The sequence below is a fragment of the Apodemus sylvaticus genome, chromosome 9, assembly GCF_947179515.1.
Source record: "Apodemus sylvaticus chromosome 9, mApoSyl1.1, whole genome shotgun sequence".
NCBI classification, from domain to species: Eukaryota; Metazoa; Chordata; class Mammalia; order Rodentia; family Muridae; genus Apodemus; species Apodemus sylvaticus.
In genome coordinates this window covers 66,099,465-66,160,405 of record NC_067480.1, presented here as the reverse complement: position 1 = coordinate 66,160,405, position 60,941 = coordinate 66,099,465, and the positions used below count along the sequence as shown (strand labels likewise).

The following is a 60,941-nucleotide window of genomic DNA, read 5'->3' as shown; positions in this document are numbered from 1 at the left end:
GATATGTGAAGCTTTGCAATTAGCTTTTGTTTTTACTCCACATAGTATTTTTCAAGATTCATTCACATTATAGAATATATTAGCACTTTACTTCTTTTCTACTGAATAATACTTTTATTTTAGTGGGAATGTGCGGGAGGGGGGAAGACAAGAAAGGTGAGGTGTTTTGAATTGGTTTGGCCCACATAGACTCTTGTGTTTGAATGCTTGGCTCAAAGGGAGTGGGACTATTAGGAGGTGTGGTCTTATTGGAGTGGGTGTCGTCTTACTGGAGTAGGTGTGTCCTTATTCAAGGAAGTGAATCACTGTGTAAGGTGGGCTCCACCAGTGTTGAATTCAATCTCCTAGCTACCTCTAGAAAACAACAGTCAGCTTCTGCTGCCTTCAGATGAAGATGTAGAACTCTTGATTCCTCAAGCACCATGTCGACCTGCATGCTGCATGCTTCCTGACGTGATGATAATGGATGGACTGAACCTCTGAAACTGTAAGCCAGCCCCAATTAAATGTTTGCTTTTACAAGAGTTGCCTTGCTCATAGTGTCTTGTCACAGCAATAAAACCCTAACTAAGAAGCGGAAACAGGAGGCTTGTTTAGAAATTGCTAGGTGACTTAGGATAACCTTGAACTGTTCTTTATATTTTACTAAGTACTGGAGATTATAGTTGTGCACCACTATGCCTGGGTGAAGTGACATTGGGGATTCAACCAAGGGCCTCATGAATGTCAGGCAGGAACTCTATCAATTGACCTCATCCCAAGTGCCAGATATAAAGCTGCTTTGTTTTGTATTGTTTTTAATTCTTCATCAATTGATGGAGATTTTGCTGTCTCCACTTTGGGCTACTATGAATATTGATGTTGTGAACTTTTATATGGTGTGTGTTCATTTATCTTGGGCATACATGTGAAGTTGAAATTGTTGGGCCATAGTGTAATTAGTTAATCACTTAAGAAAGGCTAGAGGCTGAAATGAAAAAATGATCTAGTTGTTCCATATCCTTATGAAAATCTGTGTTGTTACTCGGGTTGGTCATGTTGGGGTGTGCAGTATTATCTCATTGTGGCTTAAATTTTTATTTTTATGGTCTTTAATGTATTGAACACTTTATCCTTCATTATCTTCTTATCATTTTGTTGTTGTTGTTTCAAGACAGGGTTTCTCTGTGTAGCCCTGGCTGTCCTGGAACTCACTCTGTAGACCAGGCTGGCCTTGAACTCAGAAATCCCCCTGCCTCTGCCTCTCAAGTGCTGGGATTAAAGGTGTGTGCCACCACTGCCTGGCTTATTACCATTTTTGTAAAGTATCTACTTAATTTTCTTGTCCATTTTTACATTGGATCATCTTTTATTATATATATATAATCTTTTGTTGTTCCAAATCACCCCATATTAAGCAGCTTAAAGCAGTAACTTTATCTTTCTCAGAGTCTGCAGCTCAGGAATCAGAGAGATTAACCAGGTGATCCTGGCTTAAGATTTTATGAGACAACAGAGTACTGGCTAGGATTGAAATCTCCCAAATGCCCACCTTGGACAGGAAGTATCACTTCTAAACTCTTGGGTTGTTGGCAAGCTTCAACTCTTCACTTTGTGCATCTTTCCAGAGGGCTGCTCTCATGGAGAAGCTGCCTTCTGCCAGAGTGAAGGATCCTACATAACAAACACCAACACCAAAGCAAGGTCTTCTTATAACATAATCTTGGAAGTGATTTACCCCTGTGTATTCTATTGGGCACACAAGGCAACCCGAGACCACATAGAAGGGCTTGACTATTAGGAGGCAGAGAGCCTTAAGGGTTGTTTGGGAGCTGGCTATTTTTACACTTGCTTCTTTTTCTCTTCTCTGCTTGCCAATCAATTGTTAATAGTGATTTCAATGAAATTATTGATTTCATTGAACAATTTCTCATATTTTCCTGCTCAGCACCCATATGCTACTATGCTAATCACCCCTATAATCCATTCCAAATTCAACATCTGCTCCATGCACCACTAAGTATGCATTTCACACACAGAAGTGAATCTTAAGAAATCACTTTTTAAAAATTCTTAGCTACTAAATAATCTCACAATTATGTGTAGCTATGTTGCTAAGACAAGACCAATGGAGAAATCGAGACACTGAGATACAGCTAATCTAACTGAGGAAACAAAATTCTTAAATTTTGAATTCAAACTGAAAACGGCATAAAAATTATATTTAGTACATGTTAAACTAACAATATTTTAGATATGTTAAGATAAGGAAAATGCCATGAGAATTGTCTTCACATGCCTCTTTTCATTTTTTCAGAGACATTTTTAATTTGACAGGTAACTTAATTCTATCTGTATTAACAAACAGTGGGGTCTATCACATTCAATTCCTACTGACTGATTTGGGGCCATAAGAATCCAAGCTCCACCTCATAGTTATCTACCCTTGTTTTCCATTTACCCTTCTTATTCTTGTCACATGTATCCCTCTTGGAGATCCCTGTTCACACAATGTTGATTTCCTTAGCTCTCATGGTACATTATATCACAAAAGCCGTTCTATTTTTATCCTTCCGGAAGGATATCCTGGTGTTCAGACATGATCCTCTGAAATTCTCTTTACCCTAGCTTGCACTGAGCTTCCATTTTCTGAATTTTAATTATACTTCTAATAAGCAGAGCTCACTGCTGCTTCTTGACTGTTTGTTAGACACTAATTTCTCTTGTGCACATAAATGTATTGAGAGACCCTAAAGGGTTTCCTGTCCCACACCCTTCATACAGCTTCCCCTTCCCACCTGGGGTCAAAGCTAGGTTAAGTTTCATCCTCCACCCACACAACATTCTTGAGTAAAAAACTCTCATAATGTACTGACTGATAGTCCCTGACCCTCTGGAAAGTCCCAGGTAGAGTTCAAATGCATGTCATGCTTGCTAGCTGATAGATTTAAAGGTCAATATGCTTAGCCAATAAGTTTGTACTGTAACCTTGGTGATATGACCTGTGTCCCTGAAAAGTACAGAACTGCTTGTAATAGTCATTCAGGGGTCACCTTCTCGTCACTCGCCTCGAGGGACTGATTGAGGGTTGACCCCAACATGCCGGAAGATAAAACTCTTGCTTTTGCGTCAGTCTGCATCTCGGTGTCTCACTTGGGGGCATCTTGAAGTAAGTACCACTGACCAAGAGTTGGGCTCTTACACTGTCTGTTCATGCATGTCCAAGTGTGTGTGCATTGAGGAATACAAGTATACATGGAGGCCACAGGTGAACTACGCGTCATTCCTCAGCAGATGTCCATCTTGTTTTTAAGATGAGTTGTAAACATAAATGTTGATTTTATTTCCTCTGAGGAAGGGATAAATGAGAGCCATCTCCAAGCTCTCACAGCCTGAGCAGAGCTTAGACTGCTTCTTTCTCTGTTCTAACCTATCCCTAGGCCCAGGCCTGGAAGCTTCTGGCCTCTGTACTATCTTCTAGCCTCTGTCTGCTAACCTAGGCCTAGAATGTTTCAGCCTCTGAGACTTACTGCTGAGTAAACTCTCCCTTTCTAGCTATTTCTAAAGTCTGCTGGCTGGTTTAATTCAGCTATTCTGGCTCAAACTCCTCTCCAAGTGACTGATTCAATCTGGCTTCTTTCAGTTTCTCACTGGATTGATCTGCTTGGGATCAAAATAACTCTGGCAATTTTTTTCTGATTGTCTGGTTCCTTCTTATTCTCTGTCTTTGACTGCCTCTGCTGACCTGTACTGAACTACATGAACTCACAGATGAACTCAACTCCACTGCACTCATTGCACTGACTCCCAACTGACTCTCTCCCTATGCTGCTCTTAAATAGTTTCTCTTCCTGTACTGTTCTCATGAGAGTTGGCTGTATCCTATCTCAGCTCACTCAGTCAAACATTTCTCTGATTCGTCACTTTATCTGCCCCTCAATTAGATGTCACTTTCAAACAAGCCTTTCCTTTGTTTCATAAGTCCAAGTACCTCTGCAATAGCAAATCTCCCACCTCACACTCTTTCCCAGAATTCCTATCTCTCTGCCCAGAAGTCCCACCTATTGTGTCTCCTGCCTTGCTATAGGCCATTCAGCTCTTTATTAAACCAATCAGAAGGTTTGGACAAAGTGTTTACAAAGCACTAAAACAAGTGATGTTTAACAATGCTGAAGTTCAGACTGCATTCATATCTCTGCCACAGAAAGCATCATTTGAATAATACAAAACAATATTAACACAGTGCACAAAAGATACCCAATAGGGTAGACATGATTGTGTGGAAAAAAATAAAAGTATAAAACTTGTTAAGATGCAAGTGATCCTTAAATTAAGTCCCTAGAGCATGTCGAACAATACAGAAACCAACATCATGGTTGACTTGTTTATGGTGTTGATATCCAAGAGGTTTCACTGAGATGCTGTAAGACAAATAAATAAATAAATGAATAAATAAATAAATAAATAACAAAAACAAAAACAAGTAAAAAATCAAGGTGACTTCTAGCCAAGAACAGGCTTGAAGTCTAACATGGTCTAACTAAAAAGAAAAATGGAGTCAACTGTTTCATAACACACATCCTACAATGATGTAATTTATCCAGTGAAGGTGGCAGTCTCAGTATACCCTTGCATGTAGGCCAACTGTAGAAGTTCACAAGCATCCCCACCCCTTTACAAATAGAGAAACAAAAGGGTTTTTTTTTGTTTTTTTGTTTTGTTTTGTTTTGTTTTTTAACACAGACACTTTTCTGCAGAAGAAATGTGCATACCTGATTTTTTCAATCCACAAGGCTAGGAATTGTTGTGCTAATAACCTGGTAATCTTTGCTATTTTGTACAGCCAAGTGTCACCCTAATTCTCTTATCCTGAGCATGCTTTCACTCAGTAGAACCTATTCGGGTGGAAGAGGTCATAGGTATTTAGCAAAAGATGCATACTTTGCAAAATGTGTTTCAATTTAGCTATACCATTTTGTTGTGAAAATTGTTGCCTTTTTTTTGGTTTTTGGTTTTTGGTTTTTTTTTTTTTTCAAGACAGGGCTTCTCTGTGTAGCTATGGCTGTCCTGGAACTCACTCTGTAGACTAGGCTGGCCTCGAACTCAGAAATCCGCCTGCCTCTGCCTCCCAAGTGCTGGGATCACAGGCGTGCGCCACCACCGCCTGGCTTGTTGTGATAATTGTTAAGAGTAAACTTTATTCCAAAGTTAAATATGTGCTTAAACATTTCAAAAAAAAGAACATATTTTAAGTCAGATTACAGAAGTTTGCCCAGCCCAGCTAACCAAGTCCTGGTGAACCGACTTTCCTTCTTTCCTGTTACAGTTCTCTTCTCTGCTTGCTGTAGGGATCTGGTACACAGGGTGCACAGATGGTAGGCCACCTATACAAGGTTCAGTGTGCACTCACGTGAGGGAATGAGATAACGCAATTGAAGGCCTCTAGCTCTCCTAACTTTCTATCATAGGTATGTTTAGAAAACAGGCCTTGACTCAATGGCTACCAGTGACAAACTGAGCTGTGTATATGTCTGCAAAGGTTACTGTATACCCTCCTCTCATGTCACAGGATTCCACAGCACGTCTCTTAACAGCACTGCCATTTTCTTATTCTACATGTGCAGCGAAGCAACTTGATGCAGCCCTAGGTTTTACAGGTGCATTAGGCTAAGTCATGAAATCTGGCTCTGTCTCCTAGTTTTGTACCTACAGTAAAATGAGTCCTTCTACAACCAAAAATGTTAATATGTAGAAATACTTTTCCTTTTTTTTAATTGAAAACATTATTTCTTGCAATATATTATGATCATGATTTCTTCTCCCCTACTTCCCCCAGATCCTTTCCACCTCCCACCCACCTAACTCCATGCCTTTTTGTCTCTATCTTTAGAAAATACGCAGACAAATCAGAATAAAGAAAGAAAAGGCAAAACACATACACACAAAACCAAAACCCATAGAAACACAAATCAAAACCCCTAATACATAAAAGACCAGTAAGACAAAAATTTCCCAAACACAGCAATATGACACCAAAGGGTCTACAAAAGCAGCATTGAGTTTGTGTTGGCTATCTACGGTTGGGAAGGCCTACCCTTAAGTGTGGTTTATATATTTAGTGAGACTCCACTGAAGAAAACTAAGTTTCCATTTGCAAGCAGATATAGATTGAAGATAACTTCTTGGTTAGGGATAGGAGCTCATGTTCATTTTCCCCTTCTCAGCACTGGGACCCCATCTTCTTTGAACCTGTGCAGGCCCTGTACTTGCTGCCACAGTCTGTGAGTTCATGTGTGTGTCCTCACATGTGTCCTGTTTCCCTCTTGCCCTTACCATCTTTCTACCTCCTCTTCTGCATAGCTCTCTGAGCAGTGAGAGAATGGTGTTAGCAATCAGGCATTCCCACTAGCCAGCCCTCAGGGACCTAGTGTCAGCTTGCATAATCATTTACTGCTATCAGATGTGACAGGTATGCTAGGTGCAAAGCATAAATGGGCCCCCAGCCACCCCATGTTTGTCTTCTGTCTGCCTTCCCTCACCTCTCTCTCTCTCTTCTCCTCTCCTCTCCTCTTCTGTCTCTTTCTCTCTCTCTCTGTCTCTCTGTCTTTCTGTCTCTCTGTCTGTCTCTGTCTCTGTCTCTCACTCTCTCTCTGCCTCTATGTCTCCCGTTTTTCCCTCTCTGTCTCCTTGTGTCCCTGCCTGTCTGCCTGTCTGCCTCTATCTCTCCCACATGTTCCCACTCTAAGATGGCCTTTTGCTCTCCTCTCCCCAAGAAAACCTTGTATACTAGATCTGTTGCAGGCATAGTTTTGAAGAGGCCCACCAAAGGTACCACACTCTCTATATTTATCCTATCTGTGGTTTAATGGAGACTTCCTATTTAGGATTGAGTAATCCAAAGTCTTGCATTTTCTGCACATTGTCCAGATGTGGGACTCCTGTTAGTTCCTATCTACTTCAAGAGGAAACTTCTCTGATAATGACTGAGTCAGGCACTGGTACCTATGGATATAGCAAAATGCCATTAGAACTCATTTTATTGCTGTGTTACTTTAGCAGAACAATAGTATTTGGTTTTCCCCTAAGCCAGCGGTCTATCCAATCTCAGATTCTTGGCCATCTAGTATCAGACATGTGTTGTATTGTAAAAATAACTTTTATTTTCCAGAGGTAATTGTTGTCTCAAGGCTTACTGCCTTAGTCTGCCAATGTGGGCCTAGTTCTAGAAGTTTCTAGCCTCCATACAATCTAATCTAGGCCTAGAATGTTTTCAGCCTGAGACTCACTGGTGAGTAAACTCATCTCTTCTAGTTTTCTGATCTCTGGCTGGGTAGTTCAGCTCAACTGTTCTGGCTCAAAATTCCTCTCCATGTTGACTGATTCAATCTGGCTTCTATGGGAGTCTATGAATTGCTCTGCTTGGCCTCAAACTATCTCTGTCAATCTGCTCTAATCTTCTGGCTCCTTCTCCTTCTCTAGCTTGTTCTGTCTTTACCGGGTCTAGCTTGTTCTCTCTCTACAACCTGTCTGTTGCTATCCCAGTAAAACTGCCTCCCTTTTCTTTTTTCTCTCTGTGCTGCTCTCTCTTTAGTAGCCTCTCTTTTCTTGAGAGTTGGGCATATCCTATTCTGTCAAATATTTCTTTGTTTTGTCACTTTGTCTTCCACTCAATTAGATGTTACTCTCAAACATGGATGCTTCGTTCTACAAACTAATTTTACCTTCATTGTTTGTGATTAAAAGGTATGCTCTAAGAGCATGTCTGTGTTCCAGCCAGAGGGATTAAAGGTGTGTGTGCTAATGCTGAGTCACTTCACAACTAGAAAAAGACTTTTTCCAGTATAGAACATGGATTCTATACTGGAAATTCTATATTGGTTCACAGTGTGCTCAAATATCCTGCAGCATTGTGTCTCTTGGAGTGTGCTTTAAATCCAGCCAGAGAGTGGTTACTATTTCCAAAACATTTGTGCCACTATTGCACTGGCATATCTGCAGGCATGTGATCATTGTAGATCACAGGATTTGTAACTGGGTTGGCAGTGTCCTTTCTTCTAGGTAATATGCAGAGTACCTTCCAGTACTATGAAAACTGGTCAGTAGGGGCAAAGGCTATAGTTAGGCACCAACTTGACTTTTCTGTGCTCAAATGATATAGGAAAGTGGTTTGTCTAGGTTCTTTTTTTTTTCTCTTCACAGAAATAGGGCTTTACTATCAATTTGATAAGAGCAGGCAGTAACTTTGAGAATATCCTAAGTTACTTGAGGGTTTGGACCCTCAAGTTTGGACCAGGGAGTCCCTTTGTCCAATGACTCAGTAAGATTTAACCCATTTCTGGTATTGATGTTTCACTTGTTGGCAAGAGATGTCTAGTCGGAACATTATTTCCCCCATTGTTTGGCAACTAAATTTCTTCGACAGTAGTAGGTTTCCTTATGGCCCTTACAATGGCCCTAGTGTTGCTTGTCCCTCCCTATACAACCTCCCTATCCCTCTTCCCTACTCATCCCCCATTTAATCCACTCTCCTCCCATCTCTCCATAACTATATATTCTATCTTCCTTGGGAGATTACCAACGGCCTGAGAAACTACCTTAGAGGTACTTATGTGGAAATATGACATGATTACACTTGAATCCAAAATTCAATTTGAAGCATATCCAGTATGCCAGAGGAAATGCATCTGGCTTCCCAAACTCTACCATGTATCTTTTTGGTACCTTCATTACAACTTGACTTGTAAGAGAGTTTTTATTTCATTGATTGATCTGCTGTCAACTATATTTCATGGCATCATCCTACAAAAGCATTTTAACATAGTTTTCTTTTTTTAAAAAAATATTTAATTAGTTGTATGAGTGCTCTCTTTGCATCCAGAAGAGGGCATCAGAACTCATTACAGATGTTTGTGAGCCATCATGTGGTTGCTGGGAGTTGAACTCAGGACCTCTGGAAGAGCCACCAATGTTCTTAACCACTGAGCCGTCTCCCCAGCCCAACATAGTTATTCTTGATTTGTTGTAGTTGTTGTTGTACTCTCTAGCTACATTTCAATGGTTTACTGGGTCATCTGGAAGGAAAGCTGGGGTTGGGAACACAGTGGCAAGAGAAACATGGGGTCAAGACAAGTTTTCCTGCTCAAGACTCAAAGTTTAATGGAGGTCTCCAAATATATATAGTCGGGGCAAGACCCTTCCCCCAAATTCCAGGGTGTGTTCTGGGGAACTGGTCTGGCTGTTGGGCAGGTCACCTGCTTAATTCAGGAATTCATAGACCTGGAGGAACAATGAACTTCACCTTGTCAAAAGTTGTGCCAGGTGGCATAGCACTCCAGTACGACTCTCTACAGTACTCACTAGCTAGTCAATTTGTTTCTCACTTTCTAAACTCACTAGGGAATTCTGAGAAATTCTGAGCCATTAAGAGAAATGCAGACCCAGAATGTCAACAGTGGACAGCTGTGGAAATGAGTGACACAATTCTTATGCATACTTACAAGCTTTATTGTCGTACTTAATGTGTAGATGCAACAAAATAAACAAGTACCTAAACTTTATTTATTTACTTAGTTAGTTACTTATTTACTTACTTTTGTGTATATGGGTTTTTTGTCCTCACATATGTTTGTATATCATATATGTCCAGTTCCTGCAGAAGGCATCAAAAAACTGGATTTATAGACCATTGTAAGCTGTCGTGTGGGTCTAGGCAATCAAACCCTAGTCCTCTTGGAAAGCAGCCAGTGATTTTAATATCTGAATACTTTCTGCAGCTCTCAAACATAGATTTTAAAAAAATAAGGAATATAATATGCTAACAACCATATTTTTTCTTTTGGTTAGATAATTCCACGAATCCCTTGTGAACAAGATTTTTTTTCCTCTTAGTTACTTGCCAGGTGGTGAATATAACCCATCCAAGAACATTGAAAGATGAGGGTTTTTTTGGAAGGGTAGTCCCTCTGAAACAGATTCATTATGGAAAAAAAGCTTTAATATGTTGCTTAGTTTGGTGTATGACATGTTATATTCTCCAGTAATTAAAACAAAATGCAACACACATGTACAACATAAAATATGACATTGGCAATTTAAAGACTACACTGTTTTTAATACTAGCCTTGGTCCATAGTAATAATATAATGCCTACAAGTCACAGAAGGTCAAGTTCATACATTTTTGAAAGTATTTATGTTATGTAGACATATTTTCCTAAGTTTATGAAGCCTGTGACATTAGCAAGTTCCTCACAGAACTGTGTAAGCAAAGGCATCTGCAAATTATCATAGTAAATTCTTCAGGCTTTTTTCTTCAGGCTCCAAGCCTATTTGTAGCAATATTATCTGTAAACATAAGCATAGCAATATTATATGTAAAGCATATAATATCTATCCGTAGGTATATAATATAAATTTTAGAGTGCATGAATGTTTTTTTTCTTGTGACACTGGGTTTCTAAATATGTATATTTAGTTTGTGGAGAAGTAAAATTAAATGTGTTGAGATGATATGCTTTCCCATGTATGAGAAAAAGGTTGATGGTTTTTCTAAATCTTTTCATTGTTAAAGTTCTTGATATATAGAAGCTTTCTGCTAATCATTCACTACTCATTCTCTTCCCTTATGGAAGAAATAGAGGTAAAAAAGATAGAGAAAATGGTAAATATTGATATGAATAGTATTGTTACTATGATCAGAAATCATCCCATTGAAACCCTTCCCTCTAAAAGTTAACAAAAGAAAAAAGTGATGCATCCCATAATACTGGTGAGGAAGCTTATTTAAACATGTATAATCTCTACTGGTATTTAGGGGCAAAAAGACAGTGGAAGGCAAGGTGGTGATTGGATTGTTAAGGTTCCAAGTAGATGAGGGAGGTATCCTCTGCAGTGGGTGAAAGACGTGGGTAATGATATCCTCAAGGATCTGTTTCCCAAGTGACATTGATATCACCAATAATGACAGATTGGAGACAGATGCCGTGGTGCAGCGACCTTCTAGACTGGATCTTTTCTAATCTCCTTGGTCCAATCTCCACACTACTTAAGGGAATGTCTAAAAGAATGGAGAACAGAAGATCAGAGATACAGGATGCAATCAGGGGCTGAGTACCCTCACTTCCTTCTCTTCGTGATGTCAATCAGTGGCCCACCAGCCTCCTTTAGCTTGTTAGGCTTGTAGAAGCATCCAATAACTGATATATTGTATAGGTCAATTAGATGATTAACTATCCTTCACCATCTTTGGAAGAATAGGGAAAGGCAAAAAAAAAATAGTAAAACATAAAGAATATGATGATTAAAAAAGAAACTATGTGAGGTAAGTTTTAAAAAGAACATGACCAGAGTCTATTGAATTCTCTTTCTGATTGTCCAATATTTTTCCCCACTCACAGGAGTCAGAGGAAACACTAGGTTAATCACACTAAGCAAACATTCTACAATGCATTTCTCAAATGTTTGTGAAAAGCATACAAGATCAAATATTTTCTATATATAGTTATTTGTAACTGCCCACAGTTACATTGAACGGGTCACCTGGAAGGGAAGCTGGGGAGGAAATAGAACAGGCCTCTGAGAGAGAATAAGGAGCCAAGGTAAGGTTTCTGACCAAGGCTCCAAGCTTAATGGGGGCCTCCAAATATAAAGGCCGAGGGAAAACCCTTCCCCTAAATTGCAGGGTGTGTTCAGGAGAACTGATCTGACTGTTCTTTGGGCATTGGCTCCACTGCTCAGGCCACTGGGCAGGTCACCTGCTTAATTCAGGAATTTGTAGATCTGGAAGAAAGAGGAACTTCACCTTGGTCTGAGCACTCCACCCTAGGTGGAGGGGATTATGGCTAACACCGGAATTCCAGCTCAAAGGCTGGGAGAGGAACCTCGCCTTGGTCAATGTCAAGTTCCTGCTAGGTGGCATGGCACCCTAATAAGGCTCTCTACAGCTATTCTGAAAAGTAATATTATTTTAAGCTCTGGGATATCAGGGGTAAAGGTGAATGCCCAAATATACTTACCATGGACTCCACAGTACTACCTAAATAATGAGGTACCTTAAAGCCTAACTTTGTGTAATATTGTGGGTCATAACCCCTATGAAATGACATAACTTAATATGGGGATCAGAAAATAAGTTGGAACAATACAAATTTTCTAAATGCACAAAGACCAAAAATTGATTCAAGATGCAATCCATGATGATGCTCACCTGAATGAAAGCTCATGATGTCCCAGTGCCTCAGCTCAGACTTGAGAATATTGGGATATAAATTATAAGTGTCTTGCTGTGCGAACAAATGTTTCTGTTCTTACAGAAACATAATAGTTTAATTATGGAAAAATATTTTGACTATTTTTCTACCATTATTTCTCAGCATATAAATAACAACTTAGTACATCTGTGTATTGCTTGGAATGCTTGTTTTTTATAAATTACTGTTTGAGTTGCCACCTTGAGTTTCATAAAACAGTCTTTAAGCAAATTTTTAAATTGTTTCAATGACCTACAATAAGAACAGGATTTTCAGCAATCCTGAAACATGCTTCTGTCATTTTATTTTCTATTTATGTAAAACAGCATTCTCAGTTCTGCTGATTAGAGAATATTAGTCAATTCTGAAAATTTATCAAATATGTTATGTCTTACCCTATCAAAAATTTAGCTGGGATTTAATATTTCTATAGAAATAATCAACCACATTCATCTTATTAGTATACAAGTTTGCATTCATCTGTCAAAATTGTAACATCTTATTTATGCTAAAGGATTTTTTGTTACTTATGTTTTGTTTTGTTAAAGTATTATTTTAAAAGATTTCTTGACTTATTGTCAGTAAATGTGTGATTTATAGGCCTAGCTTATATATAATTTCATATTTCCAAAGTCACATTTTTTTTCTCAGGAAAAGCATAAGAAATGGCTTTAGATCATGAAAGAAAGGGTTTTGGTCATTTTAAAAGTCAGAAAAATCATTGCAGAAGGGGCCACTCATCAGAAAATGCACATCCACTCTCATTCTTGGCTTAAGTTTTTACTAGAGTGATCTATTGACAGGAGGTCTGGAGGAGACACCATGGATGTCATTTAGGAAAAGAATTTGAGTCACCGTGTAGGCATTTTAAGGAAGCCTTTAAATGTTTTATTTTTAATGCTTAAGAAATATGCATTACTTTCTATGAAATTAATTTTATGTTGCTACCACAAAATATCAAAGCAAACAGGTTGTATACATTTCTGAAACAAAGCTAAAGATAACTCATTTCAAATCAGAATACATAAAAGAGAATTACCAATTAGCTCACAAATATACCAGATAACAAGCTGCACATTAAAATATTAGAAGCTAGGGTGCAGAACCCCAGAATAAGCTCCTTCTAGAGTCCTCTGTGGAGAGGGACGGCAACAGGAAAATAGACACAAAAGTGTAAGAATGGGAGGATGGGACTGGAAAGTTGTGTGACTGAGGGAGCCAGTCCAGAGCAAGAGTGAGATGGAGACTTGTCCACACCCCAGAAATCTCATCCTGAGACTAGGAATTGTCTTCCTCTTTTTTCTGGGCATGCATGTTCCAGCACATATAGACTTTAAGACCCCAATAGCCTGGTGGCCAAATTACATGTTTAACTTCCTCTCTCCCTGTAAGGACACGACCAGCAAGCACCTGGAATTCCTCTCCATGCAAATGCAGCATTCCTGGCACCTTTGTAAAGTACACTGACTCTGAAAACCCCTACCCACTTCCCAAGGTTTATACAGTTTTTGTTGTCCCCAACAAAGGAGAGCTGTTTCACTGAAAACCAATTTGGAGAAGGTTATTTCATCTGCCACTCATGCAGCAGAGATCCCGTGGAAGCTATCAGCCAAAATAAGCTTTTCTCCTTCCATTCTGGCCCAGTGCACAACAGTGCCTGGATACCCCAAGACCAAAAGCTGAACTGACTCATTGACAATATTCCTGTGGTAGAGGAGAACCTCTGTGCTGGACAGCAGGGAAGATGGCACCATATCAGAGGCTGACCCAGGAATGTTTAAGGGGGCATTCAGATGGCACACAGGGAAAGGCACTCCAACATCCCTTCCTGTTGTCAATTCAACCTCAGTCCATGCTCTCAATAAAATGCAATTGTTCATTACCAAGCCACCTATTGTAGGGTTACTTTTATATCTGCCTAACAGAAGACATACAGGTGGCAAATGCTGCACCATTCACCTGGTGGACCATAGCCAAAGTCACTTCAGGCTTGCAAGTGCTGAGCTTGAGTTACTAGATACAGACAGTGGCAGGCACACAGTGTTGGTCTTTGGGGCAATTGGTTAGTTTGCTGCTAGTTTGAAGTGACATAGTTTTTTTTCATATTAAGCATATGTATTGGGGTGGGGGTAATTAGTGCCAGTGCTTTAGAGGTTAGGGGCTTCAGATAGATCACTTGGAACTGGAGTTCCAGCAGTTGTAAGTCACCAGGTGAGTCTGGTGAACCAAACTCAAGGGCTTTGCTAGGGCAGCACTAGCTCTCAAGTGCAGTGCCAAGCATGAGCCCATCAGATACAATTCTATATAAAGACTCTGACTGAGTCGAGAATGGCCCAGCGCTGTACTGGAACTGCAGCTATTGACCTGAAGACACATTGGCTAATATGCCATTGAAAACTCTTTCAGAGGAGCATTTGGTGACTTGGAGAAAAATGCTCTTCTATGGTAACTAAAGGGCCCTTTACAAAACAATATATAGTGTTCCTTTTATCCATATATGCACACAGAAAACTAAAACACCCAAAGACTAAACTACCCAAAGCACCAACAGTTATAGTTTATATGGTAGGTTGTTTTCTTTTCAGTATTTCTCCCACATTTTTCAAAGTCTCCATAAACCTTTCTTCACAATGCAGTGATTATAATAATCAGAAAAAAACATGGAAAATGTCAAACATATTTCATCTGAATGTATCAAATAAATATTTCCAAAAAAAGGTGAATTTTTAGCACTGAGTTATCCTTGGAGTGTTGCCATCTATGGCACAGTATTCCTGAACAGGACAATGGAAACAGATAAAGGAACTTAAGTGTGGCCCAGACAGTCTGGGCCACCCCATCTCAAAGAACTGTTACATAAAATTGGAAGGCAAAGCATGAAAATGTATGCAACATGTGAGGATGGGTTGCTATGTTTGCTATATTGATAGTAGAATTTCACAAATGAGTGTACCTTCTTGCTGCTGTACATCCCATAAATACAGAAGCATCACAGGCTCCTTGACTATTTACATATATGAAAATAAAGCCAGAACATTATATGAGGAATTCATATGTTGAATGAACAGAGAAATGGTCATGTGAAAAGGCAACTAAAAGAGGAAGAGGGAAGCATGGAATACCCATGATACAACTTACTGACCATATGAAGCTCAAGAAGAAGGAAGATCAAAGTGTGGACACTTCAGTCTTACTTAGAAGGGGGAGCAAAATAATCATGGGAGGTAGAGGGTGGAAGGCACTTGAGAGGAAGAGGGGAGGGAGAGAAGAAATAAGGGGGTAGGATCAGGTATGGAAGGAGATGGACAGGAGTGGGGAGGTGTGGGAAGAGATGTACAAAGGGTCAGGAAATTGAACAGAGGTATGTAACAATGGGGCATGGGGAACTGGGGGTAGCCATTTCCAATTAAATGGTTTTCTTTATGAGTTACCTTGGTCATGGTGTCTATTCACAGTAATAAAGACCCTAAGACAGAAGTTCCTAACAGGAGTGAGGTATTGCTGAAACAGGCCTGCCTATACTTTTGTTTAGAGGAAGTTGGATTTTGATATTTTGGAAAGCAGTGGAATGCTTTAAGTGAGGCTTAATGGGCCCTCCTAGTAGGAATTTGGGAGACATTTGTGCTGGTTTGTTTGAACTCCAGGGTCCTGTCTCAAGAGGTTTCAGAATTTTAGTTTGTTGCCTGGAAATCTTTTTTATGCTGTTTTGGTGAAGAACATGGCTGCTTTTTGTCTTTTGGGGGGGAGTCTGCCTGAGGCTAAGGTAAAGAGCTTCACATTGGTTGTATTAAAGAAGGAGGTCTCAAAAAAAAAAAAAGCCTAGCATAGACTCTGCCCTGTGGTTTACTCTTATAAAGAACATTTTGATCAAGCAAGCTGAAAAAGGAAAAACACAAAATGTGTGATTAAAGTATTAAAGGTACACTGGGAAGTAGAATAGAGATAAATCCTATGTTCAAGGAGATAAACAGATTAAGGGAGTGGTGACTTTGGGGCAAGATCCCACCCTGCTAAGATTTTTTATTTGTTTGCAGTTGAACAAGGGATAGTTATCTCGTGTTAGGGGTTATTTTAACATGGTTATTAATTTCATTTGGGAGTTTAGTCTGGAATGAAGTATAATCCAGAAATGGAGTGCACACATGTGACTCAGATCTTGAGGCTTGAAGACATGTGCTTTTGATTCAGATCTTGAGACACAGTGGCCATGAAACAATTAGGTGCAGGCACAGTGGTACAGACCTTTAATCTCAGTGCTCTGGAGACAGAGGCATAGAGATCTCTGATTTCAAGGTCAGTTTACAGAGCAAGTTCTAGGACATTCAAGCCTAGGCAGTAAAGCGTGTAAGAACAAGGGGGGGGGGGGGGCTCCAGCCCCAGAAAGCAGCAGAGGTCAGCAGCTTCAGCCACATAGCTCTAGGATTAGAGGTAAGAATAGAAGAGGTTGCTGGACCAATTGATGTTGGAGTTAAATTAGTGGTGATTAAGAAGATACCAGCATCACTGAGGTGAAATCTTCTAAGTGTTTTCTGAGAGCACAAAGAAGCTGTTTTCCAGATATAGCCAAGATTATACCTCGTGGAATAGCTGGAGTTGGTAATGTGCAAGAATCACCCAGGTGGTACTACTTTTGAAGGCATAAAGAGGTCATATCGAGCAACTCAGGCTTGGCACTGTGAAAGACTAGTCAAGGACATTGGTGAAGTTTAGCCTCAGTGGCAGGTAATTGCCCAGGACTGAAGGGGTCATGCAAAGTAGCTGATGCTAAGAACCATGAAGAGAGCCTATGATAGGCTATTGGTAAAGTCTAGTTGCAGCAATCGACCCCAGCATATTGGAGATACCAGTACCACGGGATGACCACCAAGAACAGTAGCAATGGACTCAACCATAACCTAGAGTGATACAGAGGGCAAAGCTGGAGGAGTGACAAAATTCTTTGGAGGTGCTCAGAAGATCATGTGTGAATCCAAGACTTTGGAACAAGAAGCTTTGAAGTTGAAGTTGCTTTGGATACTTCAAGATGTTAGAGACACCAGAGCCATGGGATACTTGCCAAGGAAAGCTGCTAACATGGAGTGGAAACAGCCCAAGAGAAAGAATTGTATTACAGTTAACTGGAGTTGGACATGGAGATATAAGACAGCACCAACTAAATGTTTTCCCTTATAAGAGTTGCCTTGGTCATGGTATCTCTTCACAGCAATGGAAACGCTAAATAAGACAATCCCCAACCTTAAAATTATTTTTGTTGATATTTTATAATTTCAATTTGTTGATTATGAATAGTAATGTAAATATCTGTGTTTTCTGATGCTCTTATGTGACCCCTGAGAAAGGGTCTTTCAGTCCCTTTGGGGGTTGTGACAGTGGTTGAGAACCACTGTCTAAGACTTTAAAAATTCAACCTTTTATTTTTCTCAAGAGTGATGAATTACTTCTATTAGATAATTTGCTCATCCTTGTGACCAAATGCCCAATAGAAACTACTCTAGGCAGAAGAATCTCTTTTGGCTCACTTTCATTCAATGAAGGTGTGGAAGAGTCCTGGTAGCAGTTTGTGATAGGAACCTGAGGGGGTCCTTCACATCCCCACAGGCCAAGAAAGGGAAGGGGGGAAAGGAAGAAAGAGGGAGGGACAGGGAGAGAGTTCTCATCAGAAGCAGAGCTGTGTTATCCCATAAAGTCCCACTGCCAGGACTCTTCTTCCATAAGCTAGGCCTCATGTCCAGAAAGTTCCAGAACCTCCTAAAGCAGTGCTTCCTTCTGGGGACTGAATGCTCAAACACAGGAGGGACAGTTTATCTTTGAACCCCCTATAGGCTTATCACCAGTTCACAGTGAAAAACAAATTCCATCTAACTGCAAAGTTATACATTGTCTTATAGCTTCAACACTTTTCAAAGCCAAAGTCCACAGTCTACGTAAGACTGCCAGCAAATTCCTAACTATGAGTGAAAAATCACCTTCTCTCTCTCTCTCTCTCTCTCTCTCTCTCTCTCTCTCTCTCTCTCTGTTTTTTGAGACAGGGTTTCTCTGTGTAGCCCTGGCTGTCCTGGAACTCACTCTGTAGACAAGGCTAGCCTTGAACTCAGAAATTCACTTGACTCTACCTCCCAAGTAGTGTGCCACCACTGCCTGAAGTCACCTACTCTTAGCATACAATGACACAGGGCAAAAAATCCTGTCCTGAAAAGGGTAACTGAGACCATAGCAAGGAAGGACTGATCCAAAGCAAAACCAAACCCTGGATGCCAAACCCTGTAGTCTTATATCAGGTATCTGGTGTCTGTATGGCACCACCTGGGATCCTGTGGAATTTTGTAACTTCCCTACAGCACATGTGATCTTTCTTGGGCCAAGACCAGCCTCTGGCTGCAGCTTCCAATGGCAGGTATTTCATGTTCCTAGTATCTCTAGCATCCTTAAATCTACTGTTACTTAAGCTTTACCTCCTAAGCTTCCTGAACTACCCACCAAGATGTTGTTCCATGCATGGAGTGCAATCCTGATCCCTATTATCTGCCCCCCCCCCCAGCTGTCCAGAATCCTGGTGTGAGCCTCCACAATATTCTATCTCCAGAATCTTGCATGCTTGCAAAATCAGTACTGAATTCTACTGTAGGCTCAATACATAGCCTGGCTCTCAACTCAACTGTGGCAGCCTCTGATTATCAATATGGCGGAACACAGTAAGATAGCTCCTAAGCTGGTTGAGATGAGTCAGTTGTCTGGGAACTTTCGGTGGTCATTGTCTTGTACTGGAGGATCTCCCTCTTGCAGCAGAGAGCTGGAAAGTTCTCTCTTGGCTGTGCCACTCCCTGTTAATAGTCAGCAGCATTTCCAGTGGTGGCTTTGTGCAGGACTGCAAATTTACTCTTCCTCCTTTCCTGGCCCAACTGTATATCTTCACATTCTTCTGCCTCACTTTCTGCTAAGAGCTCTCGCTGCAAATCTGGATCAATGCAACAAGAACAATCCCAAGTGTGAGTGGCAAAGTTGACAGAGAGGAGGGGGAAGTGGGCCATGATCACCAGAAGCTTGTTCCAAGTGTTAATAGAGATCACGAGCTAATCTAGGCTTCTAAACAAGCAAGAGACCCAGTGAGCTGTGTACTGTAGGGTGGTGTCTGTACCTGCAGCAAAATGGGCTAAATTCATAACTCCTACTCTAGCCCCTCCCGAGTTCTGCTCCTAGATACAAATCTACTCCCATCTCCTTATGGTGAATGTCATATTTATATTATTCCTTGATTTTGCTGTCATAGATATGATTGATTTTATAATTAATAACAGCAGTAACACCAAGAATGGACTTAAGAGAAAGGATCTGGCCGGGCAGTGGTGGCGCATGAGAATCTAGGCATGGTACGCCCAGAACCCAGAAGGCAGAAGCAGGAGGATAGTGAGTGAATTTGAGGCCAGCGGGGGTTATAAAGTGAGACTCATGCCGGAAAAACAAAACAAAACAAAGTAAAAGTGAGAAAGAAGGCTGCATCCACTGGCCCTGTGAGTGAGTGAAAGACGGATGGGGAATGGAAGTGAGTGGGGAACCGACGGGCCAGCTGAGCTAGAGCTGGGAGATTGAAACATTTTAAACTACAAACTGTTTTTTTTCTTCAGAGTAGACTAGTACTGCTGCAGTTCCTGTCCTTCCTAGTAGTTTCTCGTTGTTCTGAGACGTGCCGCCGTCGCAGTGCTGCGGATAAATGACAGCTTGGGGAGAGGTTGATGAGAAAGCCAGCTAGCTAGGACCGGTGAAGAGCTTCCCAGTTCCAGCCACAGAATAAATTGTAGGGAAGCCGGTGGATAAATCTTACCAGGACAGAAGGGCCCAGTGCACTCACAGAGGCTCTGAGCCCCCTTCTACCCCAAAGTTGAATGATGCTCTTCTAAAATTCTTGCCCTTGCTGTCCTTCGTCCATCACTACCCATTCCTAATTCCACCTACCATTCCCAACTGTACCCTTAAGGCACACTGAGCCTTAGTTTAAAGGGTTGCAGTGAGAGATGAGTTTCCCACCCAAGATGTGCTTCTTGCCTGGCTGGGCCTTGACCCAAAGCTAACAATGTCCAGAAGACACTGTTTTGGCTAAATAAACACGTAGGAACCTAGACACTTCTATTAGAGCAGGGAGACTCAAAGATCGCTAGCAGGAAGTCCGGCTTCACAGCTTCAAACCATCTGTCAAACCCCTAACACCAAGGGTTCGAATGAATGGAGGAGGAATAATCTCAAAGAGTTTGTGGGTGGTTCTGGAGAAACAATGCACACCAAGAACTGTAGTTGAAGTAACCCTGATCTTTTTGGCCCTCTCACATAAACTGATCACACTTCACTTGTGACGTCGCGGACTCCAGACTCAGGCTGGCTGGAGTGGGGTGCCCTCGCCCGCCCCTGAAGTAGGAGGCCACCCGCCCGGGGAAAGAGGCGGGGCCGGGACTGGCAGAAACTGGGCTGCACTACCGGAGCCAAGAGAGGCAGGGCGCCTCCCCGCCTTCGCTGCGGTGACCTCCGCTGTCAGTCTTCCCGGCCGCTCGCCCTCCGGCTGTGGGCTGTGCCCGCCCCAGGAGATTTGCGCCTGGTCGCAGGGCGACCACCTCCAGGCGTTGGCACTCCCTTCCTCCTCTCTCGCCCCTCCTCCGCCTCTTCCGTTTCTCCGGGAAAGACTGTATCCTCCTTCTTCGGGGCTCCGCATCCTCGCTTGGGTAATCCGCTTTCCTGCTTTCGCCACCCCTCCCGGGTGTCCAGCGTCTCCACCTTCGCGCCTTTGGGTCCCCGCGAGCCTCGCGCGCTCCATCGCCTCTGCAGAAGGCAGGTGAGTCGGTCTCCGGCCGGCCGAAGGCTGCTGGCTTCCGCGCCTGGGCCTGCGAGGTACCCGGTCGCCACTGCAAGGCCTCTCCGGCCTGGCCGTGCCCACCCACACCGAGACCGAACCCCGAACCGAGAGGCTAAGCACGCGGATCATGCCGCCCACTTAGCTCTGCAGAATCCGCAGAAAGAAATCCGATCGCTGGCAGAGTAACAAGCAACTTTGTTCCCTTGCTCTGTTCTTTCCATTCCTACCACTAGCCTCTAGGCTGAATGAGCTGATCTGAGAATGGTCAAAAGCAGAGGCCCAAGGTTGCACGGGTAGGTGGCTTAGCTGTCAAGAAGTAGGGGAGCAGTTTGCCTGAGAGATGCTTCTAGCACGGCACGGGTACATGTTGACTGCCTCTACCATTGGATGGGTGCGGACTAAACAGACCGGGTGTATATTTAGACAAATCTTCACCTCTTTATAATTCTTTCTACATGTCGAAGTATGGTTTTGTGAGACTTGTCTAGGTAGTGGGTGTGGACAGCCTAGAAGGGTGTCATCTAAGTTATCTAACCTGGCTTTGGTAAAATCATATGAACTGTGAGACATGAGATGTGAAAGAAAATCCAGGGAATACACCTTAACAAGCACGGTGTGTACTTTGGAGATTTCCGTCCTTAAAACTAGGACTGGAACACGTGGAAGTTTGCCCACTGTGTGAGGGTGTTAGCTTCACAAGGACTGCGGCTTGAGGCTGTGCGGACAGGACTCTTACGTGTATTCCACGTGCAGAATGAAACTTTCTTTTTCTTTTTTGGCTCCTTGCCTTTAATTCCCAGTTTTAATCTGTTGATAAGACTTAGGTCCACCCACTTGGTAACAATCTAAGGACGCCAACAAGCCCCAGGACTCCGTTTGGCTGTCCTGTGCTTTTCAGGCCTCTGAAAGTACGGAATCAAAGGGAAATGCAGGCGACGGGAAAGCCCTTTTAACCCCTGCCAATGCCTGCTTCCTGTCCCGCTAACTTATTTTAATTTAAAGGACTTTTATAATATTTTGCAGTTAATTCTTAGTCACGAGGAGGGTTGTGTAAGACACAGAAAGCTTCACTTGAGTTTTCGAATAGACTAAGTACTTCTTTGCAAGCCTTTGAACCTAAGCCACCACTCACACCTCAGACTCCAGCTCTGTAAAGTTCATTATTGCAGATTTAGATTGTAATCGTACTTGGGGTAATTGGAGAGAAAAATGCTAATTTCTTTTTAGACACAGAAGGCCAATAAAATACAGGCAATAAAGGTAAATCGTTATATAGGTATTCCCTCTTTACTTCAACCTCAAATAATAATTAGAAAAATAATGCCTTATTCTATTTCATGTTACACCAAAACTGCTTAAAAGATAAATAAGTAATCAAATAAAAAAACAAGCATCCTGCATTTTAAAGAGCGGCACATCTTTAAGGCCACAAAAGAGTGAACTTTTCCCAGGTGGGAGTCCTTGTATAAATGTCTTTGTTTAAATACTTTCTGTGTCCTAATAAGATCAGAAGGACTCAAGGTTGTGCTTTTGTCTGGGTTAGTTTGGAAATAAAAGTGTTGCTTCCTGTTTCCCACAATTAGTGTAGAGTCTTGTTTCCTAAACATAGCTGTTTACTAGCAATGCCTGAGCTGATGGGCAGGGTAGGGAAGGAAGGTAATAGAAGAAGGCTGGGCGTGGTGGCGCATGCCTGTAATCCCAGCACTTGGGAGGCTGTGGCAGGCAGATTTCTGAGTTCAAGGTCAACCTGGTCTACAGAGTGAGTTCCAGGACTGCCAGGGCTATACAGAGAAACCCTGTCTTGATAAAACCAAATCCAAAAAAAAAAAAAAAAAAAAAAAACCAAAGAAGAAGAAAGAAGGAGGAGGAGGAGGAGGAGGAGGAGGAGGAGGAGGAGGAGGAAGAGTAGGCTAGACTGAGGGGAAGTAGAAGTATTCCATGTTCCAAGGACCCATACAAAAGGTGGGTAGGCATAGCCTTCGTCCAGTATTCCCAGCATTCAGGAGGCAGAGCTGGATTCTTAGGACAGGCTGACTAGCCAGAGTAGCTGTAGTGAGCTCCCGGTTCAGGGAGAGACCCTGCTATAATAAATAAATGGAGAATAATGGAGGAAGACCCTGAGCTTCAGCTTTGGGCTTCCACATGCATGTACACATGCATCTATAAACATTGGACCATACATGCACACATGCATCTACAAACATTGGATCATGCTTGAAGCATGCACATGTACCACAACCACACACACACAAAAAGATACTCAGTTGCAACTTGGTAGTTTTGTTCTAGTGTTTAGTTACAAAGTTAGGGTCTCAGGTATCCCAGATTGGACTCAAACCCTGTGAGGCAGAGAATGGCTTTGATCTTGGTCGTCGTTTCCCCCTCTCCAGTGCTGGCATTACAGGCCTGTGCCACCACACTAGGTTACTGTGCAAGGGTGGGGATGGATCCCAGGGCCCCAGGCATGTTTGAGACATACCTTACCGACTGAGCTCTATCTATACCCCACAACTTAGTATTTCAAAAATAAAATAGACAGCAATGACAACTTTTTAAAAGGATAAGCAATGACAAAAACCTAGGCAGTCCTGAAATCTGCAGGTGAAAACACACTGTTGCTAAGGTCAATAGCTGTGAATCTTTCAGGGTTCATCTCTATAAAATGTTCTTTAATAAGACTGTGGTTTTATTTATATAATATTTATTTATATAATATTACTTATTTAAGAAATCTACATATCTTATCGTTCTTGAATATATATTGTGATCTTATCATGATTGAATATATATTGTTGTAAGTATGTTTGTAAACATATTTTGGTGATTTCATTTCCATCATGATGTATGCAATATTTTGTTTTGTTTAATTTTTTTTATTTTCTATGTTCTTTGTTTACATTCTGAATGCTTTCCCCTTTCCAGGTTTCCCCTTCCCCATAGGTCTCATAAGCTCTCTTCCCTCTGCCCATTTCCCAATCACCCCCTCCCATTTCTCTGTCCTGGTATTTCCCTACAATGTTGGATCAAGTCTTTTCAAAACCAGGGCCCTCTCCTTCCTTCTTCTTGGGTATCATTTGATATGCTAATTGTGCCTTGACTATTCAGAGCTTCTGCGCTAATTAATATCCATTTATCAGTGATTGCATTCCATGTGTATTTTTTTGCGATTGGGTTACCTCACTTAGGATGATATTTTCCAGTTCCAACCATTTGCCTAAGAATTTCATGAATTCATTGTTTTTAATTGCTGAGTAGTATTCCATGTGTAAGTATGCCACATTTTCTGTATCCATTCCTCCATTGAGGGACATCTGGGTTCTTTCCAGCTTCTGGCTATTATAAATAAGACTGCTATGAACATAGTAGAGCGTGTGTCCTTATTGCATGCCAGGGAATCCTCTGGGTATATGCCCAGGAGAGGCATAGCAGGGTCCTCTGGAAGTGTCATGTCCAGTTTTCTGAGGAACCACCAGACTGATTTCCAAAGTGGTTATACCATCTTGCAATCTCACCAGCAGTGCAAGAGCGTTCCTCTTTCTCCACATCCTCGCCAGCACCTGCTGTCTCCTGAGTTTTTAACCTTAGCCATTCTGACTGGTGTGAGGTGAAATCTCAGGATTGTTTTGATTTGCATTTCCCTAATGATTAATGATGTTGAACATTTCTTAAGGTGCTTCTCAGCCATCCGAAGTTATTCAGGTGAAAAATTTTTGTTTAGCTCTGTATCCCATTTTTTTAATAGGGTTATTTGGTTCTCTGGGGTCTAACTTCTTGAATTCTTTGTATATATTGGATGTTAGCCCTCTGTTGGATGTAGGGTTGGTGAAGATCCTTTCCCAATTTGTTGGTTGCCATTTTGTCCAGTTTACAGTGTCCTTTGCCTTACAATTGCCTTTGTCAATTCTTGATCTTAGAGTGTAAGTTATTGGTGTTCTATTCAGGAACTTTTCTCCTGTGCCCTTGTCCTCAAGGGTCTTCCCCAGTTTCTTTTCTATTAGTTTCAATGTGTCAGGTATTATGTGGAGGTCCCTGATCCACTTGGAGTTGAGATTAGTACAAAGAGATAAGTGTGGATCAATTCTCATTCTTCTGCATGCTGACCTCCAATTGAACCAGCACCATTTGTTGAAAAGGCTATCTTTTTTCCACTGGATGTTTTCAGCTGCTTTGTTGAAGATCAAGTGACCATAGGTGTGTGGATTCATTTCTGGGTCTTCAATTCTATTCCATTGGTCCACTTCCCTGTCCCTGTGCCAATACCATGCAGTTTTTAACACTATTGCTCTGTAGTATTGCTTGAGGTCTGGGATACTAATTCCCCCAGAAGTTCTTTTACTGTTGAGAATAGTTTTAGCTATCCTGGGTTTTTTGTTATTCCAGATAAATTTGAGAACTGCTTTTTCTAACTCTGTGAAGAACTGAGTTGGGATTTTGATGGGGATTGCATTGAATTTGTATATTGCTATTGGCCATTTTAACTATATTAATCCTGCCAATCCACAAGCATGGAAGATTTTTTCATTTTCTGAGGTCTTCTTCAATTTCCTTCTTCAGAGACCTGAAGTTCTTGTCGTATGGATCTTTCACTTGTTTGGTTAGAGTCACACCAAGATACTTTATGTTGTTTGTGGCTATTGTGAAGGGTGTCATTTCCCTTTCTTTCTCAGCCTGCTTATCATTTGAGTATAGGAAGGCAACTGATTTGCTTGAGTTGATTTTATAACCTGCCACTTTGCTGAAGTTGTTTATCAGCTGTAGGAGTTCTCTGGTGGAGTTTTTTGGGTCACTTAAGTATACTATCATATAATCTGCAAATAGTGATAGTTTGACCTCTTCCTTTTCAATTTGTATCCCTTTGACCTCCTTATGTTGTCTAATTGCTCTACCTAGGACTTCAAGAACTATATTGAAAAGATATGGAGAGAGGGGGCAGCCTTGTCTAATCCCTGATTTTAGTGGGATTGCTTCAAGTTTCTCTCCATTTAGTTTGATGTTGGCTACTGGTTTGCTGTATATTGCTTTTACTATGTTTAGGTCTGGGCCTTGAATTCCTGTTCTTTCCAAGACTTTTAGCATGAAAAGATGCTGAATTTTGTCAAATGCTTTTTAAGCATCTGATGAAATGACCATGTGGGTTTTTTTCTTTGAGTTTGTTTATGTAGTGGATAGCATTGATGGATTTCCATACATTGACCATCCCTGTATCTCTAGGATGACGCCTACTTGATCATGGTGGAAGATCGTTTTGATGTGTTCTTGGATTCGGTGGGCAAGAATTTTATTGAGTATTTTTGCATTAGTATTCATAAGGAAAATTGGCCTGAGGTTCTCTTTCTTTGTTAGATCTTTGTGTGGTTTTGATATCAGTGTAATTGTGGCTTCATAGAACAAGTTGGGTAGTGTTCCTTCTGTTTCTATTTTGTGGAATAGTTTAAAGAGTATTGGTGCTAAGTCTTTTTTGAAGGTCTGATAGAATTCTGCACTAAAACCATCTGGTTCTGTGCTTTTCTGGTTGGCAGGCTTCTGGTGTATTCTCTCTCTATTTTCTTTTTGGAGGCACTCAGGGCTATGAGTTTTCCTCTTAGGACTGCTTTCATTGTGTCCCATACATTTGGGTATGTTGTGCCTTCATTTTTGTTAAATTCTAAAAAGTCTTTGATTTCTTTCTTTATTTCTTCCTTGACCAAGGTATCATTGAGTTGAGTATTGTTCAGTTTCCATGTGTATGTGGGCTTTCTATTGTTTTTGTTGCTATTAAAGAGCACTTTTACTCCATAGTGATCTGATAGGAGGCATGGGATTAGTTCAATCTTCTTATATTTGTTGAGGTCTGTCTTGTGACCAATTATATGGTCAATTTTGGAGAAGGTTCCATGAGGTGCTGAGAAAAAGGTATATTCTTTTGTTTATATGTATGTATATATATATATATATACATTATATATATATATTAAATCTAATTGGTCCAAAGCTTCAATTAGTTTCACTGTGTCCCTGTTTAGTTTCTGTTTTCCCGATCGGTCCATTGAGGAGAGTGGAGTGTTGAAGTCCCCCAAAATTATTGTGTTAGGTGCAAAGTGTGCTTTGAGCTTTAGTAAAGTTTCTTTTATGAATGAGGGTGCCCTTGCATTTGGCGCATAGATGTTCAGAATTGAGAGTTCTTTTTGGTGGATTTTTCCTTTGACCAGCAAGAAGTGTCCTTCTATGTCTCTTTTGATGACTTTAGGTTGAAAGTCAATTTTATCTGATATTAGAATGGCTACTCCAGCTTGTTTCCTGGGACCATTCGCCTGCAAAACTGTCTTCCAGCCTTTTACTCTACGGTAGTTTTTGTCTTTGACACTGAGGTGTTTCCTGTATGCAGCAATGTAGGGTCCTGTTTACATATCCAGTCTGTTAGTTTGTCTTTTTATTGGGGAATTGAGTCCATTGATGTTAAGAGATATTAAGGAATAATGATTATTGCTTCCTGTAATTTTTTATGTTAATTTTATATTTGAGTCGTTATCTTCTTTTGGGTTTCATGAAAGAAGGTTACTGTCTTGCTTTTTCCAGGGCATAGTTTCCCTCATTGTAATGGTGTTTTCCTCCTATCCTTTGTAGGGCTGTAGGGTTTGTGGAAAGATATTGTGTAAATTTTGTTTTGTCATGGACTATCTTTCTTTCTCCAACTATAGTGATTGAGAGTTTTGCTGGGTATAGTAGTCCTGGCTGGTATTTGTGTTCTCTTAGAGTCTGCATGATATCTGTCCAGCATATTCTAGCTTTCATAGTCTGTGGTGAGAAGTCTGGTGTAATTCTAATATGTTACTTGGCCTTTTTCTCTTACTGCCTTTAATATTCTTTTTTTGTTTAGTACATTTGGGGTTTTGATTATTATGTGAAGGGAGGTATTTCTGTTCTGGTCCAGTCTGTTTGGAGTTCTGTAGGCTTCTTGTATATTCATGGGCATCTCTCTCTTTAGGTTCCACTTCCAGAAGATCCTGCTATACCACTCCTGGGCATATACCCAGAGGATTCCCCACCATGTAATAAGGATACATGCTCTACTATGTTCATAGCAGCCCTATTTATAATTGCCAGATGCTAGAAAGAACCCAGGTATCCCTCAACAGAAGAGTGGATGAAAAAAAAATGTGGTATATCTACACAATGGAGTACTATTCAGCCATTAGAAACAACGAATTCATGAAATTCTTAGGCAAATGGATGGAGCTAGAGAACATCATACTAAGTGAGGTAACCCTGACTCAAAAGGTGAATCATGGTATGCACTCACTAATAAGTGGATATTAACCTAGAAAACTGGAATACCCAAAACATAATCCACACATCAAATGAGGTACAAGAAGAAAGGAAGAGTGGCCCCTTGTTCTGGAAAGACTCAGTGAAGCAGTATTCGGCAAAACCAGAACGGGGAAGTGGGAAGGGGTGGGTGGGAGGACAGGGGGAGAGAAGGGGGCTTATGGGACTTTCGGGGAGTGGGGGGCTAGAAAAAGGGATATCATTTGAGATGTAAATAAAAATATATTGAATTAAAAAAAAAGAAAAAAAAGGTTAGGGAAGTTTTCTTCCATAATTTTGTTGAAGATATTTGCTGACCCTTTAAGTTAGAAATCTTCACTCTCATCTATGCCTATAATCCTTAGGTTTGGTCTTCTCATTGTGTCCTGGATTTCCTGGATGTTTTGGGTTACAAGCTTTTTGCATTTTGCATTTTCTTTGACTGTAGAGTCCATGGTTTCTATGGTATCTTCGGCATCTGAGATTCTTTGTTCTATCTCTTGTATTCTATTGTTGATATTTGCATCTATGGCCCCTGATTTCTTCCCAAGGTTTTCTATCTCCAGAGTTGTCTCCCTTTGCGATTTCTTAGTTGTTTCTACTTCTGTTTTTAGATCCTGGATGGTTTTGCTCAGTTCCTTCACTTGCTTGTTTGTGTTTTCCTGTAATTCTTTAAGAGATTTTTGTGTTTCCTCTTTCATGACTTCTGCGTGTTGACCAAAGTTCTCCTGTATTTCTTTAAGTGATTTTTGCATTTCTTCCTTATTGGCTTCTATCTTTTGACCCATATTCTACTGAATTTCTTTAAATGATTTTTGTGTTTCCCTTGTAAGGACCTCTACCTTTTGATCCGTTTTCTCCTGAATTTCTTTAAGAGATTTATTTATGTCCTTCACGTGTTTCTCTAACAGCATCCTAACCAGTGATTTTAAATTCAAATATTGTTTTTTTGGTGTTTTGGGGTATCCAGGACTTGCTGTTGTTGGAGAATTGGGTTCAGATGCTGCCATATTGCCTTGATTTCTGTTAGTAACGTTCCTATGTTTGCCTTTTGCCATCTAGTTCTTACTGGTGTTAGTTGGTCTTATTGTCACTGGCTAGTGCTTCAACCTCCTGTGAGCCTGTAAGGCTATTTCTGCAACACTGGATGACTGGGTTTCACCTATCACAGATTGCTGATGTGCTGCCCTCTTCTTGTGTGCCATTGGAGCCCTGCTGTGTCTTGCCCCAAACAATATTATACTTGGGTTGTCTCAGTGAACTTGGTGCTCCCCATCTGCTCTGTCATGGAGAGAAGATGGCGGCGGGGAGTCACTCCAAGTGCTGATCACTACCTAGGGCACAGGACCCATGACTGGCTGGCACACAAACAATCTGCCTAGGTTCTGGGAGCAGGCAGAGCTAGGGCCCCCAGAGATCTTAAACTCAGGATATCTCAGTACCTGATGCTGCTCCTCTGCTCTGTCAGGGAGCAAAAATGGGGGTGGGAGTCACTCCAAATGCTGATCACCTCATAGGGCACAGGACCCACGACTGGTTGGCACACTGACAAACCAACGATCGGGCGCAGGCAGACCCTGGGTGGTTTGGGCCCCCAGAGATCTTAAACTCAGGATATCTCAGTACCTTGTGTTGCCCCTCTGCTCCATCAGGGAGCAAAAATGGAGGCGGGAGTCACTCCAAATGCTGATCACCTCTTAGGACACAGGGCGCACGACCAGCTGGCAAATAGATGAACCGCCGATCTGCCCAGGTCCTGGGTGCAAGCAGACCCCAAATGGTTTGCTTCCCTAGAGATCTTAAACTCGGGATATCTCAATACACGGTGTTGCCAGTCTGCTCTGTCAGGGAGCAAAGATGGCAACCAGATGTATGCAATGTTAATCAAGTCTTTTTATATTATTAAGCTTTTCCTTTAGTGGATTTTTAAAAAGATAGTCTTATATAATCCAGGATGCCTCAAGCATGTAGCTGAGGTTGGTCTTGAACTGATTCTCCTTCTTTTTTTCTTCTTTCCCCTCCAGAGTCCTTCATTGTTGCTGTTATGTATGTGTGGTACATTTGTATGTAAAAGTTCCAGTGTGTGTGCACATATATGTGTGCTCATTCATGGAAACCAGAGATTGACTTCAGGTGTCATCTTCAACTATTCTCCAACTTAATTTTTGAGACAGGGTCTCACTGAACCTGAGCTCCCCAATTCAGTGACACTTGCTGCAGGTCCTAGGAGCTCTCTGCTCCCAGTGTTGGAATTATAGGCAAGCCCAGCTTTTTATGTGGGTACCAAGAATTAGAATTCAGTTCCTCATGCTTGCACAACAGATATGTTACTGAAGCAGTCATCTTCCTGACCTTATTAATGCATAATTAATAAATGCATCTTTAATTTACAATGACCAATAGTCCATAGGAAGCATTGCACTGATACTATCATATAGCAGATATTTGTTACCTCTTTCTGATGAAAGAAGGAAGTCAGCATGCAATTTCAAATAATTTATTTATAGCTTTTGCTGAAAGGACTTACCAACCTGTCAAAAAAAAAGCTATACTTGATCATAAAAATAAAACAAACAATATAGAATAATAATATCTATTAAGGTTGGTTATCACAATAAGGAATGTATTCAAATTTATTTTCCTTTCCATTCCTCCATCCTTCTTTCCTTCCTTCCTTTCTTCCTCCATTGTTAGAAAGGGAGATGAATTGCATGCTGGGTTTCACCTTAAACAAATTCTTTTTTCTGATTTTTGGATATAGGGTTTCTCTGTGTCTGCTCCCAAGTGTTGGGGTTAAAGGTGAGGGACACCATCCCAGGCTTACAGCTGAATACTTTAAATCTCTAAAATTAATTATGTAAGTTTGAACTAATTTAGCTAATTTTACCAGTGATATTCAAATGTATGCTTTAAATAAGGTAACAATGGTAATCTTCCCATTGGTATAGTTAACCAGTGGAGGAAACTAAAATGACCAAATCTTAATTTTGCTTAAGGAAAATATAACTTGATAAAAGGTGATGGCCTAGTTTTGCATTTCTGGAGAAAAACTTAGGGTTTCCCTCAGGCTAGGCAAGTGTGGTAACCCTGAGATACACTCCCAGTCATTATGTCCCATGTTTAATGAAGTTTATCACAAAAACAAGTTAACTTACTATTTTGATGATTTATTACCTAAATTAAGGATAAGCTACCTATAAATGAGACAGTATAATTTCATATTCTGGTTCAGTGCTCAAGAAATGTAGTTCATTTATTTGCCATCCAATGAGAGCTGTTTTATTTTCTTACAATCAATTTGGAATGTATGTAGACTTTCCTGTAAAAAAAATATGGCCCGTGTGCCTAACAGCTCCTGGGTAGTGCTGATAAAATCCAAGTATGCTAAACACCAAGGCAAGGGCAGAGTCTGTGCTGATAACTAGGGAAATTCATCAGTCACCACTTATTGAACACCTGAGTATGCCCTGAGAGTTCTAAGAAATCACATGTTTTCAGTATCTTGCCAAACAGAACACAGATAGTAAACAAATGTGTAGTGTGTTTGGGATTTAGGTTAGAGATACATCACACTCCTGTTCTTCTCAGCCCAGGACCAGAGCTGAAGGATTCAGAAATGGCTCTGCTATAGGCTTTTTTCTTTACATACATGTATTAAACACACACACACACACACACACACACACACACACACACACTGACACACAAACACACATGCACAGCTACCTTAGTTAATGGTAGAATGCTTTGTAAGCTGCCTCTGTGTTGTTGCTTGTTGTAGGCATTCATTGCCACTGCTGTGTGAATGCTATGTACTTGGCTTCATTTTATTATTGGTGGCTATTTGAGTTATTGCCAGTGCTCATTGGAAGAACTGTGTTCATGAATACTCTTTTTTTTAAGATCTATTTATTATATGTAAGTACACTGCAGCTCTCTTCAGACACACCAGAAGAGGGCGTCAGATCTCATTACGGATGGTTGTGAGCTGGGATTTGAACTCAGGACCTTTGGAAGAGCAGTCAGTGCCCTTAACCCCACTAAGCCATCTCTCCAGCCCTTTCATGAATACTCTTGAGCACATCTTTTATTTTATTTTATTTTAATGTTTTTATTTTCTATATTCTTGGTTTACATTCCAAATGATTTCCCCTTTCCCGGATCCTCCCTCCCCATATGTCCCATAAACCTTCTTCTCTCCATCCATTCTCTGATCACCTCCCTCCTTTTTCTCTGTCCTTATATTCCCCTCCAATGCTAGGTCAATCCTTTCCAGGATCAGGACCCTCTCCGTACTTCTTCATGGGAGTCATTTGTTATGCGATTTGTGCCTTGGGTATTCAGGGCTTCTGGGCTAATTAATATCCACTTATCAGAGATTCCATGTGTATTCTTTTGTGATTGGGTTACCTCACTTAGGATGATATTTTCCAGATCAAACCATTTGCCTAAAAATTTTGTGAATTCATTGTTTCTAATTGCTGAGTAGTATTCCATTGTGTAAATATACCACATTTTCTGTATCCATTCCTCCTTTGAGGGGCATCTGGGTTCTTTCCAGCTTCTGGCTATTATAAATAAGGCTGCTATGAACATAATGGAGCATGTGTCTTTATTGCATGCTGGGGAATCCTTTGGGTATATGCCCAGGAGAGGTATAGCAGGGTCCTCCGGGAGCACATCTTTTAATGCATATATTATTTGGTATATGTGAACAAGGGAAATTGCTGGATTGGGGATTATGTTTACATTCAACAAACCAGAATGATTTTCCAGGAAGTTGCACTAGCACCATTCATGCTATCACTGTTTAAGAGATCATTGTTCTATGCCTTCATGGAGATGCAGACTTTTCAGTCTTTTTAATGCCAGTCTCACTGGACATGTGTTAATGCTGACATTCACTGGAAAAATAACAATTGCACCATATTGGACCAAATTTAAAGCAAGAGCTATTAAATACTGACAAGACATGGATTTTGGTCAGGACATTTCCTAGAATTTCCCAGCTGAATGTCTCTGAGATATATGACCCAGGGATTTATAAAGACTAACCTATAGGCTACCATACTCTCCTACGAAGCTTGTAATTTTCCAAGAACCTACAACTTCCAGAATTCCAGGAAGTTACCTGGTTCTCCTGCAGGTGGGACTTACAGGTTAGTTTTGGGAGTTCCACATGTAATGGAATTCTACCTTCCTTCCTGGTAGAGTTTCTCACCTGTTTATTGACCATTTGTTGTCAGAGATTGGGTATCTTTTATGAGGTGCTTATTTAATGTTCTTGCCCTTGACCAAATTCCAAGAGTGGTAGACACTTAAAGGGGCAGAGAGAGAGAGAGAGAGAGAGGAGAGCCTGTGAACCAGGTAGAATGGCACATTCAGGTCACAGAACAGGCAGTCCCACATTGTAATGCTGGCTTCTGACAAAGTTCAACCAGAAAAAGACATAAATCTGGTGAAGCTTGTGGTTCAGTGTCTTCAGGCCCAGGAAGCCCGGTGGGCAATTGACCATCCTCCATGAGCATCAGCCCAGTTACTATTAACAACTTGTACACAAGATTGTACCCTGTTCTAAAATTCCTGGGGTATGGCTTCTGCTCCCCTGCCCCCTTTTTAATTTTTTTTAAATATTTATTCTGTGTGGCAATGTTTTGCTTGAATATATGTGTGGGTGCTACATACATGCTTGGTGCCTGTGGAGGTCAAAGCAGAGTATCTGATTCCTTGAAACTGGAGGTATGGATATTTGGTTGTAACCCATGGTATCTACCCATGTGGGTGCTGGGAATTGAACCCAGGTCCTCTTAATCCTTAAGCCATCACTGGCCCTGGCCCTTTCTCTTTTTCCAGGACAACCTCTTATCATTAAGCCCCAAATACAGCAAAAGGGCAGAGTCTACCTCCCCAAAATAGCAGTGTGAACTGAGCAGAGCCTTGGCCACACCTTGGCATTCTTCATGCTAAGGGGACTCCTGGATAGTTGGACTCCTTTGAGAGAAATCATAACAGGCACCCTTTTATAAGCCACCCAGGTGCTCTATGGGCCCCAAGTCTTTTCTCCTTCAGCCATAGCTGTCTGTCGAGCCGGGCATCTGTATAGCTGGTTCAGATCACCGTTGCTTGGGAGGTAGTTAAAAGAGTGACTAGGGTGTTGAGTGGTGTGGGGTTGGGACACAGTCGGTGTATAAGAGGCCTCTGCAGACTCAGTGTCAGAAGGAGGGACTAGCAACAGAGACACCATGAGCTGTTCAGCTGTTTGTGAGAGCTGCCCGTTTTGTGGAGGACCCTCATAGACATGAAGTCTTGTGCTTCTGTTGCTGTGAACAACAAAGAGGCACAACCAGCTTCTGGCGCAGCCAGGGTCTTCTCATGAGAACAGACCCCTGGGCTCTAGAATCCTCACAGAGTTCCCTAACAATGCATGCCCTTCAAAGAAAACTGTCTCTCCCAGGCCACCCTCAGATGGTTTGACATGAGGCCAGAGTCTCCACATGGTATCCAGGAGCCAGAGTTTCCACCCATAACTCAGAAACTGAAGTGATTAGATCTGGCCTACATAAAGGGACTTTATTCTGGGTTGTTCAAAGCATTACAAATAGTTCCCAGGCTCTGGGATTTAATGAACTAGTAAATTTTAAGTGAAGGTTTCAGTGACCCACATAACTCGCCTGCCTCATGCTTTCTCAAGGAAGAACATATGACTGTGGTGTCTGTGAGCTTGTACTTAAAACTCAGAGCTGCCATTGAGTACCTGCTGTATGCAGGTGCCTTTTCAGATACCTCATTTCATCTTCAGACACCACTGCGAGGTAAGTTTATCCTCCAGTTGCAGGTGAGGAGAGGCTCAGAGAGGCTGAGTAAATTATCAGATGGCATACATCTAGGTTGCAGCCAAACTGGGTTTAGAATCCAGGTCGATTTGATTGCAAAGCTTGTTGTGCCTTTCACATTATATTTCTCATTGCCTCTTAAATTTGTGTCAAGTATTCTGATAATTTTAGTTTTCATACTGGGGATCAAACTCAGAGCTCATGCATGCTAGTCAAGTACTCTACTGCTGTGTGCTCCATCCCTAGACTCTGATCTTGTAAATAAGGCTTTTTGTTTTGGATTTATTTTTAGGGGGTGGGTTGCATTTGTGTGTGTGTGTGTGTGTGTGTGTGTGTGTGTGTGTGTGTGTACGCCTGTAAGTACAGGAGCATGGGGAAATCAAAGGACAACTTTGGGTGTTTTCTGTTACTCTCTACCCTACCCTTTGAGACAGGGTCTCTCAATGAATCTTGAGCTGTCTGGTTCCACTTGTCTGCCTGACCATTAAGTTCCAGGAATTCACCTGTGTCTGCTATCTGTCCCCTACAAGCTAGGGTAATAGGCACACAGCATCATGCTGGGCTTTCTGAATGCTGAGGACCAAAATTCAGCTTTTGTGTGGCAAGCATCTACAGACTGAGTCAGTCCAGTCCCCACTCTGGATTGTTTGCTTGTTTTTTGAGTTTTGTTTTTGACTGTCCTATTTTCATTTTTCTTTCAATATTTTTTCCAACTAGACTTGAAAATCTTGCCAAAGCCAGAGATTCTAATTCTAACATTGTGACACATTTTTATGTCTATATATGCTTATATGTAGTGGTATTTGTGTGCTATGTGTGAAGAATGAAGTTTCTCCCAGGCCTTTTTTTGCTGAGCCATGGCTTGGTAGATTGTTACAGAACAAGGCTTGTGATGAAGATGTTATCTCTGTGTCCCTAGTTGGGTGCTGCTATGGGCTGGACGCTAGAGTTGCAGCTAGCTGGAAAATTTGTCTCACAGAAATAAACTTCTTGAGCACATAAATGAAGAAGAAAATGTATCCTATTTTTACTATCTAGCCAGAAAGTAAAGGACAGAGGGGTGGGTTGTGTTGGCCTCTCTCTGGAGAGGTGCTAAGAATGGGGCAGGGCTCCTCTAAAACTGGAATATTAAAGTCCTGATCCCAATACCTCAGAATGTGACAGTGCCTTTACCCACCCTTTTGCCCCTAGGTTCAATCAACCCTGAATTGGAAATATTTGACTAATGTGTGTATGGGTTGAACACACACAACTGCTTCCCTGTCATTATTTCCTGAATACAGTTGGACATCTATTTATTCACAGTGAGCTAGATTGTTAGTAATCTAGAGATGATTTAAAGTATCAGGGGATGCGCCTAGGTTCTATGCAAATATTGAGCCATTTTACATGAAGACCCGAGCACACATGTACTTTGGTGTCTGTAGAAAGCCAGGACTCCCTGAGAACACTGAGAAATGCCTGTTTGGAGGAAGGATCTCTCTAGAGGTGGCATGAGGTCACATGGGTGGGTCCTAGTACAGTCTGACTAAGTCATTATAAGAGGAGGAAGACATGTCAGGATCGAATGCCCACAAAGGAGAGGCCAGGTGAGGACACAGAGGATGGTGAGAAAACAGGTTTCTGACCTGGAGGCCACCCAGTCTTAAACAGCAAATAAATGGAAGAAGAATTAGGGATTTGTCATGATGGAAGCCTCTGTCTGTCTCCATCACCAGTACCATGCAGATGGTTTAGAGGGACATCATTGCTCTGTGAACAGGTCCCTGGTAAGGCACCCGAGGAAAGGGCTTTCCTGAGGGTAAAAGGGAAGCCAACTGCCAATTAAATAGTGACAAACTGAGCTCAAGGCAAGCCTGAGCTACATAGTGAGACCCTCACAAAAATCCAAAAGCCAGGAATGTAGCTTAGTACAGAGTATTTATCAGGCATGCTTATGTCTTTATTTTAATAATAGAAGTGCATGCATGTGCATATATGTACACACACACACACACACACACCTTCCTAAAAATAAAAGCAGCCACTATCAACAACAGACTTGCCTAACCTTGAACATGAATCATCTCCCCTGTAAGGTTTCACTAAGGTTCCTCCCATTGCTGCCAACCGGCCTCCAATAGAGGCTGTATAAAGTGAGTAAGGCAAATAAGTTAAATTTGCTTCTTAAAGTGATTTGAAAGAATAATTTCAAATTTTGTGCCAGCGTTGCCCCTTAATTCTTTTCATAAACAACGTGTCTCAAGAATTCCAGGTATGGGTGAAGTGCCCAAGGCTATTCTCTTGCATGAATGAGCTTAAGATAACTGTGATAAGAAAGTAACTTTCTGAGACCCATAAAGGTGAGTTTGGGAGAATGAGCTTTCCTTCCAGAAAGCAGTAGGTCAACCATCTAATTAGAAAGTCGTACTTTGAGACAAAGGACTTTCTATGCTGATCCAGCTGGCCTCAAACTCTTGGCCCTACGCCACCTCCCTGCCTCCATCTCTCCCAGGCGAGGACCACAGAATTGGAACACTGCTGGGAATTTAGAAAGTTCTGTGTGTAGGCTGTAGGAGGTTGTTTTCTGGAGATCAGGGACTCCAGAGAAAGGAAGTGAGCTGAAGAAGTGCTATGCTGGTTACGCTGTCTGGAGAAAGTCTCAACTGAAATTGGGCAAGGAACTTGGAGTGACCTAGGCCAGAAGAAAAAGAGGGTACAGTTGACACAGTAGGGTGACTCAGGACCTGAAAACTCAGATGCGGAACAATGAATTTCTAGAGCCCAGCCCCCTGGTGCATCACAGTCTGCAGTTCACCACTGCATGCTCCCTCCTCTTGGCCCAAGTTCCTGTACTTGCTACATCTTGAACTTGTACCTTCTGCTTAGGTAGGGAAAGCGACCATTACTAGAAGTCAGGACCAGAGTGGAGGAACTCAGGTTCCCAGAGATGGCTGTGTGGAAACTTATCCAGTATTTTCTTACCCAGAAGCTTACAGTATTTTCTTTTCAGATAAAAAAAGATGCGCACGCGTGTGTGTGTGTGTGGGGGGGGTGATAAAGAGTAGAATTAATGCTGTTGAATGTAATAACTTGCTCAAGTCCTGTGTCCCCTTGTTGCTTCTAAATGAGAAGGAACTTATATACCCTTAGTTCATTGGCTCTTTGCTCTTACAGTGACGCAGAATGTTTGCTAATAAATCAAAGTCAAGGTCACTACATTTCTACTCTTGTGGCTCGTGCGCTGCTGAGAGTAAAAGGGACTACTGAGACTACGCATGCGTCTCTGTGTTCTATGACATCATTTGTGGCAAGAATTTAATGGATGCAGTAAATTATTTCTGAGTTCAAGTGGTTTTGCTATATGAATGCTACTTTTCTTTTTAAAGATTTATTTTATTTATTATATGCAAGTACACTGTAGCTGTCTTCAGACACTCCAGAAGAGGGCGTCAGATCTCATTATAGATGGTTATGAGCCACCTTGTGGTTGCTGGGATTTGAACTCAGGACCTTCGGAAGAGCAATCAGTACTCTTAACCGCTGAGCCATCTCTCCAGCCCAAGTGTTACTTTTCTTAATGTATAGGTCCAGAACAAAGTAAAGGAACCTTCTTTTTTTTTCTTTTTTTTTTTAAAGATTTATTTTTTTATTTATTGTTATATGTAAGTACACTGTAGCTGTCTTCAGACACACCAGAAGAGGGCATCTGATTTCATTACGGATGGTTGTGAGCCACCATGTGGTTGCTGGGATTTGAACTCAGGACCTTCGGAAGAGCAGTTAGTGTTCTTACCCACTGAGCCATCTCTCCAGCCCCGTAAAGGAACCTTCTAACAGGTTTGAATCTGGAAATAAAGGGCTTTTAAGGAGCTGTGGTTGCTTGCATTCTCCAGTATTATCCTGTAGATCTGACAACGTGAGAGCGAACCTGCCTTAAAAGCAAAACCAAACATGTCTGCTTAAAGTCTTTCCTGGAATCCTGTGTGCTGCTAGGGTCAGTGAGTTAGCAGCTGTCTACTACTGCCCTCCAGAGACGACTGCTTGCAGTAATGCAACTGCAGGAGTGAGAAGGGACATCTATCTCCCTGTGTTGGTCACCTTTCCTTCATTTGTGTTGAGGAATATATTTATTTTTTTCAGGAAGTCCACCATAAGAAAGCTAATTGTTTTTGAGCAAACTTAAGACAAACAGGCTATCACAGCTCACCACACCCTCACATCAGTGTTTTCAGCTGAGTGGTTCCCAGCCTCAAGTTTCTCTTCATAGAGGAAACTGCTGTGATAATAAAGAACCTTGATGTGGGGTGTGAGCAATTCTGAGCCCCATGTTTTAGTCTTGTGTAACCTTTTTTAGAAGTTACTCAACTCCCTAAGCTTCAGGTTCCAAGCTGTATGTCACACAGGGTGGGGTAATGCTCACAATAAAGGAAGTAGAATGATTCACACTTTGAACAAGAAGAGTACCACAGAAGCATTTTGATAGGAGCCAGGTGTGGTGCGCACACCTTTAGTCCTAGCATTTAGGAGGCAGAGGCAGATGGATCTCTTGAGTTCCAGGCTACCCTGGTCTACAGAGTGAGTTCCAGGAAAGCCAAGGCTACAAAAAAAGAAAGAAAAACAGGAAGAACAGTGTAGGCATACTCCATGGCTCTCAGAACGCAGAACTTCCCAAGTCCAACAAGGTGCAAGTGCCCTTGCTTTGGTGTGTAGGCTAGTACTGGGTGACAGATGGAATATGTCACTGGAATATTTTAGTGGAGTTGGCTGTGAGATGCTTTATAGTGCTTGCCCAAGAGTGGCCTCAGAGTCTGGAAGACACGATGCGTGCTGCCCATCCACTTAGCACATGAATCTAGCAGCATGAATGTCGTCCCCCCACCATTCTCACAGAGAAGAGAATTGCCTCAACGCTCCGGGAAAGCTGTGTTATGATTAGGGTCCTTGTAAGAATCCGCCTTCCTCTGACGTTGTGATACTCGGTCTTGCTATGGCCCTATAACATAAGTTTGGGTTTTGTTTTTTTTTTTTAAGATTTATTTATTTATTATATGTAAGTACACTGTAGCTGTCTTCAGACACTTCAGAAGAGGGCATCATATCTAGTTACTGTGGTGATGGTTGTGAGCCACCATGTGGTTGCTGGAATTTGAACTCGGGACCTTCTGATGATCAGTCAGTGAGTGCTCTTAACCACTGAGCCATCTTGCCAGCCCAACATAAATTCTTTTTTTTTTTTTTTTTTTAGGTTTTTTGGATTTGGTTTTTTCGAGACAGGGTTTCTCTGTGTAGCCCTGGCTGTCCTGGAACTCACTCTGTAGACCAGGCTGCCCTCGAACTCAGAAATCCGCCTGCCTCTGACTCCCAGAGTGCTGGGATTACAGGAGTGTGCCACCACCGCCCGGCTGCAACATAAATTCTTATTCAAAAATTTTTTTCTTTTTCTTTCACTGAAAATTCAGTTCTTTGGGAGTGTACTTGCTTTACAAGATTTTGAGAAATAAGTTTGTTTCAGTATTTAGAGTGTAACTTCAGTCTTGCATGCTGAAAACGTGCTGTGATTCACTAGCAGGTCAGCCTCACTGACAGGCGCTGCCAGCTATGCGTGAGTGGGAGAGGCACCCTGACATCACTCACTCTCTGAACTGCTTTCTCTTTCATATTCTCGTGTTCTTGCAGCTGAGAGCCAGAGGGTGGGGAAGGCTGAGACGCAGGCTTTAGAAATGTCAGACATCCTCCTGGAACTGCTCCGTGTCTCCGAGAAGGCCGCGAACATCGCCAGGGCGTGCCGGCAGCAGGAGGCTCTCTTCCAGCTGCTCATCGAGGAGAAGAAAGGTGCAGAGAAGAATAAGAAGTTTGCTGCAGATTTCAAGACCCTGGCGGATGTGCTGGTGCAGGAAGTTATAAAACAGGACATGGAGAACAAGGTAAGAGGTCAGGCCACGGAGCTGCAGGACACCTGCCTCCGCGCCTCCTCTGGTCTCCTCAGAATAAACAGCAAGCCTTCCACTGAGTCCTGTGCTCTCTTAGATTCAAACAAACATCTTGTGGCCCTGCCTTAGTTTCATTACAGTATTAAAATGGTCTTTGCAGGAAACCACTGAGGCATAGAAAAGCAAACAGGATGAGGGCGCTCAGACTCCTAACCTGAGCATATAGTATTGATCCTTTCACTTATTGATGGGTTTCTTGTTAATAAATAATATATGCTCTCTGCACCAGAGCACACTAAACTGCATGCCAAGGATCACCGAAGCTTCTCTCTGTGTTCATGGTCTGATTCACTTATTTCACAGCAGTGTTTGGCTTCTCAGCTAAATCATTGATCTAATGTTTTGCCTTGGTTATTGGCTTGGAATTAGGTGAAATCTCCCTTTATTCTACTATAAAAATATGGCCATGACAAACAGTGATTGTGATTCTATGTGTGGAACTGGCTAGAAAAAGCCAGGATTCTGGAGCGGTAGAAGTAACACCAGCAGGCATAGAAGTGCTCGCCGAGGGCCAGGCCTCACGCATGTGAGCTATAAGAAGTCTGTAAGGTTAGAGCCATTGTTCTGGGATGAGGCAGGCACAGAGAGCAGGAATAAGTTGCCCGAATTTACACAGCACAGCATGACAGCTCGAGTTCTCGAACACAGGAAATAGTTCCTGAGTCTGTGTCCTTGGGAATTCTGTTGTCTTTTATATGACTCCCCCAGCCTCTTTTTTTGTTTTTAATTTGGGAGGATGTAGCTTTATGATAGAAAATAATATAAAACATTTCAATATCTTTATAGATCTTTTTAAACCTGAGGACTACTATAGAAGTCAGTAAAATCTTGATCACCAGTGTGAGAAGGGAATACATTAATTATATAAAATCTCCATAGACTATATTTTCTTCATGCCCTTTACTTTGGTGAGATAAATGGAGGAAGCTTATTGTCTGTTGTTACTAATGGAGACATTTGGACACAAAGGCTGGCTGGGCAGCTGGGTTGGATATATGTCAACATTACTTTTATGGGTTAATATGTGCCCCTAAACAATAGAACAAGCCCCAGCAATTGTTCATGAAGTCATGGCAGAATTTATGAAACAAATACTTTCCATTCCAACTGCTTTAGATATTTCTATGTCAGGCCCCCTCTGTCTGCATTCCTCTGAACAGTTCTGTGAGCAGGGGTGGGGGCTGGAGAACTGGCAGGTTGCCAGCTCTTGTAGGCCTGTGCTCTTCTGCAAAAGAGGAAAAAGAGTAGCCGTGTTGTGGCCGTTGGTGGGTTGACCCTCTGGGATGGGCGAGTTTACGGATGTCAACCAGTTCCTTCCCGAAAACAGCGGCAACATCTGAGTCAGCAGGATTTTGAGAGGTGGGGGGAAGTCTTCTGAGGAGTGAACTGTGTTTATCTGAGCATGAAACAGAGATGAGAGAGGTTACTACAGCCTTTCTCTTCTTTCTTCTTCTTGTTCTCTTTTCTGGCATCTAACCTGAAAGGTAATGATACACGTGACAGGCACAGAGATGTACCTGAAAATGGAAATAAAACCTGAGACTGCCTTCCAGTCTCTTCACTCCACCTTTAGATTATTTTAGGAACTGGGGAGATGGCTTAGTGGTTAAGAGCACTGGCTGTTCTTCCAGAGAAACTGAGTTAGATTCGAAGCACCCACGTGGCATCTTGTAATCATCTAATGAGGTCCAGTGCCCTCCTCTGGTGTGACATACATGAAGACAAAGTACCCATATACATAATATATATACATACATAAATAAATCTGTTTTTAAAAAGTAAATTATTTTTTTGGGACTTGAGCATTCACAGGGTAATGTTAGGAGCAGAATTAATGTATATCCCCAGGTCTGGGGCTCTCCAGCAGAAAGCTGAAAGGACTTAAGGAAGCCGGTACTCAGCCATTGAGTAAACTTTCTAAACTGGCAAAGGAACAGGAAAATATTAGAAAACTAAACACAGAACCAAACTGACTTAGTTCCATGTCTTCTACAGCTTGTAATGGATGTTTTTGAGTTTCAAATCTTAATATATTCATGGGACTGATTGTGGAGGTGGGGTTTGCTATCATTTTGTTTTTTGTTTTTGTCAAACTCTGACTCATTCAGTTTCCAGGCTTGGGGGAAAAAGTTTTTGGAGAAGAATCCAATGAGTTTACAAATGATTTGGGTAAGTATAAGAATCTTACTGTGTTATGTAATAATTATCCTATTGTTCTAATCTCTAACTCAGATCAAAACATAAATCAATGCTAGGAAGCCTATGAGATAAAGAGCGTAGCATGCTTAAATATGAAGCTTTATCTAGACTCTGCCTCAGAATGTCATGACATTTAAGTTAGAGAGAAGTGAGGTGGTTTCTTGGAATAATTCAGCAGCCCATGAATCATTCTAAATTTAAATTGCAGCATTTTAATGACATGGCCTTTGGGAAAATCCTATAGCCTTTTGACAATCTAATGTGATCATTGGTGGTATTGGTTCATCTACATGGTTGAGCAGATAGTGTCTGGGCGGATTTAAGTCCATTTGGGGAGCCCGGGACTCTACAGCTCTCTGCTGGGTGTAGCAGATACCTCAGTCCTGGAATAATGTATGGTATTGCTCCAGTCTGAATCCCCAGAACCCCCCAAACAAGCAAACACCAGGAGTTATTACTGTGAGCTGTAAGCTGTGCTGATTCTATAAGATCTTAGACTTTCTTGAAAATTCAGGAAATACATCCAGGTGGTGTCTGAAGTATTTCCAAAGAGCTCACAGGTGCTGCTGGTTGGAACTGCTGGGGTAGGTAGGCGTGTGGGTCTGCGACCCCCTTTCCCCCTTTTCTTTAAGAAGGTCTCCCAGGGTAGCACAGACGGCCTTGAACACATACAAGCCTTCCTCTAAGTTTTGGGGTTATAGGAGTGTGCAACCACGGTCAACTCAGCTGTCACTTTTTACTATTGATCTGTCATACCATTTAATTCTGTGGAGACAGTGGCCCAAACTGACTTTCTAATTGCTGTGTAGTCAAGGCTAGACCTAAAATCCTATTCCTCTGACATCCACCTCCAAAGTGCTGGGGTTTTAGGTATGGCTACTATGTCCAGCTAACTTTGCCTATTTTTCCAGCCTCATCTTTCTCTTCTCCCGGGAGGCTGGCAGCCAGACTCACCAGGTGCCCAAAGTGCATATATTTCGGGCGTCTTTGTTTCCATTGGAGAGGTAGCTAGCTAACACCTGTTTTTCAGCTGCTATCAGAGGAGAGTTTTTGTGTCATTTGAAGTTTTATTGCATTCAAAGATTACTATGTTTTATTTGATATTACAGAACATAAGCAATATTTTTGTTAAAAGCAGTATTACAGAAGGAAGTAGAAGCATTTCCATATGTGGATAAAATCTGCCTGTTCTTTTCAATAACATTCTGAAATGGACAAGTCAACATAAGCGCTTGAAAAGTCAGAGGCAAAACTAAAGAACAGACTGATCGTCAAAGGCTGCAGCTCCCTAAATAGAATGCAGAACGTTGTCCACGTAGACCTTTTTCTGGGCAGCAGGCTGAGTCTTGGGACTTAGTCTCTCCGCTGAGTTGAAGGGTGTGGAGCCACCAGTATCCACAGCCGTTGTCAAGTACGGCTGGAAATCCTGGCAATTGGCAAGGTTTCGGGAACCATTGCTATGGTACCTAACCTAAGGGTTCAGCCCCGCTGCCTGTCCCCCTCCCCGCTGACTGCCGCCGCCCACTGTTCCTTCTCCCAGAACGCCCGAGAAGCAGTGGCTCCAGTTTGTCTTTATTCTAGGGGAAAAGATCACAGTGGAACTGCAGTCCACGGAGGAGGAGACAGCAGAACTTCTCAGCAGAGTCCTTAATGGCAACATGCTGGCATCGGAGGCACTGGCTAAGGTGGTTCACGAGGATGTGGACTTCACTGACCCCACTGTGGAGGCCCTGGACATCAGCATCCCACAGGAGATTCTTGGGATTTGGGTGGATCCCATCGGTAAGTGTAGGCTGCCCCATGTGCATTTTCTCCTTTGTTCTAGCCCAGAGTGTTCTTCTAGAGGGTCAGGGCAGCTCAAAGAAGTAGAGACTCCTGGAAGAATATTGTTTTGGGTTTTGTTTTGTTTTTGTTTTTAGAATTTCATGCATGTATACAGTGAAATGTGCTCATATCCCCAGTTCTTCCCAGACTTCCCCAACATGTTCCCCTCCCAATTTCATGTCTTCATTTTACTTTGGAAACTCACAAAGTCCAATTACTGCTGCCCAACTAGGTACATGAGTGTGGGGATGGCACATGGGAGCAACCTTTCCAAAAACAATAGTTTTCCCTCCCCTAATAGCCAACTGCCAACAGCTCCTCATTGGCCCCTCCCCACGTGCTGGGAGTTTGGCTAGCTTGATCCCATGAGAGTTTACATCAGTGGCCACTGCTGCTGTGAGGTTATGAGTGCCTTAGCCATGTCATGTCCAGAGAAGTTTATTATTATTATTATTATTATTATTATTATTATTATTATTATTATTTTCTTTACTTGTATTTTATGTGTATGGAATTAGCCAAAAATACCCATACATTATGTGTGTGCAGTAGATGTAGAGGCCAGAACAGGGCATCAGATATCCTGGGGCTGGAGTTACACACTCCAGTTGTGAGATACACACACACACACACACACACACACACACACACACAGGTATGCATACACAGTGTGAACTAACTAATCTGTAAGTGACTTCAGACTGGCCAATCAGTGAGACCTTGACGTGACAGCATCGAGAGACAGCTTCCTGCCATATGTGAGTACAGTCCGATCTTCAGCTTTCCAAACACTAAGCCCAAATCTAACTTTAAATCATTGGTCACTCATTCAGTTAGGTACCAGTCAAGACCCAAGGTCAAGCCAAACAGCTGAATGTGACTTGGGCAATTTGCAAGCCGATATAAAACTTATTAAATTCTTGTTCTTTTGTGGTAGAATTGCAATTATAATGTGTTGCTTTTTAGATGTAGCCCCTTTCCTCAGTGGCACTATCAAAGTCCTAGGAGCAAAGTCTCCTCACTTTGCTATCGCCTTGGTAAATTCTGCTTCCGACACTGAAAGTTCTCATTATCCTGAGCCAGACAACTGTGTTAGCACCTATCCTGCATGTGCATTGACACAACACAGCATGACATCAGATAGCTGCATAACATTCAGTGTATTCTATATGAACACTAGGAATTTTCTCCAAATCTCTGGTCATGAAAGGGTAAATTAATATCTATTACAATTCTGAGGGACAGTGATCCTACTTCTACCCTGAAGAGACGTTTGTCATCTCTCTGGGTCACTAGCCAGACATATCTTTCCTACTTCTACCCTGAAGAGACGTTTGTCATCTCTCTGGGTCACTAGCCAGACATATCTTTCATGGTGTGCTAGTTCATGGGATGGAAAAGTACAATAGAATGAATAGATATTACAAAGCAAATTTATTAGATTGGTAGAGACTGAGTAGTCCAGCAATGGCTGCCACACACTGGAGAGTATGCTGGATACCTCAATAGTCCAACTCTGAGCGTCTGGGGAGTTCCTGGAAACCACTGGTCTTTAGACCCTGTTGGAAGCCCAGAGAAGCTTAGGTTCCGACCTCAGTGAAGGATGCCAGCAGCAGCAGCACCAGCACCAGCAGCAGCAGCAGTACCAGCAGCAGAGTAGGTGCTTGTAGCAGCAAGGAGGAAAGCAGACAGGCAAAACCAGCACTGTTTTTCTTCAGACCTCTTTACAGCTAGGCTACTGGAAGGTGCCACTCCCTCTGCAGGAGGATCATACCCACCCTCAAGTAATGTTCCCAACAAATATCTTCACAGACCCATGCCTCTTAGTTGATCCCCAATCCAGTTAACTTGACAACCAAGATCAACCCTCACAAGCACTGTTAACTTCTTCTCTGTTATGTTGGCTTCGTTATCTCCTTTCTTGCATCTTGGGGAGGCAGATGATAACAGTAATAATAGGCCATCTCAGGTCTGAAGGATTCCTAGAAGGCTTTTCCATCTCAGACGTTTCCTCTGATTACTAAGTTCTTAAAAAACAAATAAACAAACAAAAAACCCTACCACAGTTTTCAGCCAACCCTACCACAGTTTTCAGCCAACCCTACCACAGTTTACCAGCTAAAGGCATTTTTAAAAGTGTGTGCATGTGCTCCTGTGCACAGGGCACATACAGGCCAGACTTGTACACTCGTTCCTTTCCCACCTAACTTGAAGCTCACTGGTTCTGTCAGACTGGCTGTCCAGCAAACCCCAGGGATCCTTTTGCCTCTGCCTCCTCCACACTGGGATTTTTAAGTGTACTTTGCCCCACATCCTACACTGGTGCTGCAAATCCAAACTCAAGTCCTCACACTGTTAAATCAATTACTTTATCCACTGAGTCATCTCCCCCAGCCCTAACTGCCCTTGTAGAATCATGATATACGAGGTGCTGTGCTAGATTCCACAGGATTATAATTGTGTTCTCAGCTTCAGGAGGCAGAGGGAAGAAGGTCTCCAGGTAGAGACCAGACTGTGCTACATAGAAACCCTATTTCAACACATTAAAACAATTTTTAAAGTTCTGATACACTCAGAGAATGAAGCACAAGCAGCTTAAGGCCGAGTGTTCAAATGCGAAATGCCCAGAGGTGAAATCTGATTGGCTACTGAATTAGAAGGGAACTTACACAGGGCAAAGTTCCTAGAGAGTCAGCACTACCTCTCAACAACCTGTGCATTTGCTTCATTTTTTCAGATTCAACCTATCAGTATATTAAAGGTTCTGCCAATGTTAAATCCAACCAAGGAGTTTTCCCCAGTGGACTTCAGTGCGTGACCATTTTGATTGGGGTCTATGACCTGCAGACAGGCCTGCCCCTCATGGGAGTCATCAATCAGCCTTTCGTGTCCCAAAACCTCACTACTTTAAGGTAAAAGATGGACGTTTTCAGGTTTGATCGTCTAGCTCAGCTTTGCTTCTTAGGATTGTCGCTGTGCATGGCGTTCCCATGAGTGGATTCGGTGGGGCCTTCCCACTGTCAGTCCACAGGACTGGATTAAAATGCCTTCTGTCTTCAGTCCTAGAGTTGCCATAGTCTTGTTAGGGTTTAAGTACACACTGATATTTTAAAAGAAATTAATACTGTCTTGAAGAAATCATGGCTTCGCATTTGAGATATAGCAATCCTACTCCTGTTTCTAAAATTCACTCTAAACCACACATGCAGATTATGCTGTGCAGTGTCTTCAGAGCCACAGGAACAGGGAAGACACCACCACTGTGTTGCCACTGTTCTGTGTTATGATAGGAGAAGTACAGAACAACATGTTCAGTGGAATGATTGAGAGATGTCGTCAGGATCGACTCTGCCAGGGTCAGCTCTCTCCTGCCTTTGTACTGACTTGGTCACAGCCTGGAGAATGGCCGGGCGCCTCTGGGCTGAAGCACTGACTCCAGGGCCCAGTGAATTCCAACAGAGACAGTATCTTTTGCACTCCTTTGTCTCTGTCACATAGGACTGTCTTCTAATTAATCTTCATCTTACTTACTTCAGATAAGGATGGAATTAAATTTAAAGCCTCTGGAATTTATTCTGGTTTTCTTCAAACCAAATATGTTTTGGTAATGTTTTAAAAGGTCATTAAAACTGGGCATGGAGATACACACGTGTAAGCCCAGCACTCCAGAGACTGATACTCCAGAGACACGACTGGAAGGCCAGCTTCAGGGGGTCACGGATTCAGGGGAGAGCCCCTGGGTTTGAATGCAGGGTGCACCCCTTAAGGATCCAGGTGGCCTTAGCAAGTGATATGCTTTCCTCACCCCCTAGCCTCTCATTTGTAAGTAGAGTACCTGACTTTCTGAGGGGAAGTGGAGAAACAAAGTTGCTATCTATTGTTGCCAAAAATAACATGAATCTACACTTGGTGTTAAAAGTGGAAGTGAATCAGAATAAGGAGGAGAAAGCCAGTGACAGGAGGCCTGCAAGAGAAACTGTGAGGGGGCTTAGAAGACTAGGATGCTCATCTCTTTCCCTTTGAGACTTTACATAACAAAAGCAGTACTTAACTTTGCCATAGTTTTTAGAGGTCAGAAACTGCATCGGTACTGGATATGAGAGTGCCCTAAAATGTTAGCGCTGTAACAGCGACTGCATGCTCAAGTCTTGTTTATAGGTCAGAAGCATTAAAACTCATTTTGCTTTGAGGCATTTGGGTAAAACAAACATGCTAATCAGCACCTGAAACTGTCTCCTGCAGGTGGAAGGGACAGTGCTACTGGGGCCTTTCTTACATGGAGACCAACATCCATTCCCTGCAGCTTGCCTTCTCTAAAAGCGACAGTGAAACCCAAACGGAGAACCCCGACGGGGAGTTCTCCAGCCCCTTTTCTGCAGTCATCAGTACCAGCGAAAAGGACACCATCAAAGCTGCTCTATCACGCGTGTGCGGAGGCAGCGTCTTCCCAGCGGCGGGGGCCGGCTACAAGAGCCTCTGTGTTGTCCAGGGCTTGGCTGACATTTACATCTTCTCAGAGGACACCACATACAAGTGGGACTCCTGTGCGGCTCACGCCATTCTGAGGGCCATGGGTGGGGGCATTGTAGACATGAAAGCGTGCTTAGAGAGAAGTCCAGACATGGGGCTGGATTTGCCACAGCTGCTGTATCACATGGAAAACAAAGGTGCTTCTGGGGTGGATCTCTGGGCCAACAAGGGAGGGCTGATAGCGTACAGGTCCCGGAGTCGGCTGGATATCTTCCTGAGCCGCCTCATCCAAAACCTCGGGCCTCTAAAGACACAAACATAGGACTCTGATCTCAGGGCCCTTAAGCCGAACTGAATCTTTTCCTGTTATATCTATCTCTTGAAGATAGTGTTATCCCATTGGTTAATATTCACCTTCCTGTTTTGAGGAACATTTTCCCATTATGTGTTCATAATGTGAATTTCAGTAAGTTAATGGCATTTGTGTCACAGTTAAGTTGGTATACGATATTGTTATATGAATATTGTGCTGTTGTTGTTGCTTGGAACCCTTCAATAAAATACCAAGGGAGGAGAAAAAAAAGTACAGTTCAAGTAGAATGACTAAATCCCCAGCAGTTTGGGATCCAGGCTTGGGTATCCATGGGTTTAGCCTGAGGCAGAAGATTTAGAACCATGGATTTGAATACTATAGCTAAGTTCATGTACTTTCAATACTTTCCTTGAGTTTCTTATAAAAAAGAAGGCTGGGCACTGAGGGCTTCCACCCACTGAAGCAGAGTCAGAGTTAGAATTAAGGAAACAAAAAGGAAAAACATACAGACGAGAAAGAAGACAGAGCATGTAATAGGTGGTTGGTAGGTAGAAAGAATGGAAGAAAGAAAGAAGAAAGGAAGATACATACACATACATACATATATACATATATACATACATATATGCATATACACATACATATATGCATACATACATATATACATATACATACATATATTCATATATACATACATATATGCATACATACATATATATATATACATATATACATATATAATATATACATATATAATACATACATAGGCAGGTGGTAGATGCTTGGTAGATAGAAAGAAAGAAAGATACATCCATACATACTTAGGCAGGCAGGTAATACATGGTTGGTAGAAAGATAGGTGGATAGCTATCTAGCTAGCTACATACATACATACATACATACATACATACATACCATACATACATACATACATACATAGGCAGGCAGGTGATAGATGGAAGATAGATAGATAGATAGATAGATAGATAGATAGATAGATAATACATACATACATACATACATACATAGGCAGGCAGGTGATAGATGGAAGATAGATAGATAGATAGATAGATAGATAGATAGATAGATAGATAGATAGATAATACATACATACATACCATACATACATACATACATACATAGGCAGGCAGGTGATAGATGGAAGATAGATAGATAGATAGATAGATAGATAGATAGATAGATAGATAGATCATACATACAAACATGCATACATACGTACATACATACATATATACATACATACATACTTAGGCAGGTGACAGATGGTAAAGCATAGGCAAAGCAGAAGGGGGTGAATCAAAGAGCTTCCTATATGTTTTGCATATTTACTACTCTCCACAGCAATAGCAATACAACCTTCTGTTTGCCGGGGCTAATTTCTCTTAGAGCTGTGCACAGACCACATGTGCAATGTTCTTTAGCAGCTCAGGTAACCCAGGGAGTGTCACCTGGGGGGCTTCAGTCCCTCCTGTCCTCTGGGTACTAATGACTGTCTTTGTAGCATCCTCATGGTCACAGATTATTGGCAATAAGTCAAGTGTATTTATTTCTTCTCTTGTTCTTCAACTCAAGAAATGAATTGACAAGTAATTTATGTATATTATGTCGTACATGTATGATGCTTTGAAACATGCTACATTGAGCTATTATCTCACCTTTTGTGATGAGGACATTTACAAGCCATTGCTAGCAATCATGCAGTGTATGCCTCACTGTTAGCTATAGTCACCACGTTGGACAGTAGATCTCTTGACGTTTTCTTCTAACTGAAATCCTGTTTTCTTTTATCAATATCTTGCTAACTCCCTCCTATATTGGGACTCTCTCAGATGTGCCAATGATTTAAATAATGACATAGAGACTTTTTAATATTCTAAGGCGTAGGCCTTTCAGCTCCTCTAGCCTGACTAGTCCTGGCACTATGCCCTAATCATATGGCCAGCTCTGCCTCTCTGCTCTGCTCTCTGGTCCACTGTTCAGCTCATATCAGCTGGCTGAATCTCCTGCCTCTGACTCTTCTCCCAGTATCCCTCTTTCTACCCAAAAGATCTGCTCTCCACTTCCTGCCCAAGTATTGACTAGCAGATCTTTATTACAGCCAGTAAGATACATTTCACCTTCAACAGGTGAGGAAGAATGAGTAGTTACAAACTATGAGACCCATGATGGGCCAAAGAAATAACCATACCAAGACCCTGCCAGTGCAGAATTAACAGTTGACTCTACAGAGACACTCCTTCACACAGTGTTACTCCTGTTCCCCCCTGACTCAGCCTTTAGTAATCAACATTCTACTCTTTGCTTTTGAGTGAGTTCTTTAGAGCAGTGAGAATCTAGCTCTAGAATGACAAAACTCTAATCAGTCGCCTTGTGGGACCTGAAACATCCACCAATGGGCACTTAGGGTGATGGTGCCATAGTCCTGGCTGCTCCACCCACCGCTGTGATAAACGTGGAGCAGATGCTTCTTTCACATGCAGTAACCATCACTGTCAGAACTTAGTGTCATGCAGCAGAGCCATTAGTGATGCAGATCCAGCTTTAAAAGTCTACTCTGGGCTCTGGACTGAAGTCTTGTAGGCTGTGTATTTCTGTTACTATTCTTTTTTATTTGAAACAGGGTTTCATTGTGTAGCTTTGGCTGTCTTGGAATCTGCTCTGCACACCAGGCTGGGCTGGAACTCAGAGATTCCAAGTACTGGGATTAAAGGTGTGTGCCAACATGGCCCAGCTCTGTTATGAATTTTAAAGGTTGATTTGAAGATAAGTTGATTCTTCACAAAACAGATAATAAATTAAAACTCAGGAACGTGCTCCCATATGCACTAGCATGAAGAAATTACATGTGTTTCAAGAGCAAGCAATGTTAGTATGAACATCATAAGAGTATATAGTCAATAACATACAGTAAAAGCGGACACCTTCATAGAGATTTGAATGGACAGTTTCCCAATTACAAAGAGAGAAAAAATCCCAAAGAGAAGAGAGAGACAATACATTTTAGATACAACTGGCCTTTATTTGTGCCACAAACTTGTAACCACAAACTTAAGCAATGTTAGATGTAAAATGCTTTTTAATTTAAATTGTACTGAATATGTAAGAAGTTTTCATGTCAGTGTTTTCCAGATACTATGGTAGAGCACCTATTATACATGCATACCTACATACATACATGCATACATCATACATACACACACAAATACATGCACACATACATGCTTACAATTTACATTGAATTTAGGTTTTTATAGGTGATGTGAATACTGGTGCTCAGGAGAAAGTTAAATAGATTACATGCAAATCTTCTGTCATTTTACACAATGAACTCAAGCATGTGAGAACTTGAGTCTCGGCGGTTGCTTTCTAAAGCCATTTGCAGGAAGTCTGGGGCAAGATCATTTGGTATTCTTGTCATTTTCTTCTATTTCTACAACTGTTTTATATTCAATATTTTTATGAGTCCCATTATCATTACCTACAGAAGTCTTCAATTCTTTTCAAACTCAAGTTTCATTATTTTCCATTATGTTTAATCTATGAACTCTCTCTGTCTGTCTGTCTGTCTGTCTGTGTGTGTATGTGTGTGTGTGTGAGAGAGAGACAGAGACAGAGACAGAGAGACAAGAGCGGGGGTGGGGGTGGGGGGAGAGAGCTGTATGTTCTCATACATGGAGGATGCCAGGACACTGGATGTCTCCCTCTCTCACCTGCTCTTGTTGCTTTAAGACAGTTGCACTGAATCAGAAGGTCAGCATTTTAGCTAGGCTGACTGGCCAGAGAGTTCTCATGATCTGCCTGTCTCATCCCTACAATGATGAAGTTACAAGCATTCACAGCTATGCCTGAGTCCAGGTTTTCAAACTTGGATCCTAATGCTAAGTCCTTACTCTATTACTCTGAGCTGTCTCCCTAGCCCTTCAACTTGATTATTAAAAGGAAAGACAGAACACAGAGCTTTAGAAGAAGTCAGTAGCTCTTGATACCAGTCAACTCACTTGATGGGCGTAAAAGTTTGTGTACCACAAAAAAGGAGTTCTTTAGAGTGGCTTCTCTTGGCCACATAGGTCAGGCAGCTTATGCATGGATCAATGCATCTTACAAGAAAAATGGGCATATTAACCTTCCAAGTCACTTAAATAGTCAGTGCCAAAGGGACTGTCCACCAAAATCACCTCCAGAGACTCAAGTCAATGTCTCTCATGACCTCTACTTTATCCAGTCATTCAGCAACCATCTTGGCTGCACTTAGACATTTTATGGAGAAACCCTTCTACTCCTCACCCTAATCCGAATCATTGCAATAAACTATGCATTTGCTTCCGTGTCTTAACTTTTCAGTTGGGAAGAACTCTGTAAGCAATCAGGTCTGTTTGTTCAAAACATTCCACGTGGCTCATCTGTCAGCCAAATACTGTAAATGATTTATCCTTTCTATAAATGTAAACAGTGAATTAATCTGGCAACTGTATTTTTTTTTACTTTATGCTAATCTCATTAACCACCCAGAGAAACCAATATTTATTTAAAACTGCACCTCAGTAGTTGAGCACAGTTAAAAATGAGCTGCCATGGCCTTCTATGCTCACCTGGCTGCCTCCCAGCCCCACCCCGTGACACTTGCATATTATTATGGATCTTGCTCTTTAGGCTTAAGATGCCCTTCTGTGATCTCTTTCCAGACTCCTTCCTCCTGGCTGATCTGAATCTCCCTCTCTCCCCTCTACTTCCTCTGGTTGGTGGACATCCCGCCCTATTATGCCTACATTTCCCCCTTTTGCCTATTAAGAGGCCTTTTTATTATAATAATAATAAACAACCTACAGTAGGACCAATTATGAAACAATTATGAAAAATATTAGGTAAAAGTTAAATTCACAATTTTCAGTCTATTATTTTTGCCAACCATATAAAATATTCTGCCACTCATCTTATTTTGGTGAATTCAGAGTTCTATATCTGAACCACTTTTTAATCTTAAAATCTTTTTAGACTAGAACATCTTCTTAAATCCTAAACAAGCCATTGCTAGACCCCGGAAAGTCTGATTGTTACCTGTATGTTTTATTTCTTTGAAGTCATCAATTTCAATATATATATATATATATATATATATATCTAACTATGATGTTTTATATTTTGTTCCTTTTGGTTTTAGCACAAATTATGACTTGTAAACAATTTTGCCTGGTTGGGAGGTCTGGTTTGGTTTGAGTTTGGCTTCTGCCTTTTCACTATCAGAACTGCCTAGTTCTTTTGGCTAACAGAGAAGAGGGGTTTTTACCCCCTATTAAAAATGGGGTGCAGAGTTAAACAAAGAATTCTCAACTGAAGAACTTCGGATGGCGGAGAAGCATCTTAAAAAATGCTCAACTTCATTAGTCATTAGGGAAATGCAAATCAAAACAACCCTGAGATTTCACCTTACACCAGTCAGAATGGCTAAGATTAAAAATTCAGGAGACAGCAGGTGTTGGAGACGGTTGTGGAGAAAGAGGAACACTCCTCCACTGCTGGTGGGGTTGCAAATTGGTACAACCACTCTGGAAGTCAGTCTGGCAGTTCCTCCGAAAATTGGGCACCTCACTTCCAGAAGATCCTGCTATACCACTCCTGGGCATATACCCAGAGGATTCTCCAGCATGTAATAAGGATACATGCTCTACTATGTTCATAGCAGCCCTATTTATAATTGCCAGATGCTGGAAAGAACCCAGGTATCCCTCAACAGAAGAGTGGATGCAAAAAATGTGGTATATCTACACAATGGAGTACTATTCAGCCATTAGAAACAATGAATTCATGAAATTCTTAGGCAAATGGATGGAGCTAGAGAACATCATACTAAGTGAGGTAACCCAGACTCAAAAGGTGAATCATAGTATGCACTCATTAATAAGTGAATATTAACCTAGAAAACTGGAATACCCAAAACATAATCCACACATCAAATGAGGTACAAGAAGAAAGGAAGAGTGGCCCCCTGTTCTGGAAAGACTCAGTGAAGCAGTATTCTGCAAAACCAGAACGGGGAAGTGGGAAGGGGTGGGTGGGAGGACACGGGGAGAGAAGGGGGCTTGCGAGACTTTCGGGGAGTGGGGGGCTAGAAAAGGGGAAATCATTTGAACTGTAAATAAAAAATATATCGAATAAAAAAAAAGAGGGGTTTTTACCCTCCGCCTTTTACCTGTAACTTGGAATATCTTACTGGATCCTAATTCCTCATCCACTCTGGGAAGTTGTAGGGTTAAATGTGTTGGCTTCTCTTATCAGCACTGTCAGACCAGGAGGAGCCCCTTTGGTCAGGTCTAATAAGCTGGTTCTTCCCCACAAAGGTAGAACCTGGCCTGAGAGATTTGACAATTTGGTCAGCTTCCCAAGGCTTTCATAACCCAGGCAGTGGCCAGAAAAGCTAAAGATTTACTAAGTAACCTTTCCTATGTAAATAGCAGGGACTTTCTTTGCTATTCCCTGTTTAACTCCTCCCTCTTGGCCTCAGGCCAGTGCTTTGAAATTTCTCTGGACTTGAGGAGGTGCATGTGGCTCTGGCCTAAGATCCCCCTCCCATGGTTTTCCCAGGTCTAAGTTCTTTACTGGATTTACTCTTCCAGGTGGCAGGCTCAGCCTGTCCTTTGGAGAAAATCTCAGAGAGATAACCTTTGCTAAACTGTCTTTAGTCTCAGGGAATGTTAGTTTGAGCTTTTCTTCTGGAACATTTTATTTTAAAGCCTGAATATGAACTTTAAGAGTATGGATGGGCTGGGGAGATGGCTCAGCGGTTATGAGCGCTGACCGCTCTCCAGAGTTCCTAAGTTCAATTCCGAGTAACCACACGGTGGCTCAGAACTATCTATAATGGGATCTGGAGCCACCTTCTGCTGTGTCTCTGAACATAGCCACTTCTGTGGGGAGCACATCCAGGGTTAACTTTGGCTAGTTTCTTGCTTGTGATTAATAATGAATGAGTCGGCTGACTTCTGTCTTTGTTTTTACTTAAGACATGTGTTATATAGTCTGCCAAGTTCCTCTCCTTACACACATGTCCTTGAGAGACTGTCCAAGCCTGAAGGAAATGGCCTTGGTCAAACATAGGTACTGTGTGCCATAAACTCACCGTGTAAGTGGTTGTGGCTAGTGCTCAACTTTCTGGACTGGGCCATGCTTTGCGTTGCTCGCCTTTAAAGCACACTGAGAGAATATCCTGGGTGTCGGCAGTCTGTCTAAGCTCCACCCCACAGTTACCTGGCAGTAGCCAGGTATGCTCCACCCCACAGTTACCTGGCAACAGCTAGGTATGCCTGACTCACTACAAAAGGGCCTGTTTGCTCCTTCCTCACTCTCTTGTTCTCTTGCTCCCTTGTTCTTCCCTCCCTGCCATTCCCTCCCTCTCTCTCCACGTGCTCATAGATGGCTTCTCTTCTCTTCTCTTCTCTTCTCTTCTCTTCTCTTCTCTTCTCTTCTCTTCTCTTCTCTTCTCTTCTCTTCTCTTCTCTTCTTTCCTTTCCTCTATCTCTCCCTCCCCCTCCCTCCCTCCCTCTCTCTGTTCCCCTTTCTCTGCCTCTTCTATCCTCTTAATTTCCCTCCCCTTGCCCTGAATAAACTCTGTTCTATTCTATCCTATACCTTGTGCCTGATCCCTCCCCTCAGGGGGAAGGGATGCTTCAGCATGGGCTTCCCCCACACCTCACCACACCTCTGTAGAATATATGGAGCATATCCTTTTATAAACGACACTCAGTGCACAGTATTTCCTGTTAGCCCTCCTGACTTCTAATCTCTCTGATTCTTCTTTCCAATCCTTTCTCCCCCAGTCATGGGTTTCCCATTGACTAACCGGCAGGCACTGGCAGGTGGTGCCTAACGTGGGGCTCCACTACAGGAGACTCGGTGAAGGACACCACTGGTAGTGGAACAATTGGGAAAAGAGAAAGTATTGGCAGTGGTGGATAACTCTCAGCAATAATTAGAGGAGAAACAAGAAAAAAGGGAAATGGAAACAGCCCTGTGCTGTTTGTGCAAAATCTTGAGCATATGTTTCACTAAAGTAGGGCAACAACAATTGCATAGTTTTGTAGATTTTGTAGAGGTTTGTCCTTGGTTTCCTAAGGAAGGTACAATAAAGTTAGCAACCTGGAAGAAAGTTGGAGAAAGATTTCAAAATTATTATAATGTGCATGGACTAGGTAAAGTGCCTGTGGATACTTTTAGGGCTAGGAGAGCGATGTGGGTTTCCTCAAAGAAGAGAGAAAATGAAGCTAAGCCATTCTGGAGTCAGTGGCTGCACACCGCCACAGTGGAGGTGGACCCGGTTGTGGTCAGTCGCCAGCTGGGGGTTGGGGCCACTCTCCTTTAGCTCCATTCCCTGCCTGCTGTAGCACCTACACACCCCTGGCGGGACAGAGACAGCTGGGCAGGATGAGGGGAGGGGAATGACACACAGGTGAAGTTGGAGAGAAGGAAGTCAAGTCCTGAGCAGCCAGCAGCCAGATCTCCTCGCTGCCCACATGGAAGACAGTGCCATGCACACAAAAGGTCTGGCACAGGTGAGTTATGGTCCAATCCAACAGGTAAGTGGTTAGGATTCCTGGTTTTCACACAGGTGGCCCCAAATTTAAATTATATAAACTAACATCATACACATTAGAAATTATATACATGAATATTTTATTCATGTGTAATCAGAAGATGACCCATCCTTGATAACTACATACATATTCACACATGCATGCATTATATATAAATTACCCATATTAAATATAGGAATGGTATGGCATCACATTGAGCCTAACCTGATGAAGGCTTTGCTACTTCTATGGGCTGAAACATCGGTGTCCTTGACATGACTGTGACCTGTCAACTAAACACATTCATTCGGGACTATACTTGTTTCCCACAAGTAAGAATTCACCACAAAAGAACTAAGAATTTTGAATACCCATGCACCTCTGGAAGAATTCTTGCTGGGTTAAAGTCAAGCTAACAGGAATACAACAGAGACTGAGAAGAAAATTCCACAACAAGGGAAAAAAACGGCAAAGGAAGGAAACAAACAGGAAAAAAGCTGTTTCCTAGCAGCGTGACAACGGTACTCATCCAATTAACTGCTTCCTCTGAGCATTGCTTGCCCAGTATTAAATTCCACTGTTGGTCATCTTCATATCTCATTAGTTAATAGCTTTCAATTTTAAATTTCAATTTTAAAGTAAGGTTGTCTAATCTGCAAAGCTGAGTACTAAAATGGAAGCACCCAGTTTACTAATAAACACAATTAGTATAGGAACAATAAAGTATACCTAATTACATATTCACTAATCTAAAATCTCATAGAAGCATCTACAACATAACTCTTATACTACTGTGCTTCAATTGGCCAACATGAACTCCAAATAAGACTTGAAAAACTCTACCTTTGTACAACTTGTTACCAGGGAAATAGAAAACAGCAGAGAAAACTCTCCACTAACTACCACACAAGCTCATCTTAGGATCCCAGTGTCTTTATCCAATAATATAAACCATGCCATCTGTCAGAACACACATACACACACACACACACACACACACACACACACAGAGAGAGAGAGAGAGAGAGAGAGAGAGAGAGAGAGATGTACACAGATGTACACATGCATGCACACACACACACAATGTCATATGAGTCAAAGATCTCTCATGCAGTAAAATTGGAGGCCGGGGTCAGCTAAGTGGTTAGGGGCACTAGGTGCTCTTCCAGAGGCTCACAATTGTCTGTAACTTGAGTTCCAGGGGATCTGATGCCCTCTTCTGATGTGATGCACAGAAATTCACTTAGACAAAATACCACACCCATAAACATTTTTAAAAATAAAGGCATACTTGAACTTCTCGGTTCACGCTTTTTGGACTCAGCTGAAAAGCTGTCAAGAAATGAGGCATATTTTGGGCAATTAATTCTAGACAAACTATTAAAAGGCATATTTATTTTATTGTATCATATAATAATAACAGCTAACTTTTATTTAGATGTGGCTTCATAGGGCCCAGGCAGCCTTGAACCCTGATCCTCCTCCTTCCATTTTCCAAATGCCAGAATTCGAGGTGTGAGTGACAACAGTCAACTTTGCCAGCTATCACATTGAACAACTATATTCTAAAAGAGTTAGACATTTACATAGAATCACAGGCAAAATAGCCTCATTATGGTATATTGCTAATTTTGCTTTAAAAGCCTAGCTAGATGTTTCACTTGTGGGCTACAAATTAAGTTAATTAACTTTTTAATATTCACCTTTTTAAAACTTATGCAATCTTAATGAAGTTGTGTATGAGATGCTTCTACTTCTACATCTCCTAAATCATTTCTTCCTTGTATTTAACTTCTCCTTTCCTACTTCTCCGGACTTACTTGGCTTTCCTTTCCGGTCTCTGTCCACCTTTAGCCTGGCAGTAAGCACGTGCTGGGATGGATGTCTACATGGATGTGCCACCAGCCTTTTCTTGATGCATTCATTCAATGTAGAATGCGTATTTCTTTCTGTACACTTGGATTACTTTGACAATCTGCTGGCCTTTGTAGTGTTCTCAGACAACCTGACTTCAGCACCCTTTTGAATAGGCACAGAGCCAACATGCCACTGTCTCAGCTCCTTGGAAAGGGGAAGATGTGATCTTCCTCTGAACATGAGAAGGCACATTGAAATGTTGGTTGCAATTCTCCCTTCGATCAGAAATCCCAAAGGGATTGAATTTCATTTTGGCATTTGGTATCCATGATGGCCACAAAAGGAAGAGGTCTAAATGCAACTTCTTATTCTGTAAGTTTATCAATATTCACTTTTAAAACACGTTCTACCCACTCCTTTCACTTGTCATTGTTTCCCAACTACTATCTTCTGCTTGTCATGACCTATATCTCTCAGTCCAACAATAAAGAACAGCTCTACATCAGCAGGAGCCTGGTGATCCTTATCAACTGAGGCAC

At 41.9% G+C, this 60,941-nt stretch overlaps 1 protein-coding gene across 1 annotated transcript; it reads left to right on the top strand.

The window, feature by feature from the left end:
• The first annotated feature begins 20,689 nt into the window (after positions 1-20,689).
• Inpp1 (inositol polyphosphate-1-phosphatase) lies at positions 20,690-54,443 on the top strand. The gene is made up of 6 exons (XM_052192602.1): positions 20,690-21,044; positions 40,841-41,088; positions 43,263-43,323; positions 44,935-45,135; positions 47,915-48,089; positions 49,420-54,443. The coding sequence occupies exons 2-6, from the start codon at positions 40,885-40,887 to the stop codon at positions 49,967-49,969; spliced, it is 1,191 nt and encodes a 396-aa protein (XP_052048562.1). The 5' UTR covers positions 20,690-21,044; positions 40,841-40,884; the 3' UTR covers positions 49,970-54,443.
• Positions 54,444-60,941: the final 6,498 nt, after the last annotated feature.

What these genes read in the sequence shown, in the direction of transcription:
- Inpp1 (XM_052192602.1), top strand. Translation starts at nt 40,885, where the DNA reads ATGTCAGACATCCTCCTGGAACTGCTCCGTGTCTCCGAGAAGGCCGCG. An exon ending in AACAGGACATGGAGAACAAG is followed by an intron (nt 41,089 to 43,262) that starts GTAAGAGGTCAG and finishes TGACTCATTCAG; the next exon opens with TTTCCAGGCTTGGGGGAAAA. An exon ending in CAAAACCTCACTACTTTAAG is followed by an intron (nt 48,090 to 49,419) that starts GTAAAAGATGGA and finishes TGTCTCCTGCAG; the next exon opens with GTGGAAGGGACAGTGCTACT.